Source organism: Gymnodraco acuticeps, unplaced genomic scaffold (genome assembly GCF_902827175.1).
Source record: "Gymnodraco acuticeps unplaced genomic scaffold, fGymAcu1.1, whole genome shotgun sequence".
NCBI classification, from domain to species: Eukaryota; Metazoa; Chordata; class Actinopteri; order Perciformes; family Bathydraconidae; genus Gymnodraco; species Gymnodraco acuticeps.
The window spans coordinates 417105-489193 of record NW_022991705.1 but is presented as its reverse complement, the minus strand read 5'-3'; the positions used below and the strand labels follow the sequence as shown (position 1 = coordinate 489193).

Genomic DNA, 72089 nt, shown 5'->3' with positions numbered 1-72089 from the left:
TCCACTTATTGGTGATCTACATGCTTACTTTCAACCCTGAACAAATATTAAAACTTAATAAAGTGAGCAGAGCCACTGCAGGCTATAGGCATTCACTATGTGAAGGGTACACTTATGTACCTTTTCCGCAATACATATGTCATGCGTACCTTTTACTTGAAAAAGGTACTTATTAGTACCATACAGGAGCATGAGTGTACCTTTAAGGGTACATTTGTATCTTTTGTACCTTAAAGATCAAATGCAAAGTTTTTTTTATAATTGCCAGTAAAATCGAAATCATATAGCTACAACACTATCTAAGATATTGCAGTATTAAAATCGGAGATAATATGCGTCTGGCAATGCGCAATATTTATTTTGTTCAACCCCCAACACCAAGTCCGACGATTTATTTTCTCAGCAGCTCCTCCGCAAGATGGCGTCGCGTGACGTCACAGTGGCCAAACAAACAAACCTTGGCTTATCGCTCACAGCTGCTTCCGCCGATAGTACAACTTAGATTCGTTATCATTTCTGATTCTGAGTAGACTATAGACTAAAAGCTTTAGGAATCCAAACTATAACATATAATAAGTACCCTGTATAAAGACTGATGCAAAACAAGTGAAATTTGTCCTTTTTAGAGAGGTTTAGAAAAATAAAGTCCAGGCGGACTCACCACTGGGTAATTTGGGAACCATCACAACCAAACACAATGCTAACAGTGAGACTCTGAATTAGCCCCGAGCGAAAAATGCTAACCTATTACTGCACCGAAATCCCTCCTAGCTCCCTTATTACTTATCCTAGCTCCACATCCAACATGATCGTAAAGACACAGAATCTAACGGTGCCCACCTCTATAAGCACCCACTCGGCTGAAAGAAATGAAAGCATGGCGGAGGGCTTTTTTGATGCATAGGCCTAATGAAGTGGTTAGAAGAATGTTGGGTTTTCTAAGTGCTCACAGTCACTTTTAATTGCGCGGGGGGCATTTTTAATTGGGCCAGGAGGAATAATAGTGGATTTAATCCCTATCATAATGCATATTGTTCACACTTTTCCGTTATGAGTGGAGGAGCGATGAATGAGCTGCAGATAAACTACAATGCTAACAGTGAATTAGCCCCGAGCTAAACATGCTAACCTATTACTGCACCGAAATCCCTCCTGGCGCCCTTATTACTTATCCTAGCTCCACATCCAACACATTGTTTATGATCGTAAAGACACAGAATCTAACGGTGCCCACCTCTATAAGCAATACAACTGCAATTCCGTTATCTGCGTTATCTGCTGTGCTCCGTGCGCTTTGAAATCGAATCAAAAGTTCTTTACCTCAAATCTTTGGCGTTTCTGCATCGCCCGGCTCTTTCGTTCTTTCAGTGGTTTCTTGTGCTGAAATATGGAGGGGACGGCTCCGGTTTTCAGCCTCCGACGTGCTATTAATGCTTCTCCACCAACAGACTTCATGATAGCAGGATCAACGTCGTATGCATCACACGCGAAGTGGTCAGAACACAACTTGCTCCATTTTGTCGGTTGCCATCCAACACGATTCACTAAAAAATCAATTTTTTGCGGATGATTTGGTCTTTGGGAAATGCATGTAAAACTCTCCCAGATCCCGCACCGTTTGTACAACAAAAAGCACAACAATAACCCATGTTAATTCAGTTTTCTTTTCGAAAAACATGTGACCGAGACTGCCGAGTCGGGATATTTGGTCCAGAGACTGTTTGGCCACTATTACGTCACGCGCGCGGAGGCTGCTGGGAATTACATGTCAGAAATTCAGACGGCTTTGGGTCGAGTTTTGGATCAATAAAAAGCTTTTTTTTGGGTGTATTATCTCGATTTAAATAAAATAAAAAATACAGGCAGTCTTAAAAACAACATTTCTATAAAAATGTAGCATATTTGGAAGCTTCTACTTGTATAAAACTGACCTTCGTACGATTAATACTTCATAAAATAATGCCTTTATCTTACCTCTTTCTAATCTACACACATACAAGTATTTAACTGAAGTTACACAACAGTGTTGTTGATACAGAGTTGGTGTTTATTCACACGTCACGTGGGTAATGTTTTCAAGAAACATTGAACAGTGCTGCCACATGCCACAGGAAAAAAAGAAAGTACTCTGAACCCTTTATTAGCCATTATATCAAAATAGTGTTGCTACAAAAGTATAAATGAGGCTTACTAATAAGACAACTCAGATCTGAAGCTACACAGGAATCTGCTGCAACAGTGCAATAAAAAAGACAAAATTAATAGAATCAAACCATTTTTTTGTTGCATTTTAGTAGAGTATACAAATAAATGCCTTTAAAATAGGATGCAAGCAACACTAGTTTCTTAACCTGAATTGATAATAGACTATAATCAATTTAAGTTTGCATTCTTATACCATTTTGTACAATAATTATAATGAATAAGTTCAAACAAACTAAAACTTACAGCTGATTAATAACGGTATCTAACTTGAGTTTTTATTATATCAAAAACCTGTTAAAATGCTGCTGTTATTTTTACTGTCCCCCAAAAGCGCGTCGTAGCCTCCAGGAATGCTTCTTTCACAACTTCACCGTCTTTGAAAGACTTCATGTGTTTGGCAAGAACGTGACTGACACGATAAGATGCTATGGTAGCAGCCTTGCTCTTGTTGTTGGGCCTGGTGAAAATGGACTGCTGTGCATTTAGCTGTCCTTTCAGGCCCCTCCCCTTTTGGGAGCGTCGGGCAGAATTAGGAGGGAATTCCGTCTCGTAGCGTTTGTGCACTGTTTTGAAATGCCGCTCCTAAATTACCCTTCTTCGATAAAGCTACGCTCGCATTGCAGATGAGACAGATGGACTTTCAATTGGAATAAATACAAAAATAATCATCCTCCCACTCGGAGTTAAAATTATATATGTTTTGCTAATTGCGGTCTTGTTTGTGTGCGGACTGTCACTCCTGTTGATACGGACAACGTTAGCGAATTAGTGCACTGCCCACTAGCCACGCCCCGACACATGTGGTCACGGCGGCCAATCACAAAGCTTTGATGCGTTCAAGTGCATTATTCTGGTCATTTCCTTTGTATCAGCAACCAATCGTGAAAGCACAAAGGGGTCTTAAACCAAGAAACGAAATCTCATTGGCTGGTGTCAATTTCTGACAACGTGATTCGTTCAGATGCGTCACGTGGTGTGCTAAAACACTACCTGGTTAGCTTTCCGCTAGAAATTGAAATCTCAAAATGGCAAAAGAACGGTGAAAAAAACGTTCACAGAGAAGACGACAACAATTGTCACTTGCACGAAGCAAGATTATACAAAAAACAAATGACCCCGAACATGAAATACCTTCACGGAGTGCGTCGATGTGCAAGCTATCATCCAAAGAACAGGAGGGTTTAGCTAGCGCCTCACTGCAATCTTTAAAGGTCGTTTTCTCCAAATGAGTTTTTTTCTCCTACTCTGAGTTCGAAATGTCAACTTCAGTAGCACGTACATACACTAAACCTTCCAGTTTTATTCCTAACAATATTATGAAGGCTTTTACAGAAGGGTTTGTTCATATATCATTCATAGCCTGAATTATACAACATTGTATACCTAAAAACATGGCGAAAATTGATATTTTAGGGCTGTTGACAGTATTTTCTGAAGTGATAAAAAGAGATATCCAATATCCCTTCTGTAAAAGCGTTAGATACTAATATGACTACAAAATGAAACAACAATTTTGAACCTGGCCTTATCCAAAGTTCAGATTTCGATTCCTGAAATGTGTTAAAATTAGGGCTGTCAAGTTAACGCGTTAATAACACGTTAACGCAAAAACAAATCAACGGCACTAATTATTTTAACGTGATTAACGCATGTGTATTTTTTGTCCTCGGCCGCCCCGTAGTTTCAGAGCGCATCGAGTTTAAAATACCATCTACAAGCTGATGCTGACAGCCCCGCTCCTGCTGCCCGCTTGCAGCAGACCACACTTCCACGCTCACCGGCAGGCACCGACTGGCTATTGGGAGGACCGGGAGGGTGTGTGTGTGTGGCCCGAGCGAGAGAGAGACCTTACGTGCATTGTTGTTGTTAGCATCTGGTGCTAGCTAGCTGCGCTAACGGATATAAGGAGCTGTTTAAATGAAAACAGAGGAGCGACATTTCGCCACAACTGCGCCGAGCACTTGACTTTATGCAGGAAGCCAGACAATGGGACATTGTAAGAAAAGTCAGCACACTCAGCACGGATAGCAACATGATTGCAGCGTCCAGGCAGCTCCCATTCGAGCATATGCCTTGAGTTGCACATAGCTCCAACGATCCATCACACACACACACACACACACACACACACACACACACACACACACACACACACACACACACACACACACACACACACACACACACACACACACACACCACACACACACCCCATTTGTATTGTATTATTGAATGAGAGAGGTTCCAGGTTGAATTTAGGTGAATATTTGTAATGTTCAGAGGTTGTTGTGTTTAATATTCATGAGAATATTTGTCATTGTTCAAATGATAATAAACATTAGCATAAAGCATATTTGTCCACTCATATGTTGATAAGAGTATTAAAAACTTGAAAAATATTCCTCTAAGGTACATTTAGAACAGATTAAAAATGTGCGATTAATTTGCGATGAATCGTGATTAACTATGGACAATCATGCGATTAATCGCGATTAAATATTTTAATCGACTGACAGCCCTAGTTAAAATATGTGCATATTTAATGAGATAATGGCTAATTTGCATATTGAAACATGCTATTTCAGAAAACTTGTAATACAAAAAACAATTGCCGTATTGTAAGTAATTAACTGGAGAAATATCTAGCTGATACCTTTAAGTTAAAAAAATGACCCTATTCACCTGGGGTGTCTCGCCTTAAGATAAAGAAAATCACTTATATGAAGAGGTGTAACAATACATTGGTATGTGTAGGCCTACTTTAAGATAAATTAAACAGAAGTCTGCCTCCTCATCTATCCCTGCCTCTGTCCCTTTTTCTGAGTCTGTCACTTCATCCCTCACATTCATCTCTTCTTCGCCTTCACTTATGTCTTCATCTCCTTTCTTTCTCCGGTGACCCTCCTGGTCTCTCCACCATTAAGCAGAGGAAGCCACCGAAGGAGATTAAGTCTTCTCATCTTTCATTCCTCTTGTTCAGTTCTCTGCAAATATCTACAAATATTTCCATTTTTACCCTTCTTTATTACTTTTGTTGAATCACTCGAGCTACTCTTGCCTGCAAGATTATGTGATTCAATAAGTGTTTCGCAGGCACATCGGATATCACGGACATTTCCATAGGAATGAATGGACTTCTGGTTGGTGCTCCTCCGTGTACACACGTATGTGGAAACGAGGCGTAACAGTATTAAACCGCGGCACAAGCCGTTAGTCTGTTGTTATTTAACACTGGCTATCAGCTGTTATCAATCCTTAGGCTAAACATGTTGTGATATCAGGCAAACACAAGTTAGATCAAAGTGAAAAATACGCTGGTAAAAAACGGTAGATGCAACAGTGTTCTTGATTAGAGAGACCTACTGCGGTAGCTATCGCTATCCAGAAACCCTTTTCGGCACTATGTTTCCAAATCCTACTGTGAGTCTCTCCGCTCACGCAGGGTTCAAAGAGGGAGGGAAAGAGCAAGGTTGATTACAGGCGTTTATTAGCACCAAAATAAAGTATACACAGGTCTCAAAACGTTGCCCGTGTGGGAACCTTCACAGGTCCTTTGGCGACCTTCCAGGATCCCGCCTACTGCAAAACAGACCAGAACTAGGTTACGACATGCTTTTATTCAGTCACTGATTACCTGATTCCGATCAGCTATCTGGCCTCCGGCCGAGCCACTCCCTTCACTCCAGCAGCCAGCGCCCTAACCACACCCCTAACCACACTACATTTAAACTGAACAATAATATGAATTTATTGGGAATATGGATCAGGGGATGTTGCTTGTGTGACAGTCAGAGAGTGAATTATTACTTCCAGCGGCAGCTCCCGTTAGTAAACGGTAGGCTAAAACGCTGCTGTGACATGAGCGGTGTACCACTGCCGTTGTCGGCAAATGCTGCTAAAACTGTGGCTAAAAGTTTACTACGTCACTCTGGATAACAGTAATAAGGCATAAACTGTGTATCAGGTCTGGAGTTGTACATTGTTGGTTTTCGTCTTTATTAAACACCATGGGCTACAAATGACTAGACTCTTACATGGAACGCATCACAGCAAAGAGCAGATTTTAGCCTCTCAGCGGCTAACTCATAGGGAGTTTTTGCCGCTACAGGTGGTTCTTCAATTCAATTTGGCTTCGTAAGTATAGGAGCAACATTAAGTACGGCTCCGTCAGCTCCTAGTAGGCCGCCATTGTTGATGATATGTACAATATACGTAGCGGCTTAAAGATCAAATGCAAAGATTTTTTTATAATTGCCAGTAAAATCGAAATCATATAGCTACAACACTATCTAAGATATTGCAGTATTAAAATCGGAGATAATATGCGTCTGGCAATGCGCAATATTTATTTTGTTCAACACCAAGTCCGACGATTTATTTCTCAGCCGCTCGTCTCCGCAAGATGGCATCGCGTGACGTCTGAGTGGCCAAACATATTTCCACCTGGCTTATCGCTCACAGCTGCTTCCGCCGATAGTACAACTTAGTTTCGTTATCATGTCTGATTCTGAGTAGACTATAGACTAAAAGCTTTAGGAATCCAAACTATAACATATAATAAGTACCCTGTATCAAGATTGATGCAAAACAAGTGAAATTTGACCTTTTTAGAGAGGTTTAGAAAAATAAAGTCCAGGCGACCTCTGGGTAATTTGGGAACCATCAGTTCCATTTGAACTTTTTCACTGTAAAAATCATTTTATTACTTTGAATTATCACTATAGGTATTCATTCCATCCAAATACAACTGTTGTGAAAAAAAATAAAACATACTCTGTTATCCTCTTAGCCCCACGGACCCGAAATCGCGTCATTTGCAGGAAACGACGTCTAAGGAACCTTAATATTTAATAAACTATGAATATTTTATATCCATATAACGGGAAAAAACTAATTTAACTGATCTTTTTCATTTATTTAAAAAAACAAAACACAATGCTAACAGTGAGCCTCTGAATTAGCCCAGAGCGAAAAATGCTAACCTATTACTGCACCGAAAATCACTCCTAGCTCCCTTATTACTTATCCTAGCTCCACATCCAACACATTGTTTATGATCGTAAAGACACAGAATCTAACGGTGCCCACCTCAACACTGAAAGATACAAACTCGCGAGGTTATCAACAAAAACGTACATCAAAACAAGTGGCGCTAGGTACTAACATGAGCTAGGCTTACTGTCTGGTCTAAAATGGCATTAAAACGATAAAAACGATGATGTAGTTAATCCATAGGTTAATATCCAATGGGGCTGTGTCCCCTTTGAAATGTTCTGATAATCTATAAGCAATAAAACTGCAATTCCGTTATCTGCTGTCCGCTCTGTGCTCCGTGCGCTTTGAAATCAAATAAAAATGTGTTTATCTCAATTCTTTGGCGTTTCTGCATTGCCTGGCTCTTTCGTTCTTTCGGTTGTTTTTTGTGCTCAAATATGGAGAGGACGGCTCCGGGTTTCAGCCTCCGATGTACTTTAAATGCTTCTCCACCAACAGACTTGACGATGGCAGGATCAACATCGTATGCATCAGACGCGAAGTGGTCAGAGCACAACTTGCTCCATTTTGTCGGCTGCCAGCCAACACGATTCACTAAAATAATCCAGTTTCGGCGGATGATTTTGTCTTGGGGAAATGAATGAAAAATTCTCCCAGATCCCGCACCGTTCGTACATCCGAAAGCACAACAATAACCCATGTTTTGCGTGATTTCGCGGATATAATTCAGAGTTTTCTGCACCAGTCATCAGCGAAAAACACCGCTGACATGTGAACAGCGCACGAGACTGCCGAGTCGGGATATTTGGCCCAGAGACTGTTTGGCCACAATGACGTCACGCGCGCGGAGGCTGCTGGGAATGACATGTCAGAAATTCAGCCGGCTTTGGGTCGAGTTTTGTATCAATAAAAAGCATTTTTTCGGGTGTATTATCTTGATTTAAATTAAATTAAAAATACAGGCAGTCTTAAAAACAACATTTCTATAAAAATGTAGCATATTTGGAAGCTTTGCATTTGACCTTTAAACGTCGACATCATGAATGTAGCTCCTTAATTGTAATACACGTTTCAAAATGATGCCGAAGTAACAACATACTGATACCGGTTAGTAAAAAACATGAATTATTGCTTTGACAAGTCTGCAGACAGACGGCAGGCGAAACACCTTTTTAAAATGCGTGTTTTCTAAGCCAACGTTATATATGCTCCGACCATCCACACTCACAACAACGGCCTATACCAGGGATCACCAACTACATTTGTCCAAGGGCCAAAATGTATCCAAATAGACACTATCGCGGGCCAGCGATTTTTATATAGTCCACAATGCTAATGGAGCACGCTCAGGTACTGCGGACCGCATAAAGCTTAGCAGACTCTTCATGCTAACGAAGCATCACTTCCAGGCAGGGTTGGGAGGGTTACTTTGTAAATGTAATCAGTTACTGAATACTGAATACATGCTCTGAAAGTAATCAGAATACAGTTAGTAACGTATTCAGATTACTTTTAGAATACTTTCTTTTTCCATAACAGATGGGTATGTTTTGGTGAACAGGAGACACTTATTTTACTGTTTAATGGCTTATCAAGAACTCAAACACAACATCTTGGTGTCATTCTGAACAGCTCCCTCTCATCTGCACCCCACATAAAAAACATCACCCGGACTGCATTCTTTGTACTGCCTTAAAACCTTTCCTTGGAATATGTTATGAATTGTAAGGTGTCCTTGGTGCTTTGAAAGGCGCCCCTAAATAGAATGAATTATCATTATTATGTATTATTATTATTATTATTATCTGAAACGATGTAATAACTTTTAAAACGTGTTCCAGTCACTTGCCCCCATGCCTTCAGCAGCAGCAGGCCATTCACTTTGATTTGATCCCGTTATGAAATGTCATCATTTCGACAATAAAGAAATGCTACATAAACGTTATCTTGCACATTTTATTTAACCATCTCCGTTTCTAACTTTCAATATATTTTAAAAGAGATCTCTCTCTCTCATCTGCGTGCGGGGGCGGGGCCTCACAGACATGCTGCAGCGCCGCCGTGCAGTGTGCACACAGTTCTGCCGGTAATGAATATTACATTTTGTGAGGAAACTTTTCCACCAATAATTATTCCAAAATGTATTCACTTCAGGTTTACGAAAGTAACTGTAATCAGATTACTCGTTTTTCAAATGTAACGCCAGCTGAATACAGTTAGCCGTTACATGTATTCCGTTACAACCCAACCCTGCTTCTAGGCTACTGTCCCGCAGCTCCTGCCTCTCTGTTGGACTCTGTCGCAGCGGGGCTACTGCTGTGCTGCGGAGCGCACAAAGCAGACTCTTCACAACGAAGGATCACTTCTTCTTCAAGGCAGGGAAGGTTTCGCAGTCTACTGTCCCGCAGCTGCTGCCTCTCTGTTGGACTCCGGTACTGCACCTTACTCACGAGACGTTGTAAAAAAAAAAATGGGCGTGGGGTGAACGCAGTAACCACTCCGCCAACGCCACAGTCACCCCAGTCGTTCTGGGCCGGATGAGAATGTCTGGCGGGCCGGATGTGGCCCGCGGGCCGCCAGTTGGTGTTCACTGGCCTATACAGACATAAATAAACCAGCGACTGTATTCGCCATGACCAGAGTTGGGCCTACTGTAATAATATTACTTTTGTCGGTAACGGAGTAGTGTTACGCGTTACTTTTATAATTCAGTAATCACACTACAGTTACTAACATTGCCCTGACACGCGTTACTTCGTTACTTTTATAAAATAATCACACTCACTGACAGACAAGAGGGGTTTCCGCCGCAGGTTTATATCATATACATGTAGGCCTATGTAATCTGCGCGACTTGCGAGACCACATCTCCACGTGCAGTGCTGCATAACATGGCTGAGTCTTTTCATCTGTACGGGGCAGCTCGCTCTCTTTTGTTGATCGCCCTCTCACGGTTGAACAGTTCAATGTCCCGCTTCATTGTAGGAATTCTGCCATGTCTCTACCACTTTAGTTTGACCATCTCTGTTACTAAGTTATGGAATACTAAATAAATAAGTAATACTTAGATACCTTACCGTTACTGCGCTCATAAAGAATGATAAGAATAATACGTCTTGAACTGGTTTCATTAATTAGTGTCTTGACGTTTCACAGACTGTTAGCTTGTTGTGGTAGGCTGGTAGCCTATTTTAGAGCATATAAAAAGAAAGACTTGTGTTATGTCTTCCTTAATGCAATAGTAATTGGGGGTGCAAGTGGAGTCTCGCAGAGGCAAAACTGTGGCGCGCTTACACTGTAGGTGCACCGCAGTCTGCGTGATCTGCCTGTAGGGATGGGCGGGCCGGCCCTGCGAGTAAAGTAACGAGTTACTTTATGTAGAGAGTAACGAAGTAGTGTAATATATTACTTTTTTTTTAAAGTAATATGTAATATATTACTTTTTTTTTGTAACGACCCCATCTCTGGCCATGACACAGACAGTCTGTGGTTTGTACTTGTTTAACTTTTGTCTAGTTTCTGAACAGATATGAGGAGCTGTGAGCTCTGAGTGCTAACAGCTAACGGCTGATGTTGGTTTTGTGGTTCGCATTGAAGATGACGTCACGGCTCCGCCTACACTGCGTTACTATAGTTACTAGTGATGGGAATTCCGATTCCCTTCGGGGACACGAATCTTTTGATTCAGTTCACTTGAAAGATTCGTTCACTGATTCGTTCACCGGTTCGCGAACGACTTCTGGTGATTTGCACGTTCGCGAACGATTCGTCTTTGTACTTAATTCGTTCAGTGAGTCTTCACTACTGCCGAAGTCCGTACAAGAAGTTTGCTGGCGTAACATTTATGATATTAAAACACATTTTACACCTCACCTTGTTGCCCCATGAATTATGCTCTGGGAATAGGCTACATATTATTTAAGAAATATAATTGGCCATTGTTAAATCTCTCATAAATTTGTGCCTGACTATACGATGTATTACAGCAGGCTAGCACGTTATACTTTCAAACCCATGCACGTACTATGTGGCCTAACTTAAATCCCAAAGCATTAAACTCCATTTGGCCGAGTTCAAAGTGAATACAAAAATATATCCTCTACATCGGTGATGATTTATTCATATTCTATAGTATGTACCCATCTATGTTTACCTTTAGCTAGCGGCTAAGCTAGTGGGACGCTACGGAGCCCAGCTATCTGCCCTCTGAAGCTTTTAGGGCCGACAGGGAGAGGAGAATGTCCCGCTAACGCTGTGTGTGTGTGTGTTTCACATTAGCGGGACGTTATGGAGCTCAGATATCTGCCATCTGAAGCTTTTAGGGCCGACAGGGGGAGGAGAACACAACGCTGTGTGTATTTATCGCTAAGCTAGCTGGACGCTACGGAGCCCAGCTATCCGCCCTCTGAAGCTTTTAGGGCCGACAGGGAGAGGAGAATGTCCCGCTAACGCTGTGTGTGTGTATTTCACATTAGCGGGACGCTATGGAGCTCAGGTATCCACCATCTGAAGCTTTTAGGGCCGAAAGGGGGAGGAGAATACAACGCTGTGTGTATTTATCGCTAAGCTAGCGGCTAAGCTAGCTGGACGCTACGGAGCCCAGCTATCCGCCCTCTGAAGCTTTTAGTGCCGACAGGGGGAGGAGAATGTCCCGCTAACGCTGTGTGTGTGTGTGTGTGTGTTTCACATTAGCGGGACGCTATGGAGCTCAGGTATCCACCATCTGAAGCTTTTAGGGCCGACAGGGGGAGGAGAATACAACGATGTGTGTATTTATCGCTAAGCTAGCTGGACGCTACGGTTCAGGTATCCGTCCTCTTTATTGCGGACAGGTTGAGGAGGATCTCCCGCTCCTGTGTGTGTGTGTGTGTGTGTGTGTGTGTGTGTGTGTTTGTGTGTCGGAGCTCAGGTGAGAGGGCTCTGATTACAGTACACTGTAGGAAACAGTTCTGAACTGAACGCATCATCGGACCAGTCTACCGAAACATGCATGAGGTCAAGAGGACGACGAGAAAACCGGAGAGACAATTACACAATTGTACAACTATTTAAAGGTGACATGTCATGCTTTTCCGGTTAGTACCCGTCCCCTTGTGTGTTATGAAGGTTTTTATGCATGTAAACGGTGTGCAGAGTCAAAACCCTCAAAGTACACCATGTAGGGAGTAAAACTCTAAAACAGAAAATACCTCCCCAAAACGCCTCGTTGGAGATACGTCACTGTCCATTTGATTCTTCCGGGGACATCATGATGTCATGTCGTCCCCGGAACGAAATGGACCAATCCGTGGAGCCGTTACATTACGTCCGCGGAGCCGTTACGTTAAGCCCCCGCTGATTGGTCCAAATTGACCAATCCACGGACTTCCTCACACACTCAGTGCATGCAGCTCTGCTGATCTCTCCTCCCTGGCTGCAGGCTGATAACAGACAGTTGGGATCGCGGCGAAATTCTCTCCGCAGACCCATTCTCACAGCGTTTATCAACCCTTTTCTTACTCAATATCAAGCCACACTTATTGTTTTTACTTCGGCTGTGACTTTGTGTGTGCTGTTATCTGTGTTGGTTATTCTCGTGTCCAGGAGAGAAGCTTAAAAAGGAGACTAAATGGAGTCTCTGAGATGGTTTCAAATTGGTACTTTAATTAAAAAATAATGGCACGGTTATGTTCACAAACAGAATATTGTTCGGACAGAAAAGCAGCTGTCCTCTGGCTCTCGCTCGCAGAGAAAAAGAGGCCGAACCCCTCAGGTCTCGCTGTTTATATATCCTCTGCTGGCTCCTCCCTGCGGGCCGGCTCTCCAACGTTTTAATGTCCGTTGTTACGTATCAGAGGATACAGACATTATACATTCAATATATATCTAAACACGCCTTTTCTCTTCCTTAACTCTTTCATGACTTTTCATTTAACACATTCTAAACGCTGTAATCAATACTCCAAAAATACAGGAAATACTTCACGGCAGTTTGGTTTCAGGTCGTTCCGAATGTTGTCACATGCTACCCACATCTGTAAACAATAACGTACTCAAATAAACTGTACCTTCATTTAATATCCAACAATAATAATATCTCGACGTCTATAGTTGTAGTGTTGAAATCAGTAGGTTTCGGTGTGCAACATCATATCATATCGCTGCTAAATTCACCTCTATAGTAAATGGTATATTAGCCTCATGCTAACCGGAGATGAAGGATTTTCAGAATAAAAGCTTAACAACTGGTTGTGCACAAGAACTGCTGGTTTTTCAGTATAAAACAGCATTTAAACTGACGGTATGTTTAAGGTGCATATCAAAACATTGGACCATTTTCATGTTTTAAGCTAGTCTAAAGAAAAGTGTTAAACCAAACTTGTGTAGGTTTCAAGTTACACTGATATGGATGGAGATTTGTGTGACCAGATAAATAATCCGTGTGTAAATGTTTAATGTAAATGTAAGAAATGCAACTCTCAAAACTATTTTGCAAGTATAAAATGGTCGCTTTTCGGCGAATTTCGCCATTTTGATTTCAAAATATGTAATTCACCTTAATCGTGTATATCCGATTAGTTATTATTTTTGAGGGGTGGGGGGTGAATGCAGTCAGCTGTCTGTCTGTTCCGGAGCAAAGCAACTGCAGACAGGCTCCCGCACAAGCACAATACAGGCTTTCTCGGCCAGCACATTTCGATAACATTTTTTATCTATTCTCACAAATCAAAATCATTAGGGGCCGGGCAATATGGCCTGTAGATTACATTTGCATTGTTTTAGCACATTTTACATTTGAACAAGTATACCTTTTTTAAATGGACCCTAATGTGCATGTTTTATTTGTGTTTGTCTTTCAAACAAATAAGCCAGAGAAAGTAAATATGAAGGAGCGTCAGGGAAGGAAAAGAAAACGTGAGGAAAGAACGAAAGAGCATCAGAAAATAACAAAGGAGAGCGAGGGAAGAAGAACGAAGGAGAGCGAGGGAAGAAGAAGAAAGGAGAGCGAGGGAAGAAGGAAGGAGAGCGAGGGAAGAACAAAGGAGAGCGAGGGAAGAACGAAGGAGAGCGAGGGAAGAAGGAAGGAGAGCGAGGGAAGAACGAAGGAGAGGGAGATCGAGGGAAGAACGTATGAGCTTCAGGGAAGAAAAAAGGTGGACCATGAGGGGGAAAAGGATAAGCAGCATGCAGGAACAAAAGAGCAATGTGAGGGAGAAAAAGAGGAGGATCAAGAGGAACTAATAGAGGAGGACCATAAGGGGGAAAAGATGCAGGAGCGTCGGGGAAGAAAGGAGTGTGAGAGAAGGACAAAAGAGCAGTGTAAGGGAGAAAAAGATAAGCACTGGTATGTTTTGAATGCATTATCCTGCTGTACACAAAATGATTGATCTCTCTGAATCAAACTGATCCAACTGTGATGTCTCTGTATGTAGTGATCAAATCTACTTAAGCATCACCTTTTCTGTCTTAAAAAAAACGTAAGTAATAAGGATGAAACTTGTGACACAGACCTTGACACAGAGGAAAGCGCAAGTTATAAAGATGTTGGATGTAGGTTGGAGGTTAAAGTTAAAACCTGCCTAAAGGGAAAAAGAAAGTGGGACAAAAGACATTTTGTGTGTACTGCAAGAAGCCACAGAGTAAAATGGCCCGGCATCTACTGCGGAAACATAGCTCTGAACAAGAAGTTGCCATAGCCAAGTGTCATTCTCCATCATCCAAAAAACGTCGCCTAATTTTAGAGGGACTTCGAAGGAAGGGTAATTTTCACCACAACATTGAGGTTTTGGAAACTGGACTGGGTGACATTGTAACTTACAGACAACCATCAGAACCTGCACATGCAGATGAATATTTGCCATGTAATTTGTGTTTTGCATTCTATAAAAAAAAATAACTATGGAAACATGAGAAACGTTGTCGTGAAACAATGGGAAAGTTGGAGGTTAAGACCAAGACCAAACGTAGAGTTCAATCTGCTGCTTCATCTCTTCTACTATGCAGAGGAAAGATATCAGGAAGATGCTCAAACATTGTCAACAAAATGATGATAGATAATGTGTCCCTTGAGGTAAAAAATGACCCACTCATTTGTGAGTATGGTGACAGACTTCTTGAAAAACACGGAAGTGATCCATCAAAAGATGGACATGTAAGTCAGAAGATGAGGGAGTTAGGTCGATTTGTGCTTGCTGCGAAGTCCATTAACAACAATATCAACATATTACAAGATGTCTTGGTGCCACCCAACTTTAATTTGGCTGTACGGGCAGCAAAAAAAGCATCTGGTTTCACTAAGTCGAAATATAGGCATGTCACACCATCGCTTGCTTTGAAGTTAGGACACTCATTAAAGGCACTATGTGGCATTGTGGTTGGGCAGCATGTGAAAGCTGAGGATGAGGCTGCTGCAGCCAGAGTAAAAAGCTTCTTGGGCTTGATAGATTCTGAGTGGGACCATTTTGTTTCACGCAGCGCACAAACAAACCTGGAAGAGTCCAGATGGAACAAAAAAGACATGATCCCATTAGCAGAAGATGTGATGAAGCTTAACATAGCTTTGAAGTCTACAGAGAAAGAGGCAAAAGCCAAACGTTTGGAAGGACCGAACCCTAAAGCATACAAAACTCTTAGTGAGTGCCTTCTTTCCCAAATCATTCTTTTTAATAGATGGCGGCAAGGTGAGGCAGCAAAAATACCCTTGCAAATCTACAACAACAGAACAAACGAGAAACCAAATGAGGATGTAATGAAGTGCCTATCAAAATTGGAACAAGACTTGAGTAAGGACTTTACCAGGTTGGTGATTAGAGGAAAAAGGGGGCGGAAAGTACCTGTGCTTCTCACTCAGGACTTGACCAAATCACTCGACTTTCTAATTGAGCAAAGGAGTGAATACAATGACATTTTAGGTAGTGTTAACTGTGATGGTTATTCTCGCGTCCAGGAAAGAGAAGCTTAAAAAGGAGACTAAATGGAGTCTCTGAGATGTTTTCAAATTGGTACTTTAATTAATAAAAGGCGTGGTACAGTCACAAACAGGATATTGTCCGACAGAAAAGCAGCTGTCTCTGGCCCTCGCTAGCAGAGAAAAGAGGCCGAACCGCTCAGGTGCTGCTCTTATATAGCTTCTGTAGGCTCCTCCCTGCGGGCCGGCCCTCCACATCTTAATGTCCGTTGTTACGTTTAAACAGAGGATTCAGGCATTGTACATTCAATACATACTTAAACACGCCTCTTCTCCTCATATTGTCTTTCATCACTTTTCCTTTAACACATTCTAAACGTTGTAGTTCATATTCTAAAAAAATACAGAAAATACTTCACGGCTGGTTTGGTTTCTGGTCATTCCGGATGTTGTCACATCTTACCCACGTCTGTAAACAATAACTTTATTCAATATTCAGCAATAATAATACTTCTATAGTTGCAGTGTTAAAATCAGTAGGTTTCGGTGTGCATCACTCCATGTCATTTCGCTACTAAATTAACCTTTATAAGAAATGGTAAACTAGCCACATGCTAACCGGAGATGAAGGATTTTCAGAATAAAAGCTTATCTGGTTGTGCACAATAATTTTCTGGTTTTTCAGTATAAAACAGCATTTAAACTGAAGGTACATTTAAGGTACATTATGCCATCAAAACATTGATTTTAATTTCTAACAGTCCCTCCTTACACACCTAAAAGGTGTGTATAATACTGAAATCAATGAGTTCTTCATCTGAACTCTGCATAGTACATCATTCATATCAAAAACATACAATCAAAATGGAATAGTGCGAATATCCTCAACTTTACAAAAATACAAAAATACTTTGACTGTGTTCAAACATAAAAGTTTTCCCTTGTGCATAACTTCTAGTGTTAACATTCAATATGGCTCTTCAAAATAGCAGCAATGGCTTGGTATCAGAACATTTATTCCTCCCTCCTTTCACAGAAACCGTTCTTATAATACGCTCAGTGTTAAAGCACTTGTTTTTACAAAGTGAAAATAAACTATTCATTTTAGAATTGTAATGATTCGAAAATACATGAAATCTACCATATAGAACAGTGAAAAATAATAAAAATGAAATAAACTATCTTGTACCAGTGTAATGTAATAATAAAACAAAAAATACACTATCTTGGAATAGTATAGAGTAATTAAAAATAAAAATACACTATCTTGGAATAGTATAGAGTTCAGTGAAATGGATTCACTCCATTTTAGCATTTTATTTTGCTCACTTCTTCAGATGATGTCATCATTTAAAGAGTCACATCGGCTGGACATTCATTGAACAACCTCATCTCTGAACATCCATATCGTTTAACATCATTCAAACTAACTCATCATTTTCATCAACATCTGTATTGGGGTGGGCCGTCTTGTTCTACTAGCATTTGTAACTGTCTCCTCATGAGAAATTTACCCTCCCTCCTTTCATACCATTTAAGGTATGAAAGTAATATGTTCTCTAGAAGAGGCCGTCGTGATCAATCGGTATTTTAGGACATGGAATTAGTGTTACATTTAGGCCTCCCCTGGGCGCCCCTATGCTATCCTTGTACCCTGGAGCCTAAACTCCCCCTGGGACTGGTCTCTTAGCCCTACTGGCTTTGGGGTGGTCTGTTCTAATGCAGTGATAAAGTCCCTGAAATGGTGTGAAAACCGGTGGAATATCAATAACTCATTATACTAATTTATTTTCATTTCTGGTCTACTTAAATAACTATGCTAACCCCCTTTAACAGTGTGTGGAACCTTGGGTGCTCTAACAAGGACTTCAAAAACAGAAGTCATTTCATTAATGGTTTGTAGTTCAATTCAGGAATTTTCACTCATGGCAGATATGTTTCTCCTTTTAAATAACATCTCTAAATGTCAGGTCATCACTGATTAAATGGAGGAGCATTAGGAGGTGGTGGCACTTGTCTTTTAAAACTCATACTCTGGTGCCGTGCGCTCCCTCTGAAGCTGTAAGTAAGATTTAAAACATCTGCAGGGTGGGTTGAGCAACCCCTTCTCCCTGAACGATGTTTATTGTTGAAAATATGCACCATTAAAATGAGTGATCCAAGGCCCCGCATGTATTACTCCCAATTATACTAGTTTTTTCAAAATTAAAATCTTCAATCGCTCTTTGCCTAGTGTCTTTTTAAAACTCTACATCTTGGACGACAAACAAATGTTGTTTCCACCTTAACAGTTCTCCTGTGGTAATAACCATGCTACAATGGAGAAATCAATACTCTAGATTGGAATACTTTCTTTGGCTTGGTTCCAGCTCTACCTTTAACATTTTCCATTCAAATAAAGATTTGCCTGCTATCTATATTGTAACAAATTAAATCTTCCCCAAATTCTCACATGAATAAGAATCTCTATAAGAATAATTTGTTTATATTATGAAAAGATTGAATAATATGTTCTACCCTCAGTGTGTTTTTAGGATTATTTTCTAATAAATGTGTTTATGTGTAAACTCACTCACTCCTGTGTTCCTTCTCTCCCCCTCTGGTCGTCAAGCCACGACCCCCTCACGTTCTGCTGGCCCATGCCAACTCCTCTGGTTCTGTCTTCTCCTCCATCCTGTCTTCTCCTCAGTCCATCCGCACTTGGATCTTCCCGCTGTAATTCTTTTCAGTGGCCCAACTGCTTTGCATTTCATCTCCTCCTTTTCAGTCTCTTGGCTGTTGCATGGAGTGGTGTATTCTGCTCTCATGTCCCACTCTGCTCTTGTGCCAAATCTCGCGGCTCAGTTTGGAACTTCATGTCCTGTTTGAGGGACCGATGAGAGTTTGCCTCTTTGTCAGCATGCTGGTTTGGTTCTGGATGCCTCAGGTGGAGATGGTTCTGGATGCCTCAGGTGGAGATGGTTCTGGATGCCTCAGGTGGTTGTTGGTTCAGCTCGGGTTGTCTGTCTTTAAACCGGAGGAGGAGTCTCCTGTGGTGAGGTCATTTGTCTGAAGATGGGGTCGTAGCATTCTGACAGGCAGAGAGAGAGAGAGAGATCTCGGGAGGCATTACCTATAGCTAATTCTAACACACTGAGGTAAAATATATCCAATCCTTTCCACTCTATTTTCCTAATCTTACTATCTGTCTTAGATGTTAAATGTCATCTAAACCCAATTAATGTCTACTAATGGTTGTGCCATATCCCTAAACATTGTTTCCACCCACTGTAACATGGCTACTCCAAATAACTCTTTCAGGAAACCATTTTCTTCTATAGATTAAAAATACCTACATGTTTCAAGCACCACATATTTCACACACTATAAAAGAACGTCCCCATATTTTCTCCATTACTTTAAATCTCACTGTTATTTAGAACATAAGTAATTTTTGTGACTGAACATATCTGCAATGTCGCCACAATCTGCTGGGGAATTTTGTTCATAGAGTTTGTACGTACAAAGCTGTACTTGTGGGTTAGTAGCCTGTTTCTACTGTAATCATTTTTCAATAATTGTGCTCAGTTCACCGGTTGGTTGTCCATAAACCTAACAGGGGTGTTTCTGGCACAGACTAAAACATGGATCCAGTGTATTTTTAGATTCCCCTGGTCTGTAAATTCCCATCACCTACATATCCCAATCACTTAAACCCATCTCATCATTTGATACAAGAACTGCATATATGGGGGGTGAATCATCTTGATTGTAATCGCCTCACCTTTGGGACCAAGTATTTCTAACTCCTCCTCTTGTTGCTCAGCTGATCTTTTGGCTCTGGGGATAAGTGAAAGTCTCTGAAACACAGCTGGAGTTTAGTGATGTGGGCATTCTCTATGAGTGGACTAATGGATCCATGTCTTACTTGATATTGTACTCCCCATCCAACCAGAAAGGTGCCAAGTGTAATGAGCACAATCAACAATGCTATTCTGACTCTTATCCCTAGGGGACCCCACAATAGCTTTGGCTTTGTTCTTGACATCATCTCTATTTTCTCCCTTGGTGTCAGTTACAGAATTTAAATAATGAGTACTATAATAACGTATACTAAAATTGGACTCTTTTTCAGATGTAAAACAAAAATAGGTTTTCACTTTAGTGTACAATCTATACAAATCTATAGACAATTCCTCTTTTGAGCTGTTTCTATCTTTATCTTATTTCTATTTATTGTTTTGTTCCAGCTCTGCCAAATCAGTCCTAACTCCCAATAATGTTCTGGAAGTTGCCAGTGAAGGGTGACAATGTGTGAGGTGGTGTCAATTTGCTCCTTTTTCTTTACCTTTAAACCGGAGCGCGTGTGAAGTTCGTTACAACTTCTCACTGTTCCGTCCACCGGGGATCAGCTCACTGTCTTTTGTGAACTTTCACCCTCACCCAATCACCTGGCCGAACAGGAGTCTCTTCTGGTGTCTCGTCTGGTATCTCTGTAGCTTTCTTAGCCTGTGTAGACAAAACTTAGATTATATTACTCAGAGTTCTGACATATTCATCACTTCTATTCGTCTAATATCCAAAACTGGACCACTCCCTCCTTGGAGGAGGCCCAAGCTTTGGCATACCTTTTGTCGTTATGAGACCTATTATTAACTACATGTTATTATTTACTAACTACAACGTCACTGAAATCAACATATCTGTATAATCATGACACTCCCTCCTTTGAGCAGAACATGCTCAATTAATATTGCAATGATTACCCTATTCTGAACAGGACATGTAAAACCCATAACGTTGCATTAAATAAATATAACTTCTCCGTGTACCCATAAGGCGTACAAAATATCGTATGATGTATGTTTTCTGCTGGTATAAAAACATATTCACTCAAATCTGCCATTAGCACAAAAATGGTTTACATGTTGCAATAATGGCTTTTGTCCTGGTATTATGCATCATTGTTGCTGCGAAAAACAATACCCCTGGTGTCACTAATGCGTCTCAATAATTCTAGGATTAGAGGATTGTTTGATACTGCTGAACAAAGATATGATAACATAATATTTCTCTAAACTAGAGGGAAACATACGAACCATTCTCACAGAGGGTGACATGCATGAAGGGCTGGTGGCCCTCACTCAAAATGAGATAGTGCCTTACGCACTACATTATAAATCAGTAAAATTACTCAAGAATAAATAAATAAAAACTGATTCTTTAAACTGTTGTTAAAACCCTACAACTTCTTCATCCAAGCTCTCAATCAGTGTTATGTTATTTAATCTGCAGCTCATTGCCTTAAAACAGATACTTCAGACCGATTATAAAATTGTGTTTGAGAAAAATGTAATCTGACTCCATAAATCACATAATTGTTTGACTAAAAAACTACACTTCCACTAACAATAAATGAAGTTCCCCTTTAAACACAGCCCCGGTCTTCTGACGGGGTCTATCTATGTACTGGCTGGAAAATGTTGTGCCAGTCTCTGTCGCTCTGTCACTGTTCTCCCGCTAACAGTCACTCTCTAGTTCTGCTGGGTTCTTGTTGACTTCTTCACTGGTTTGAGACAAGCGACCCTATCGGACACCTCCCTTTGTAGCCAGACTTCACCACAGCAGAAGCGAGTTTCTGTTTTTAGGTCTCAACAGCTCCACGTCAGGTGTATCGCCGCCCCTTGAACTGCAGTCGGTGTAAACAGGAGGATTTGGTATGGATCCTCCGTCTTGGGCGAGTACTAGGTTTCCGTCTTCATATTTTTGGGTGGAAACCCCATCGTCTTGACCTCACTAGCTGTGTGGACACAATAGTTTTCTGTGTGGGGGAACAACATCACTCGTAATCTCTTTCCTTCTCATAATTACAAAAATAGTCTGCTAAATGTTCTATTCTGTGGATGCTTTATGTGTAAATGCAAATGCTACTCTCGATTCTGTTTTTACATTAAACATTAAACCTCTCCCTTCTGTGGTGACATATATGGCTCAATGTAGCTGGATTTCAAAATACCCTTGTGCTGAAGATGCATCACCTGGTGGTCTGGCCCTCTGAGCTTCCTCATTGTTGTGGTTGATACCAGGGTGTCAGTGGCATTTGGGTCATGTTTGGCAATGCTGTTCGTCTTTGACATCCCTGAGACCCCCTGCTTCTGTCGTAATCATGGAAACCTCCCCCAGGGTAACTACATGGAGGGCCATTGTTTGGTGCATGTTGCCTTAGTAGTTGCGGGCAATCTCTGGTCCAATGGCCCATTTGGTTGCAATGGTAACATCCCTCAAACCGTAAACGTCTTCTGCCTGTGCCTCCTTGGAAACCTCCTGGTTGTTGGTTCTGCATCTGATTCTCTGGCACTATCTGAGATTTAACTGTTTGAGGTGTCTGCTCTGCATTCTCTGGTTCTTCCTGAGCTTGAATTGTTGGAGGTGTCTGCCCTGCCTTCTCTGGAAGTTTCCCCCTCCCTTCTCCTTGTCTTGTTCCTACAAGCTACGGTGTCTTGTTTTTTCTGCTATGTCTTCCCTCACTGGCGGGTCTGCTACTCGGACCACATTTATGCTGTGTGCCAATAGGCTGGCATATTCCAGATGGAGTATCAGACTTGTAACTCTTATAAATCTTTCTTCATCTTCACTCCAGATAGTTCTTTTAATTGGAAAGGTTAAAGCATCTGATCAGATTATTACCCTTTCCTTGATATCTGCGGTTGAGCCTGGCTCTGCGTCTAGTCTCAATTTAGTTTCTTTTGGTGACATGTTCTCTAACTATTCGAATGAATATTATTAAGTTATCAAAGATTGAAACACTAATCCTCCGACTAGCACCTTCGTTCCTGATAAATAATATCCTATGTCATCCGAACTTAACTTTAAATCTGGGTAGGTTTTTTTTTTTTTTTTTTATGATTTAAGTTTTTTTTGTTTTTTTTTTGTAAAATATTAATAAATTAAAAGATAACATTTTTTTGAAATTTTAAAATAAAAATTGTACAGTGTATCGTTTTTGACTTTGAGATAAGAAAATCGAAGTCTTGTGAAAATCTAAATCTACTGTGTACAGTGCATACTGAAATGTATGGAACTATGTAAATGTCATAATTTGTGTTAGATTTAATCAATTGGTGTTTGAATATTCTACAGTCTAGTTTGAAAGTCTATGATGTAAAGTTTCTCATATGTTAATTAGAAACCACTTTGTAATTCTGTCCCGGCGAATGTGTTCATCAATAACACTCAAAATTAAGCTTCAAAATGTTATAATATCTTTGTAATAATTCTGTATTACCAGCAGAGTGCGCTGTTGTAATTTCCAGCTTAATCCACTAGGGATAGCTGTTGCAAAACTGACCTCTTTTTAACAAGAAGAAGCTTATTTCCTTAAAAATGGGAAGAAAATGTGAATATGGTTAAACAACACAGCACATAACCGCCAAAACACACTTGCAAACAAGAATATCTCAAATAAACCGCCAATACACACTTGCAAACAAGAATATCTCAAATAAACCGCCAATACACACTTGCAAACAAGAATATCTCAAATAAACCGCCAATACGCACTTGCAAACAACAATATTTTCAAAACCAGACTCCTACAAATACCAAACTTCCCACGGTAAGATAACCTGTCTATTTTATAGTTCCAACTTCTGCCAATAAATATGATTTGTCCTTCTCAATATGGAGTGCCTAGCCTCATGTGAGTGGGACTGTGTGTCAAAACAAACAGAGTACTTTCAATTAGCATTTCACGAAATGGCGACTGCCGTGTGGCTTATTTTCAGCATGAGGACAAGACAAGATGGCAACTGATTTTCCAACCTTTGACCTGAAGAACAAAGGGATTTGAAAACACCTCGTGGCTCTCAGAGGGGAGTTTAAATAATGGCGGGGTGTAATCTTGTCAAGAAAATTGAACACAAAACAACACTGCAGTTTAAAATAACATTTCTATCTAGTTTACTATGAAAAAAATGGGCTTTATCTTATTGATATCATCACTTAAAGTTAGGAACCCTTACGCATAAGCTATAAACCTATCTACGTATTATTTGACTTTATAGTCCACTATTGGTCAACTGCTGCCATTTCGACACGCTAGGTGGGAGTATTATGGTAACTTATCAGCGACTATTAAATGACCGTCGTCAATTTAACGTAATGCTGTTGTAACTCCACATCTCGTATTCCACCCGCAATATCTTGGTTGAAACTAGAACAGTTATGACCACTGATAAAGCTTACACCTTAATCAAGCCTTTCCTCAAAAGGACTTTTTTAAAACAGTTCTCAACTGTTTTCGACTAGCACTGTCTTCAGTTACTCAACCCTAAGTTGATTCGCTATGCCTTGTTTGTTTTCAATTACTTGATCCTTAATCAATTCGCTATGTCCCATAGATCTTAACAATAATCGTTAAATGGACTTATATATCCTTACGTCATAGGCTAATTTAACTACTGACGTAACAAGGGACACCTACATGAAAACACAACAAGACACCTACCCAAAGTACAATGGCCACACACATTTATATTTTAAAATACTACACACACAAATTAATAGCATGCAGGGTTAGATATAAGAAAAAAGAAATTGGAACTCACCCTGATTGTGAAAATGCAACGCCATGTGTTATGGAATTCTTATTGTTATAAATTTGGTTGTTTTAACATTAAATACACAGCTATTTTCAGGATCCGCTGGCCTCCGTCCAACACAAACCTATTTTGTACTGCATAAACTATGAAGAATTTGATTTAACAGGTTTCCTCTTACCAAGTATTCGAGCTCGTTGTGTCGAACGGAAGCCGCGTCTCCGGAAAACAGCTGGTTGTGTAGTCTCTTCTGTCCAACGAGAATCACGTCGCGGAGCACCAATTGTTAACTGTGATGGTTATTCTCGCGTCCAGGAAAGAGAAGCTTAAAAAGGAGACTAAATGGAGTCTCTGAGATGTTTTCAAATTGGTACTTTAATTCATAAAAGGCGCGGTACAGTCACAAACAGGATATTGTCCGACAGAAAAGCAGCTGTCTCTGGCCCTCGCTAGCAGAGAAAAGAGGCCGAACCGCTCAGGTGCTGCTCTTATATAGCTTCTGTAGGCTCCTCCCTGCGGGCCGGCCCTCCACATCTTAATGTCCGTTGTTACGTTTAAACAGAGGATTCAGGCATTGTACATTCAATACATACTTAAACACGCCTCTTCTCCTCATATTGTCTTTCATCACTTTTCCTTTAACACATTCTAAACGTTGTAGTTCATATTCTAAAAAAATACAGAAAATACTTCACGGCTGGTTTGGTTTCTGGTCATTCCGGATGTTGTCACATCTTACCCACGTCTGTAAACAATAACTTTATTCAATATTCAGCAATAATAATACTTCTATAGTTGCAGTGTTAAAATCAGTAGGTTTCGGTGTGCATCACTCCATGTCATTTCGCTACTAAATTAACCTTTATAAGAAATGGTAAACTAGCCACATGCTAACCGGAGATGAAGGATTTTCAGAATAAAAGCTTATCTGGTTGTGCACAATAATTTTCTGGTTTTTCAGTATAAAACAGCATTTAAACTGAAGGTACATTTAAGGTACATTATGCCATCAAAACATTGATTTTAATTTCTAACAGTAGTAATGGATATTTATTTGCAAGACAGAACTCTGAATCTTATATCCGAGGTTCAGACTGTTTAAGAAAGTATGCTGCTGTCAGCGGAGCAAGGAACCCAGATACATTCACATCAACTCACCTGAGGAAGCACGTGGCTACAATGAGTCAGATAATGAATTTAAAAGATAATGAGTTGGACCAATTGGCAACCTTTATGGGACATGACATTCGTGTTCATCGTGAATATTACCGGCTAACGGAGAACACCCTTCAGCTCGCCAAGATGAGCAAACTCCTCATGGCAGTTGAACTTGGAACTGATGTCTACAGAGGAAAATCACTCGATGAAATAGATTTAGACTTAGAAAGTAAGTGAAAGAATGAGATTCCTATTAAAACTAAAGTCACGTTTGTGGCAGCATGAGGTAACTTAACAATGTTATTATAATTTGTTTTGTCAACAGTGGCCATTCCTTCAAAAGAAGGAGCTCAACAGGCGGCACAACATGGAGAAAGTGATGTCCAGGTCTCTGGTAAGATAACTTTTTAACCACCTCAAGACCGGATTTTTAACATTATTGTTTAATCTGCTAAGTACTTTCTAAATTCATCTGACATACTGTCTCCAAATACTTGAGAAATAATCATGATTAAGCCTTTACCTGTTTTGCTGACAGTGGAACTGTCAGATAATGAATCATAGTTCCTGCTGATTTGTTCTTTCCTTGCAGAAGAACCTGATGTTCTGACATCACTGCAGAAACGCTCAGATGAGCCGAAAAGCCCTAAGACCTAAGGTACATTCTTTCTCATTTTTGTTTTCTTCTGCTTTTGTTTAGCAACTGTACACTGTGCACATTGTATTGCGATTATATTTCAAATAGCTCAATTGGCAGGGCCAGTATAGTAATGCCAAACATTTTTACAAATATAACAAGCATCTGTACATATATACATTTATATTTTGAACAAAAGCAGAACAACATGTTTTCTTTTCAAGGAAAACAATCTACTGTTTTGAAAATGAACAAGCACATTTCATTTACATTATAAAGACTAAAATAAAAGATGTGAGATTTAGGCCCAATCCCAAATCATCCCCTACACCAGGGGTGCCCAACCTTTTTTGAACCAAGAGCTACTTTTAAAGTTGCCAGTCTGCCGAGATCTACCAGACCAAATAGAGAGGTGTAGCTATTACTGACAGCCTACTACCAGGTAAATACACACTTCTACTTGTATAAAACTGACCTTCGTACGATTAATACTTCATAAAATAATGCCTTTATCTTACCTCTTTCTAATCTACACACATACAAGTATTTAACTGAAGTTACACAACAGTGTTGTTGATACAGAGTTGGTGTTTATTCACACGTCACGTGGGTAATGTTTTCAAGAAACATTGAACAGTGCTGCCACATGCCACAGGAAAAAAAGAAAAGACTGAACCCTTTATTAGCCATTATATAAAAATAGTGTTGCTACAAAAGTATAAATGAGGCTTACTAATAAGACAACTCAGATCTGAAGCTACACAGGAATCTGCTACAACAGTGCAATAAAAAAGACAAAATTAATAGAATCAAACCATTTTTTTGTTGCATTTTAGTAGATTATAAAAAGAAATGCCTTTAAAATAGGATGCAAGCAACACTAGTTTCTTAACCTGAATTGATAATAGACTATAATCAATTTAAGTTTGCATTCTTATACCATTTTGTACAATAATTATAATGAATAAGTTCAAACAAACTAAAACTTACAGCTGATTAATAACGGTATCTAACTTGAGTTTTTATTATATCAAAAACCTGTTAAAATGCTGCTGTTATTTTTACTGTCCCCCAAAAGCGCGTCGTAGCCTCCAGGAATGCTTCTTTCACAACTTCGCCGTCTTTGAAAGACTTCATGTGTTTGGCAAGAACGTGACTGACACGATAAGATGCTATGGTAGCAGCCTTGCTCTTGTTGTTGGGCCTGGTGAAAATGGACTGCTGTGCATTTAGCTGTCCTTTCAGGCCCGTCCCCTTTTGGGAGCGTAGGGCAGAATTAGGAGGGAATTCCGTCTCGTTGCGTTTGTGCACTGTTTTGAAATGCCGCTCCTAAATTACCCTTCTTCGATAAAGCTCGCATTGCAGATGAGACAGATGGACTTTCAATTGGAATAAATACAAAAATAATCATCCTCCCACTCAGAGTTAAAATTATATATGTTTTGCTTCTGCCATAATTGCGGTCTTGTTTGTGTGCGGACTGTCACTCCTGTTGATACGGACAACGTTAGCGAATTAGTGCACTGCCCACTAGCCACGCCCCGACACATGTGGTCACGGCGGCCAATCACAAAGCTTTGATGCGTTCAAGTGCATTATTCTGGTTGGGCACCCCTGCCCTACACCCTACCCACTCCCCCTCCGTTTGCGCGGAGGGTCCGCCACATTAAGTGCTGTTCCAAAGCAACAAGTGTGGAGCGGTGTGGAGGGGGAGTGGGCTATCAAGCCCTCTGACTTGAGACCGGTCTCTACCTGACCGGAGTCACGCTGTGTGTGTCCGTCAGGAAACAAGCTGTTAACAAGTAGTTCCAGCAAACATCCACTGATAAACTGCGATGTTAACAACCTCATGATAACCTCATATGTTTTAACTTAGGATCATACCTGTGTTTAGTCTAGAAAAAGGTAAATGTGTGCATTTTATTATAAAGTTGTGTATATTTACAGACTGTTGCAAAAACTAAGAAGCTTATAACAGGGTGTCCGGGGGTCTTAAAAAGTATTAAAAGTTGATAAATCAATTTAGCGAAAATGAAGGCTATTAAAAAGTATTAAACGGCATTTTCCAAGGTATTAAGAAGAAGCAACGACAACATGAAACACCCTTTAATTTACTGAAACAACATGTCGGGAAACCCCCTCAAGGTGGCCCCATGCATAGCGTGCCATAAAATGCTGCTTCTTATTTTAAGTTTCGTTGCCTTGCTCCGCTCTGTGGGGGGGGGGGGGGGGTTATCTGCGGGGGGGGGGGGGGGTTATCTGCTGGTGGACTACCTGAGAGATATACAGCAGGAGAACACGCCGTCCACCGCGGAGAATAAACAGAAGGGCAACCATGACAACCATGCTCCGGGGTCTTCTTCGCTGCTTTTGGTGTATTTTGTGGCGGCAGCAGCGCCACTTACAGGCCTGGCATATGTACTACAGCGTTTCCAGCATTTCCAGCGGTCTAGTGCAGTGGTTCCCAAACTTTTTGTGCCCAAGGCACACCAAAGGACAAGTAAAAATCTCACGGCACACCTATTGTGCAAAATAGCCCTTATAACACGTGTTATCACTCATATCATGTAAAATATCTGTAAATGTGCATAATTATTTACTAATGCCAAATAAAATGTGACAAAGACAACTATATTACTCATGAAATATTTATTAACGAAATATTTCAGAAATTAATTTGAAACTTTATCAAATGAAGCTTCATCAAAGCAGCAACACACTCATTTAAACCAGACAGGTCACAAAATTAAAAATGAGGCAAAGGAAACTCAGCAGAAATTCAGCACAGAGAACTGTCAATGCAAGGAAGCTGCATTGTCCATGGTCCTGAACTACAAATTATAAATGTAACATTTCAGCAATCAGCATTGAAACATGTGCTATTGTAAATATGTTGCCGACTTACAAATTAGTGAGATACATGTGCCTGTCGGGGCGCACAGAATTTTGTAATCCTCGGTGGCACTGAGGAGAGGGTCACTCGCAAGTCCTGTTCAACAGAGAGCCGTGACCTCCTGTTGTTCTTCATGTAAATCAGAGTAGAGAACGCCAACTCCAGAGATGGGGTCGTTACTAAAAAAATGTAATATATTACATATTACTTTAAAATATATATATATACACTACTTAGTTACTATCTACATAAAGTAACTCGTTACTTTACTCGCCAAGCACGTACGAACTGCGCATGCGTGAGTGGCAATAACTTTCCTTACCAGCAGGCAGCGGTAGTGTGTATTTGTCATTCAAAACAGGCAACAACCGGAAGACAGAGAAGAAGAACAGACTACGTGATATAAACAAACAACAAATGGCGTGTGCGGCAGCTTCACCTTAGCATGTGTTCTTTGCAGGTGTTTGTTGAGGTTTGACGTGGTGTTTCCAGCAGTGGATAACAGCTTCTGGCCTGGACACAGTTTGCACCTCACCGTCACATTCCTGTCTATTCTTCGGACGAACTCAAAATAATGGGCATACCTACACCCCTCGAAAGTTATCGCTGACTCAGCCATGTTTATGCAGCACTGCACGTGGAGATGTGGACGCGCAAGTCGCGCAGATTACGTACATATAAACCTACAAAGTACTGATATAGTACATTTACAAAATAATTATTTCTGTGTAGTTGTATATTGCAATAATAACGTATGGTTGTCACAAAATCCCACGGCACACCCGGACTTGCCTCACGGCACACCAGTGTGCCGCGGCACACCGTTTGGGAACCACTGGTCTAGTGTGAACGGACACGTTAATGAATCGAATGCGTGTGAACGGAAGACTTTTTTGCGTATGCGTTTTACTGTATGCGTCCTCGTGGGGCCGGGGTCTAAGCCAAACTATATCCGGTCACAGAGATCTGCTATTTTAAAGTAAGGTCAACACATATCGACCCTAAATATAGTCTATATTAAGAACGAGAAAAGTCTTAACATATATATCGTTTTTTGTAAACATATGACAAATGTGTGAAGGTGATGACGTCAGAGCATCGTCCTATGTGCCGGGCTTAGCCCCGGACAGCCCCAGCCCAATTTAACCCCTGGGTATTTGTGAGGGAGCTCCTATATGGCATTACCCCGCTGAAGCTCACCAAAGTTTAATATATTTCATAGTTCAAAGTTTTGTCAATTGTTTTGTTTATTGGTCAAATACTGGTTTCTAATGGTTTCTGAGGAGTTTTACTGGAATGAAAGAGCACAGAGTAGCCTACAGAAGCAACAAAGCAGCATACTGCATTAAACCTGACCTTCACAGAGAGGTTGAAGTTCATGTGGAGAGGAGGCTTCAGTAGTCTGTCTGCACTCTGTTTAGTTGTGCTATCTTACAATCAATATAGTAAAGTGTGTCGCCAATGTAACTCGAAGTTGCGATGAGGTCTTAAAATGTATGGAAAGGGTCTTAAAAAAGGTCTTAAAGGGCCCATTGCATGCTTTTTTTTTCCCGTCTCCTTGTGTGTTATGAAGGTGTCCATGCATGTAAACAGTCTGCAAAGTCAAAACCCCTCAAAGTACACCCTGTAGGGAGTAAAACTCTAACACAGAAAAGACCTCCCCCAAAAGCCTCGTTGGAGATTTCTCAGTTTCCATTGTTTACTTCCTGCCCCGCGTGACGTAGCTGCACCGCGTGACGTCACTTCCTCTGCCAGCCGACCATATTAAGTGTCGTAAAACCTGCTTCTTTTCAAAGCTCTATCCAGTCATGTCGCGGAGGGTCTGTTGCCTGTCTTGTGTGGAGAAATCCACAATGTTTGCAGTACCGAAGGCAGAACCACGACGAAGTCAGTGGTTGACATTCCTTTTTAACACTGTTCCAGCTGATTTACCAGCCGGTACTGTTGTGTGTGCGCGGCATTTTACGGACCAAAGCTTTAAAAACGTAACAATGTTTAACTTCGGACTTGCAAAGCTGATATTGGAGGACGATGCTGTTCCTACTTTGTTTGGACCAGCGGGAGATTCGGTTACACAACCTGTAAGTATTCATTGTGGTTTGTGTATTTATCCTGTTTAAAACAAACAACCCAGATAGCAAAAAGTCATTGAATCAACATTGAGATATTGTCATGCTGAAGATTGCAATTGATGTCGGACATTGAAAATAAACTAAAATGAACAAACAAAAAAAGAGCCCATTACTTATTCAGTTATTTATTCAGATTCAATGATATGAACATCTTTTGTCCACAAGAAAGAAAAACATTGTCTCTTAAGGTCCCATGTCATGCTTTCCTGGTTCTTACCCGTCCCCTTGTGTGTTATGTAGCTTTTTCTGCATGTAAACGGTCTGCAGAGTCACAAACCCTCAAAGTACACCCTGTAGCGAGTAAAACTCTAACACAGAAAATACCTGTCTGTGCTGCCCCAGAACTTCTTCCTCAGTAAAGTGACGTAACGGGCATAGTGGCGTAACACACACACTCTCACTCAGCCTTATCTTTTCTCATCCGCGGCTCCGTGGCTGTGAGTGTGTGTCTGTGTGCTCAGGCTGAGTTCCTCTGTGTCTCGCTGTCTCACAGACCCCACGCAGCAACCAGGAAACAACACCAGTAATCCAGCTCACACTGTCTGCTCCTCGAGCCGAGCAGCGAGCCCCGCAACATCCCGCCAACACGGTACCCAGACCCCACGCAGCATTCTCATCAGTTTGTCATTACTGGTGTCATTTTCTGGTTGCTAACACCATTGTAACACATAATCACTGATGTTCACCACCGTTACAGCTGAACATCAGCGAGACACAGGAACTCAGCCTGAGCACACAAACACACACTCACAGCCATGCTGTGTGTGTAAATCCACGGAGCCGCAGCTGAGAAAAGATAAGGCTGAGTGAGAGTGTGTGTGTTACGCCACTATGCCCGTTACGTCACTTTACTCAGGAAGAAGTTCTGGGGCAGCATAGACAGGTCTTTTCTGTGTTAGAGTTTTACTCGCTACAGGGTGTACTTTGAGGGTTTCTGACTCTGCAGACCGTTTACATGCAGAAAAAGCTACATAACACACAAGGGGACGGGGAATAACCGGGAAAGCATGACATGGGACCTTTAAGTGGAGGAAGCTCCTTAGAGACAATGATCTGGCCATCAACTGTAGTTCAAATTATATTTGCTCTGAAACTCCAGATGACATAAAAACCTGGCAACTGCAAACGGGGTTGTCATACTCGGTGGAAAGGTAGTCTTAACTATAAACTCAGATCTATAAGACCCCAGTTCAACATTAACGAAAACACCCCAACTTTAAACAATGTCCGTTTAACTATTTTTTCCTTGGTACACCGCCATTCCTCTCTGGTGCGTAACGCTGCCACTTCTGCACTCCAACCCTGAATGTCAATTCCGTCAGCCTGCGGTCAAATTGACGAGCAGCAGCTGAAAAAAAAGAAGTTACATTTTTTGTTTATTGAAATAATAAGAAGAAGAAAGCTGCAATGGATGCGTTCCAGTGTGTACTGTTTAGTGTACTAGGTTTTCAGGCGGCCTTAATTGAGCAATTCACCCATCAACCACATCTTCATATAATTGATTCACACTATTACTCATTTCTGTCTACTCGCTCTGTGTCTCAGAGGACGGTAGTGGACAGTTCAGAAACGTGCCCATCAGTGACATCATCAATGGTCATTTCCAATTTCCATTAGCTAGGAATAATGTCACTGGTAGGCAGGTTTCTGAACTGTCCACAGCCCACCTTTGAGATGCAGAGCGAGTAGACATGTTGCCATCCTATTATGAGCATTAATGAGGACCACTTAGATGAAGATAAGGATAAGAATGGATGCATTTTGCATCCATTCTTATCAACTTGAGAAATAAATGTAAAAGACTTATGAATTAAATAAAATATTTGCCAAATCTGTTGTAAAGTAGTAAACCTAGTATTTTGAGGTGCAGGCTCACCAAACATGCAGTCCTTTATCAGCGTGTCCTTGAAGGCCCTCTTCTCTCCCTTTCCCACCCAGTTGAAGATGCAGGCTAGACTGTTTGTCATGGCAGCGGATAGCATTCGCCGGATCATATTTTCCGAGTTGGTTCCTCCGACTAATGCCAGGCGGGTAATCTTAACAGACGAGAGAAAATGATTAGTGTGCTACAGTGTACTATGTAAATAGACATCTTCTCATTTATAAATAAATACAAATGTAATGAATTTGAATACATTTGTATTACCTCTAAGGAAGAAATATGACCACTACTGTGTCCAAACTAATCGACAAACAATGCCAACAACCAAATTGGCAATCCTAAGAAATTGTCAAATATTGATTAAGAAAAATATTATCGTGATTCGCGAGGCGTATTTTTACAATATTTCTGTTAAACACACATCCAAGTGAAAAAGAAATGTAATGCATCCACTCCTACAATTCCAGACATAAGCCCTTAAGATTTCAAACAAGAAATGTAAGACTTTTAAAACTTATAAGGATCCACAGGATACCTGCAAATGCATACAGAAAATATTAGAAGCCTCGACAGATTATAGAGAAAATGCTTTGTGTAAAAATTGTTCACCATCTTTCGACGGACTGCTTCCTCCCTCAGAGCAGCTTCAGTCTCATCAAACTTCTCCTCGTTGGTGAGTGGAAGCATTATGGGGAAGTTGTCTTCTTGTGACTCTGGTCCAGCTCCATGAATGTTTAGTTTAGCAAGTTCCGTCTTTATAAAGTTAATGTCACGTGAGATCTGCTTCACCTCCATACATAGCTCGGTAAGCATCTTCGTGGTTCTCATGGCAGCAATGTCTTGAAAAATAAAGGTTTTAATTTACCTTTCAAGGATAGATTTTTAATTTCCAATCATTTAGAATGACACTAACCCTCTGGAGTCTAAGGGTATTTTCTCGATTTTTAGACGTTTTCTTAAATCACCTTTTAAATGTATTTCTTCTAAAATGGCACCCCATGTGTTAAATATCAAAATGTTCAGGACAATCTTTGGTATTGCTATATATGCAAATGACTCACCTTAGAGCATTGTTTGATGAGATAAGTAGCTCAAAAGCTTAAAATGTGACATCCGATTTTCGGAAAATCTTCAAAACTTTTGTGAAAACACAAATTTACTCATGTGATCGAATTGTTTTGGTATTTTAGATTAGGTTACCAAAGTCTTAGGATCACAAAAGCAGTGAAATATTTGAATTACACTGTATATAAATGTGTTATTCATGTCTAAAATGAAAAAAATTCGAATTTTGAGTAAAATAGGTGTTTATCACTCTACTTTCACCACAGCAGGGGCTGAGATACATTAGGACTGAATAATGACTTCATATTACATACCAAGGTTCATGTGATGTGTACAAATACAAATTGAGCATTCAACCTTTTTTTTCAACCAACAATTTATTATAAATATGTTTTTTTCAACCAACTATTTATATAAATATAAGAAACTGGAAAATCTAACTATTTACAATATTGAACATCAGAACTTTCAACCAACTATTCATTATAAATGTCAAGACAGTGTCAAGGTCTTTGTCTGTCTTCCAAGACAGTGGGTCTGGCTGCTGTGAAGATGGGGGTGATGGTGCATGGGCTGCTGTGTAGGTGGGGTGTACAAGTGCTATACGAGACCTCCACGAGACCTCCTTGCTGGCTGGGTTGAAGGTGATGGCTGTGGTGGAGCCTTTGTGCTGAGGTGTATCTTGACCTGGTGGCAGCCGCAGATGGAGGTGGAGGCAGCTGTAGTGATGCTGGTCTGCTGGTCCTTGGTGGTGATCGCTCTGGTGAAGGCCCTTGAGCCACGGTAGATCTTGACCTGGGGGCCGGCACAGATGGATGTTCTGGCTGCTGGATAAACGCTGCCTGTGGGCCACTAGGCCCAGACAGCTGTGAAACCTCTCTGTAAAACAAATTAAAATGTAGGACAATAATTACAACTAATTTCATTGAAATAAAGTTCAAGTAAAATGTTGCTCAAGCACAAATAACAATGCACAAATAAAAAGAAAGTTTGGGAGGTTGGAGAAGGAACACACACACACACACACACACACACACACACACACACACCTAGGTATTTCCAGTTACTTTACATTCAGTATACAATCACAGACACACAAATACATAGGCTACATCTGATTACAAAGTCTCATCTGATTACAAAGTCTCATCTGTATAGGACGGTAAAATAATAACAGGCACACATATAAATAAATCTATGACAAAGTCTCATCTGTACAGAACAGTATGATAAAATAATCGATGGCAAAAACATGTCACTGTAAATGTCTCCGTTGTGGGACGAATAAATGATTAATTGAATCCTCTACACATGTAATCTCACGTTTACACACCAAAATAACGTTAACACAGAGTAAACATTTGCTAATGGAGAGTCTTTTTTGTCCAATAAAAAGTTCATGACTCGATAAAAAATATATATCAATAAACCTATTGTTCATTTTCGCGGTATTCCCCACACATTGCCAGTACACTATTACTGTAATATTTACACTTACCCATGCCCAAATCGATCCTTGTTGTTGTCTTTGTATTCTTCTTCTTCAGAAGAGTCGAAGACTTCACGTTCTGAGGCTCTATCTTCACTGCTGCTAGCGAAAAAAATCTCTAGCGAAGTCGGCAACTGTAACGTTTTTTAGCCATTTTCTCTGTCTCTCTCTCTCTCCTCAAAGACGTAAACTGATGGGAGACACGTGGTTTATGTTTTGTTTACTTGGTGGGTAGGTCCTTAGTGATTTCTCGATGTCCATTGGTCATTTCAGACCATGATGGCTGCCGGCCGAGATTTCCTTGACGGACACACGAATCCACCAATCCACAGTGTAAAGTCAAGCTGCTTTGAGCGGCCATATTGGCTGCTGTGCCCTGGTTACAGTCTCACAGGACATACCGCTGGAAAGCTACTCTTCCAGTGATTCCGCGGATATCTAAATCATATTTCTACTCCTTATAATCGAAAATATATGATTAATTACGTAAAATTATGCGCACCTGGACGCGCCGGCGCATCCACCGACTCCAGAGGGCTAAGTAACTCACTGATAAGTGTTTGCCAACAGTAACCATTAAAGCAGCACTATGTAACTTTCCTATTCTACCCTGAATTTGAACACAGGTCTCCAGCACAACTGCTGAAATATTTACCACTGAGCTTATAGAGCCTGCCTGCTTGCTCGGGGGAGACATTGACCATAAAGTCATAATTTTTGTCAAACCAAGGTCATGTCTCACCTAGATAAAGGATCTAAATGTCTCAATAGAAGAGCAGGGAGACCAAAATCAACCACCCCAATTGTAAGTTATATTGTATTAACACTACCTTACAGATTGGACAAAATAACATTGTAATCACAAAAAGGTTACATAGTGCAGGTTTAAGTGCTTACATTTTAAGCCTTAACACCATGACAAAAAACATGAAAAGATGGGAAAGTCACAAGGGATAGGTTTCTCAATTCAGAAGGCATCAGTACGGTTAAGAACCTGCTCAGAAAATGATACTTGCCTTTCAACACTCGGCTTGATTCCCCTCCATATAATCTCCCCCGTGGTGTTTCTGGAGCTGAAGGGGGGTGGGATGGGTGCTGCGGGGTCAGGTGAGCCAAGCCCGGTGCGCTGAAGTCAGCTAATCTTGAGCCATGTGCATAGCTGGCACCGCCGTCTAAAAGATAAGACACCATTATTAATTGTTTATAAGTAAGCCATGAGAACCATTGGTTCTCATGGCTAGTGGCCCATAGGAGCCGATATCCTGTTTCCGCAGCATGATGTACAAGTACACCCCCTGGACATGATGCTAGTATGTCGCAGGGACTTAACCCAATCCAACCCTTGATACTGAGTGCCAAGCAGGGAGATATCGGGTACCATTTTTAACAGTCTTTGGTATGACTCGGTCGGCGATCAAACTCACAACCTCCCAATCTCAGGGCGGACACTAACCACAAGGCCACTGAGCTGGTATTAATTATTTATATTGAACATGAATTTGGGAATTTTCCAAAAAAAACAACATTTAAGATGAGAAATACATACCATTCCTTGCTTTCTCTAATGGCATAGCGTGGTAGGGGCTGGAGTTATATGTTGGCAATCCTAGAAAAAGAGAGAAATAACTAAATAAGGCAAATGAGCACTATCAAAGTTGTTATCCATGAGCACCATATAGCAATTGCACCTAGCTAGCCCCATATAGTTACTTTCCAACTTTAGATAAAGGAGACCTGTCGGATGAACACACTTGACTACCGAGTGAGTAATTAAAGAATAGTTTCCCACCTAAGGTGCTGATAATTCCTGTGATCCAAAGATAAAAAAAGACATATAATAGCCTATTAGTCTACTTAATAACGAGGGGTGCACTCAAGTGGCTGCCGATGACAATTTATTCAGGATACAGAAAATATGACCAACGTTTCGGACTGACTGAAACATTGGGTCATATTTCCGGTGTCCTGAATAAATTGTCATCGGCAGCCACATGAATGTGCCTGACTTTTACACCATTAGTTTACTTACCATCATTACAGTGGTCCATTGACTGGTCCAACTCCGCCAAATAGCTTCCACAAAAGCCTACAATTAGAGAACACAAAACATGAACTATGAATGCTGTAACTCGGACAAAGCACATTTACATACTGTCCGCCCGGAGGTAGTAGTGTGAAGTAGGGGTCGACCGATTATCGAGGCCGATATTCCGCATTTTACAGATTATCGCTATCGGCCTTTTTAAAAAAATCAAATTGCCGATAAAACTTTGGATCTGATGCGGCCGTTTCTCTGGTTGCAGTCACCACTCTGTGTTCACGAGCAATGTCCCGATCCAATTCTATCAGTTTCCCAGTTATACAGGGTAGCGTCTCGCAGCGGATAAACTGTGAGGGCGGGGGATTGCTAGTGGAGCCTCGCAGCAACTCTGCTTTCTGGACCACAATCTGGTGCTGCTGAATTGGGACTACTAAATGAGTGAGACTCAAATATCAGAAGTTCAGAACAAGTTTTAGTAGTTTTTATTTTATTTCTATTTAATTTACTTTACTCAGGGTCACAGAGAGGAAACCAGTTTTAAGATGTTGAAAAGTTCATCAAACATAAAAAGGCATTTCAAAGAAGTTGTGTTGGAGTTTGTGTTATTCTACAGTTTGAGACCAAGATTTTCTGATATTACTGCAAATGTATATCGGTTCCAAATATCGGTTATCGGTCTCGTTGATTACTAATAATCGGTATCGGCCTTGAAAAAGCCTTATCGGTCGATCCCTAGTGTGAAGTGGTTCACTTACCATTATCAGCCTGGTGAATTGACAGAACATCCTCCGAGTGGCTTCCTCCAGAGGCTAAAAGGGAACAAAAGACAGGAATAATGGATGCTGTAACTTTTGAACACATATCACATGACTGATGTTTGAATGTATTGATGGAGGAACTAAATGCTTGTAAATTAAAGCTCACATGCAATTACATATTGTTTCTAGGGCCGGGACTCGATTAAAAAAATGAATCTAATTAATTAGAGGCTTTGTAATTAATTAATCGAAATTAATCGCATTTTTAATCACATATAAATATTTGACCTGAGAACAGTGAGAAGCAATTTTTTTCACATGGATTTTAGTATACCATTAGGTGCATTCACACCGCAGTACTTTTCCCACAAAGGTTCATGAGAACTCTTTGAATTTGGGGGTGGATTAGGCAAATGAAGCCGCTGACGTCACTTCTTCTTCTTCTGCTTTGGGTTTACTGGCAGGCCGCAAACCACTTCACGGCGTATACTGCCGCCCAAAGTCCCCGGAGTTGGGGACTGGCTTCAGTAGAAGCTGCTGGGAGTCCCAGCAGCCTTCCGAGTAAATCGCCAGAACGCCGACACCTCCTCATCTCCACCGCTCCCATGTTTTATTTTGTGTTGCCATAAATTAGTCTCTCTGCGTTTCTGCGCTGGGCTAATGCTAATAATGCTAATGCGAGGATAATAAAATTCACAAAACTTTTTGGGAGTTTTACGGGGCGTGGTTTGCAATCCGCCCAGCCAATCAGAAATATAGCTCTTTTCTCACAAGAGAGCCGCACGAAAGTCCCTGCTCTCTAGCAGCTCTCTGCTCTCTAGCAGGGACTTTCGAGGGGGTAAAAAGGTTCTCATTAACTAATTTTAGTACCGGCTCTTTTTGGTGTGAACGCGATAAAAGAGGCTAACGTCCACGCTAGCTGCTATATGTTTTGCATTGAGGTGATACTTGAGGCTTGATGTGCTGCGGTGATATGCGAATTCCTTTTTGCATAATTTGCACACAACCGTGCTCTTATCGACGCTTCCATCCGTCCGTTTTTTAAAACAACATATCCCACTGTTGTTCACTGTGGTTTGTTGTTGTCTGAAGTCATGAACGTTAGTTGGTGCTCCAGTATAATCGGTACGCCTGAAACTCATCCAGTGAGAAAAGTTCCGCGGTGCAAAAATAAGTGCGATTAAAATGCGTTAATTTTTTTAACGCGTTAATTTTTGTGTAATTAATTCATCTTAATTAACGCGTTAAAGTCCCGGCCCTAATTGTTTCTGCCATTTTAATAAGTAATGACATACCACTGCTTGCATTTGGGGTTGGTACTGAGGGGTACTGGCTGGATTCTGGGAGGACTGTAGGACAATGAACATCAGGTGGCTTGGCAAATCTTCTCTTCACACAGCTGGTTTCTGACTCCCCATCTGACTCCATGTACACAGGATTTGGTCTGGAAAATAAAAATGAAACATTCAACATTCCCATTAATTGAACTAATTTGCCCCATTTCTGTAGAATGAGGCCGCTTGACGTACAGGTACACATAGAGATGACACTAGTCTATCACAGGACTGGAGGTGGGGTTTTTACTTATTGTTTACACAGAAACCAAGGATTATATATTTCAAGAGGGAGCGATCAAAGTAAACATCCTAAGCCTGCTTTCTCCACACTGGGAGTGCTGTGACCACTTTTCCATTGCATCTTATGAGCGGTTGGGTTCTTTTGGTTCCAGCCTATGCACGCATACTGGTTCTTATCAATGCGACGTTGTCTGATAAGGGTTAAAGTCAGGCCAGACATGGAACCTGACCTCCTACAGGAATTCAACTGTACCTTACTCTTCTTTTCCCACGTTCACCTGCTTCGTCCTCAGAGCTCAGATCAGTGGTTGGACATCCAGTATTCACATACTTTTCTTCGTATCGTTTGGCCTTTTCCAATGTGTCTGTAAAAGAAAAAGCATAAAATAATAGGATGACATTTTACTGACTAGTCTCACTTGTGACAGATATGTCATATGTGGTATGGCACCACACACATTCAAACTGCCATCCATAAAACGTGTGGATACCTATATACTTGAAAATAGACAATAGTAATGCAGTGACTACTTACCACAAGTAATCAAGAGCCGGACATTCGCATATGTGGTCCATCCTTTATGGGCCGTCATGTGTTCTTTAAGGGCCTTCAAATACATGTTTTTTGGGGGCCATAACAATTTACCTTCCTTTAGACTGAACCAGCTGGCAAGAACTGTTGCAGCTCCGCCATTTGGAAAAAGTACAACGGCCCAAAGCACCACCTCCCTTTCCATTCTGTATACAATAAAGGAAATAATGTAAATGATTAAAAAAAAAACCTGCTCATAAATCATAAGATGTCATTTACTCGCCCAGCAGTATGAGCGGTATGCTACTGCATATGAGCTATTGGAATAGCTATGAGGCCATTTCCTTCTGACTCTGGATACAGAACACATTTACGTTTGATACATCCAAGTTTACCAACCCCGATATTGTCACACAACTCTCTAACCTTGTGTGTACCTATGCATGAGGACTCGCAGGGATAAGTGTAATATGATTCTTGGTGTCTGAACCTTTTGTAGATCACATATACCTCATCTTCTTCCTGGACTATATTCTGCACTACTGCAATACTATGTCCCACCTCAATACAATTATCCCCCTGCTTTGTAGACAAGGTAAAACGACTACTGGAGACCTTTGTGTACTGTACAGCAACACCGAAATGTTGAGGGAGTGGACCATCAGTGTGGATTTTCTGTGAGACTGGTTCATCTGTTGGTAATGGAACCTCACAACGTGGCTGTTCTGACAACCTTTTGACCACCTGTTGTAGAGGTTGGTGTGGCTTGCGTAAAAGATGCTTTATTTGGCCAAGATAATTCTCAAAAGGGAATCCTGAAACATTATCTAAAGGTCCAAATTGTTTGTATTCATCGGCTAAATGTATAAGCTGGTGTACACTGAACACAATCTGATCCCTGCCATACAACTGTCTAAAGTGTTCCACAAAGGAAATCATCAATCTATGCGCTAATTCAACCTTTTGGCCAGAAATTCCAGGAGACAAAAACAAATACATGGCCACTGAAAACAACATAAAGTTGTCATAAATCTCACTGGGAAGGCAATCCTTCAGAAATACAGGACCCCAGTACAGTATGAAGGATCGGAGCTCTGTAGCTTTCCAACGATCCAGCTCATTCAAACCCCTTGGCTTGCGATTGAATTCACAAGGGGTGTGGGAATGTAACCCCAGCAGTTTGCTTGATATACTGTTAACAGTTTGTGAAGGAAGCCTAGTGGCTAGATTGCCCTTTAACCACATATTCAACAGTTTTCTCATCACACCAAGACAACAGAGGTGCATATAATCTATTGGGAATGAAGAAACCATCTTTACTGTCCCCGTTAAAGGACTGAGTGTCTGTTTCAAGTGATGTTCTTCATCAATCATATCACAATAACTTGAGTCTGTCCTGAGCTTGACATTTGTTTCAGGATAAGTCATTTTCTTCCTCCACACACCATGTTGATCACACTTGTCACACCCTGAATAGCCATTATGTGACTTGATATTCTTAACGTAGGCTCTGGCTGGAGCATCACACACAAATGAGGAAACCAGTACTTTCAATCGGTTACCATTATGAACAACGCCATTAGCCAGTACATTTTTAAGGTCGCTAATAAATTGCTGCAGATACTCAACAACACACTTGGGCTTGCTTAAACCACAAAAGATACCGACAATAAATGGGGACTTAGTATAATCACATTTCAGAATTGCAAGTATAGGCCAGAATTGAAGTCTTGAACTCTTAAAGAGAGGGAGACCATCTATGTTGAACTGTAAAGTAAGAGTTCTGAGGCTCACTGGTAAACTCAAACATTTAAATCGTGAAAGTATCCCTTGCACCAATCCAAAATGGTAGTACTCGCCACCTTGCATTTGAGTGGTTGCAACATCATGTTGTGTTCTAAGCAGAGTTCTTCCATCCTTAGGGAGCATAGGGTGAAAAAGCTTTAAGATGGACAGCAGAGCAGACAAAGCAACGAGACTGATTGAGTAGGATGTTGCCCAATATCTTAGGCTCCTCATAAGCAGATCCTGACTAGGCTGATGCTCGTCATGGCTGTCGGAGTCAGAATCTGATTCAACATTCCCAGCCACACTACCATCAGTATGATCATTTCCCATTTGTACATGATCTGATTCAACTTCATCATCTCCAGCTAAACTACCATCAGTATGATCATTTTTCATGTGTACATGGGAAGCTGGTGGTGTATCTAGTTGGGAAACGTGTGAGATTCTGAAGGGTGGTTCCCTATTCACACAGGGGTCTAAATGTGACTTGTTATTATAAAGAGTTTCCTCGTATTCCTTAAGGATATCTTTCTCCATGTCCCTTACAGTTCTGATGACACTACGTCTTTTAGACCAATAAGAAGCCATTTTAGGTAAAGAGAGGTGGCGCTGCTATAATTACTTTACTTGGCCTTGTGTATTGCAGTGATCCCCTCGACTCGTCTTGTAGTATAATCCTGAAAATGGAGGAAAACAAAGCAGATTAAAAAAAAGTATGCATAAACTAACAGTAAAAATATATATCAGCCTCCTGGTGCAATGCAAATATAACTGTACTGACGAAATTCCCTAGAATTACACGTTTTATTCCATGGGTCTTCAACCAGGAGTCCAGGACCCCTAGGACATACATTTTACCCAAATATCCTATATGATGCTTTAGCTTGACTGTATCAGACCAACTTTGATGTAATTTCTGTAGGATGTAGGGATGCCAGAAACTGACCATGATCAAAATCGGCGGGGTCGGTGTGTAGCAAGTTGCAGCAGCAGTCTGCGCAGGGCAGCCTGCGCTGCTGGCTTCCTCCAAGTTTTACAGTCAAAACTGGTGGTGTGACCAATGGCCATTTACAATTATTAATACTATTAATACTATTATTAGTCTATATTTTGGTTGAAACTAAGCCAGAAAAAAAAAAAAAAAAACATAAATAATAAAAAAATATATAGATAAAATCGAATTTTAAAAATAATCTTCGATTATGGAGACTGTAACGAATAATAGATTAATCGCTGGCATCCCTAGTAGGATGGTAGAGTTTAATGTCTTTAGATTGTGTTAGCTAGTGTATCTGCTGCGTTAGCTAGGTGCTAGCCAGGGCAAGAAAATATCAACTGCGTCATGCGATGAACTGTTTAATTAATTTATGATATAGGCTATATTATAACAAAAAATATGCACAATTTCACCCAAATATCCTAAATAATGCTTTAGCTTGACTGCATCAGTGGACACTTTATGTAATTTCTGTAGGATGGTAGAGTTGTCAGATTGTGTTAGCTAGCGCTGCGTTAGCTAGGTGCTAGTCAGGGCAATAAAATATCAACTGCGTCATGGGATGAACGACGTTAAATTTGTTGATGATATATATTATTATAAGTAATTAGTTCCCTCTTTTGCGCTCTGAATAGCCTAAAAAAACATAACAGGGTGTAACTGAGGTGAACATATAGAGTAGGCATGCACAACGGTCACGTTACATTTCTTACCGATTTGTGATATCTGTCTCTTCTCTTCAGGCGGCTTGGCGGCAACTGAACTGCCTGCCTTCCTCCACACCCTGAGGTGTACGCTCTTTCACGTGACCAACGTGCTTTCAAGATTAAGTGCAACGTGCAACAGGCATGACGGGTAATCTGTGACGTTTCGCTCTCTCAAAAATTGGGCCATTTTGTCTTCATGCACAGCAGCTCTCATAGGAAAGAACCAGACCCCGCCTCCGACGCTGGATCATGATCTCGCCCGAGAGGGGATAGCGCCACACGTTGAAACAATGTCAATTCAATGTAGGGAATTTCAACGTTGAAAAACCGGCATCTATATTACATTGATTCAACAACAATTTTTTCAAACGTTGAAATGGTATCTGTAAAAACACATCGAATCAACATTGATTTTTCAACATCAACCAAAAATAACCAATCTAACCAAAATCCAATGTTGAATTAATATATTTTGCTATCTGGGAATGTATCTACCACGACTGTGTAAATGCTATGCTATGCTAATGCAATGCTACCGAGGTAAACACGAGGGCTAACGAGCATTCCCAGACCTCAACACCGATGTTAGCACATGGCCTTACATGTACAGTATACTCCGGGTGATTTAACCGTACGGTCAGTAATTACAGTTGCCGTTCGTGTATTCTACCGAGCTACCATTAATAAGCTAAGCTAGAAGCTCTAAACTAGAGATGTTATGAAAAACATTGTTTTCATGCCAGCTACAATGAATGACCGAACGTAGCAGACTAACTGTATAATATTGCAATTGTAAGATGTTCTTGCTAAGCCTAGACTAGCTGTTAAACTGCATATTAGGTTAGCATATTAGCTGGCAAGCTAACTGTGTTGATTACTGATAGATAATCATAGCTGGAGAATTTTGTCTGCAAACACACACGAAATACTCATAGACAGTATACTCTGGCTGATTTAACGTACGGTCAGTCGCCAAACATAATTACATTGAAGTTGGCGGTCCTAGCAGCTATGCTACTGAGCTACAAAGAGTCTGAAATATTACGCTACATGGGAAAAGGTAGCAGACTATCTGTAGAACATTGTAATTGTAAAAGTGTTGCTTTTCTGAAATTGACTGTTTTCCTCGGATACAAAATTAATTGTATGAATACTATGTGTATCTTTCTTAGAGTACATCACAGCAGGAACACAATACCCACCGCTCCAGTACAGTCGGATGTCAAACAGACCGTCCACAGACTGTTTGTGTGGGAACTCAGAGGGTTGAGACACGGTCTGTGGGAACACAGACAGTGGAATGTAAAGTGTCCGCCATTTCTGTTGCTACACAGTTGGAACACTGAAATCGGCACACGTGAGAAGCAAAGGTAGACTATAACACTGACAAATCACAGATATATTACCTTAATTGTGCTTTTATTACATGTACAGCACTTGGGCTCGACCAAAAATCGTTTTTAAATGTGCTCTATAAATAAAACCTTATTTGATATTATTGTATATCACAGAAATACTGTTATGTTGACTACAAGAAATACAGTGCTGTTTGTAGTTTGTACATTTTTCATGAATTAAATTGTCAGATGTACACAAGTTGTTGGCCTTTTACAATGTATTAGTGTCTTATCTAATGTACATAGTATTTATGCACTTTTCCCTTTTTATTAACAGGCATCCAGGCCACGGTGTCTTTCAAAAGTGTTGGTACTAAAACTTCCACCTACACAGAAATCCCCTTGTCCTCTACACCAATAAAGGGCCCAGGATTGGGACCTCGCAAGAGACCTCGACTGGAGTTGGAGGAGGAACAAGCAGAGACGTCGACAGAATTTGAGGAGACTCTGGGTTCGAGTTACCACCCTGATGATACTGTAGAAGAATGCGACGTATCGTATCACTAATCCTAGGATAATGTGAGTACTCTTTAGAATGGGAATTTACAGTGATATGAATATGTATGGGGGTTTCCTGGCTATGAAATGTTTTCAGACAGAAGGGTGTCGCACTGACAGGCAATTATCATATGTATGTTATGGTTGATGATATATGAAGTGTGGAATTTCCACCACACCCTTGAATGTAGTCCATCACAGCACGTCATTTCCACACTATGGCTTGAATATTAACTTGTGCATGTGCTTTTTTTTTATCAGGTTTGTCCAAGAAACTTCTGAAACTTACACAGAACAAGGACTGTGACACGAAGTTGAAGAGGTGGCTGCGCAGCATAAAAAACCACGTCTACTGGAGTGCGACGAGCACAACCTCGGGGCCGGAGAAGGTGGCAAGGTGGACGTCACTGGTCAACCACCTACAAAACGTTCACGTGCATGATGACCCCCTGTTCCCCAAGTGCACACATCCTGTAGGAGCCGCAAGTGATGCAAATAAACCTTACCTAAAAGGTGGTAAGTTCAATATTTCACTTCCTTCATAAGATCAACAATATAGAATGTAAATATAACATTGTTGTTATGGCAAATTATTGTTGTAATGTTCTAATGTGCTGGTGATTTACCTAATGTCTTTGTCATTTTACTCAAGGCTCAATAACACTCGCCAGAGTTGAAACGATACTCACCAACAAGAGAGTTCTCAAAGATGTGCTAAAGCTAAGCCATCACTACCAGACCTCATCCCTGGAGTCCTTCCACAACTTAATTCTGCGTTTTACCCCAAAAAATGTGGTTTTCCCCTTCATTTGAATGTTGTGCAGGTAATACACTGTATACTTTATTCTGTAGCATCTTATAACAGTCACTGTTTAGTGGCATGAGGGTTTTATTCTGTCATAACACAAAGTCTCATTTTATTTTGCTATTCTATAGGTCGTGTCTAGCAGCAATGCATCACAACGAGAATGCTGGGCGTGACCAAGCGACAACTGCTGCAGGAAAACTTGTCTTCAAATTGGCTTATCCAAAATCAAAGAGGGGAGAGTGTACGGTCAAGCCTGTTAAGAACGACCCTACATACAGTAAGTTGTGAAATATTTGTTTTTATTTTTATTATTATTAACAGAACTTACATTTCAAATGATTAAAGATACAATGAACAATAAAAGTATTACATTAAATACAAAAAGTGAATAACAATAACAAATTATTTATACAATGCTTTCTTTTTCAGTCTATGTGGATGAGCTGACGAGGCTTGTGTTTCACAAAGTCTTTCTGGACCCTATACCCTTTGTGGACGAGCTGAAACGAATCCAGGTCCCAGAGGACCTGTCAACTCAATTTGACAGGCCCCCCAAGGAGGAAATGATTGTCAGCCGTTTATCCCGTTTCCCCCCAAAGGAGGTCGAAATCCTACATATTGTCCAGCCAGATCTGGAAACTCCTGGCGGATCTGGAGCACAACACACGACGGAATCACCACTCTGATGCCTTGCCCTAAATATCCCCAGCACCAGCTTACAAAGCTGCGATACGCAAGATATTGAAAACGCCTATCAGGAGAGGAATGGATGATGTACAGTGTATAAATATACATTCACACATTTTGTACATTTGTAAAAATAAAGTTTGATGGAAATACTTAGTAGCCTTTCTTTCCTGAATTATTTGCTCCTATAACATATCATTCATATATAGCAAACCATGATTTGATTTTTCATCAAACGGTAGTAGTTTATTACAGGTAACAATAACTTACTCTTCTTCCATTGTATTTGTCAAAGGTCCGAAACTGTATTTATAAATATTGTGGAGATTCTGCAGGGTGTATGGGTTCAAGCAGTTAGGCTCTAGTCCTGGGTGGTCAACCATGCAGTTAATGGGTTCTGGAACTTGCAGCATGTGTGTTACAACCTATGAAGGTAAGATGTGTTACAAAACACGTTTAGCAATTAAACCAACTATGGAAAGGTTTACAAAATAAACATTCAATTACTAAGGAAGTAATAAAAGTGCATATAATAGTCTATTGACTTGAAAAATATGTATGCTGTATATCTTGGTATATGTGTGCTACTGTTGGTGTTTTCAGCTAGCTGCCGACATAATGTAACTAAGCTAGGCTACCTTTCTTATGCTATTGCAGCACACGTTTTCTCCGTCACTTGGCATCAAAGCGCAGTTTCCACAACGGCACCTAAATAACAACAGTTGTAGGTGCATCTGATGACATCTGAAATGTAAGACATATACTAGATAAAAACGTACCACAATGACACTGTTTGGTCTGCTCTAGTGAACGGCGAGGCAAGACTCGCGATTTGGTCTATTCTAGGATCGAACGGAGGTTCGAAATTGTATGCTCCATACGCCATTGTATGTTATATGTAAGCTATCTATTTATCTATATAACTCTCTATCTATCTATCGATTCTCAAATATAGTATTGCTATGTTGCTAAGTACCCGCTAAACCACTTTAGGGCAGATGTCAACAGGGGCAGAGCCTCTCTGGTGGTTGACTAATCAGAACAGAGTGACAGAGCTGACCAATCGGAGCACTGGACGCACAGGAGGGTGGGGGCAGGAACTCCATCAAGCCGTTTAGCACAGGGAGTGAAAACTCATACTATACAGAGATAATGTATGAGAAATAGGGGTGTAACGGTATCCGTATTCGTCCCGTACCGTCACGGTTCGGACGTCACGGTTCGGCACATGCAGTCACACGGCGAATACGCCTTTTTTTACGAGTGGGAAAAAAGTCTGTCACTCAGGGCAGTATTACACTATATATAATCCAGGGGGCGGTATTGCGCCTAACAGCCAGCCGCCCGTAAATAAGAAATGAAGAACAAGAACAAAACAACAAAACGAACACAATACATGAAGAAGAACAGTTAGTAGCTATGGCGAGTTCACACAACACACAGGAGCTAGAAGACCCACCTGCTTCTTTTAAATCAGGTGTGTGGGAACATTTCGGGTTCCCTGTGGACTACAACAATGATGGGGTGCGAGTTGTGGATCGGACGAGGACGGTGTGTCGGCGTTGTTCGACAGCGGTGCGGTATGCTAGTGGTAACACGTCAAACATGCTCAATCACATCCGAGTCAGTCTCAGTCCCCAGCGAGAGGGTTTTCTCGACGGCAGGTGACATAGTTACCGCCAACAGATCTGCCCTCCATTCTCCTTATCTTTCTTACAGTGCAGACGCTTTTCTGCTTGCTCTTGCCTCTGCTTACTTTTTATGCTGATTTTCCTATTCTTATTCTCTGAAAACTTCGAGCAGCGGCTCCTGGACATTAACTTATCACTGGGACAGTTCATCTTCGTAAATAGACGGAGGGTTTCAGCCATATTTCAACATTTTTACGACGACGTCAGTCTTACAATAGCGTGGCCTAGCAACAGCTAAAGCCTGGTAGGCTACTGCTATTTAGCTTAAGCTAGTTGGTAGCAAAATGCCTCCGTTCTCTACAGATGACTTCCAGAAACTTATACAGAAGATGGCTGTGTTGGAAATGAAAATGCAACGGTTGGAAGTTAACGTGGAAGTGAATGGACTATGTCGTGGGAATGACACGACTTTACCAGTGTTGCAAAGTAATGGAGAAGGGTATGCTAACTCACAGCTAGTTAGCAGCTACAAGGATTCCAAGGAACAGGAGGGCTGTGTACCGGGTAATAAATCTACAAGTGATAGTCCTCCCTGGAACTCTCTGGGTGCAAAGCCTAAGAGTAAATCACTTCCATGGGATTTGGGAGGACGGATAACAGGCAGAGCCCAGAGCTCCGAAATCTGTGATGCGACCGGCTGGCCTGCATTGTTATCACCCAGGAAGAGCGCCTCTTCAACCCCTATTCATACTAGGAAACAGCAGTGGACAGCTGCTAAAGGGAGAATTACAAACAATCCTCCTAAACCACCAAGTGTGCCAATCCAGAACAGATACGCTCCGCTGACCGAGAACCGGAGATCTGATGACCTGGATAACCTGTCCTCTTCACGCAGCAGGGTAAGGACCAATAGCTACTCTAAAAGTAAAAGGCTAGAGGGAAAGCTAACGACTGGGCCTGAAACTCTGATTGTGGGTGACTCTGCTGTAAGAGATGTAAAAGGTCTGTGTAATAAGAACAACACCAAAGTACTCTGTTTTCCCAAGGATGTGGTCTCTGACTTGGCTGAGAAGATCCTGCATATTGGGGCTGAACATCCGATTGTGAAGAATGTGGTACTGCACATTGGAACAAATGATGTTGTGAAACAACAGTCAGAAGTGCTGAAAGAAGACTTTAAATGTTTGTTGGAAACTGCCAGCTCTCTAAATGCAGAGGTGTTCATCAGTGGCCCTCTACCGCCAGTCAGAAGAGGAGTGGAGAGATTCAGCAGATTGTTTGCACTGAACACCTGGCTTTCAACGGCCTGTACTGACCATTCTGTTCATTTTATTGACAATTTTAACTTTTTCTGGGATCGCAGACATCTTTTCAAGGCAAATGGAGTTTGCCTGAACAAGTCAGGAGTGAAATTGTTTATCTCTAACATATTCAACTGCCTGCATCATCAATCTGTTCCCTCTGCCAAGGACAAGCGGCAAGAGGAATCAAAACACGAAAAAGACACAACACATAACGCAGAAAACCCTGAAGAATTATCACTGCACCCGCCTGAGGAATGTTCTGATTATGGGAGACATATGAGACACATGGAGGAGTCTCCACTGCCCCCCCCCCCCCTGTCAACGCCTTTGAGGATACTCCGTTCACCCTTTCACCCTCGCCCACCCTCCTGGAGATCGATGAACACACAAAGGAGATACAGAGGGTTGGCACCGATTCCTTCCTGGAGTTCAAAGACCAAACGAAGGCGATACGCAGGGCTGGCACCATGTCCTTTACCCCCGCTCCTCAACGACGCCCACCAAAATCACTGCGGAGACGCCCACCATCTCCCCCGTCCTTATCACCGCGCCTACGTCAACCACCTCCCCCCCCTGGCAGCATGTCCTCTACCCCCGCACCATCTAGCCCGTCTCCATCACCGTGCCTACGTCGACCACCTCCCCTCCCTTCGGGGGGGCTTCTGCAGTCTCCGAAGCCTGATAAGGATGTGTGTGTACAAAACACAACAAACTCTTACTGATATGTGATGGGTCCAGGCTCAAGGGCGTATGGCACTCTCAACTCTTTCCAGGACATGTCGGGGCCCTGCCTGCCAGTAGCTTTGCCGATATCTGTGTTGATAGGTAATAGATTAAGAGCGGTGAATCATAGAAACAGGAAGCGCTCAAACGTTTGTGTGAGTGTATCTAATTTAGCAGTGATTCCATGTCAGCCACAGCTTGTTACAAAAAACATGACTGATAGTGTGTTTAACAAACTTAAACTAGCTTTATTAAATGTCAGGTCTTTGGCAGGAAAAACATTTTTAATCAATGATTTTATCACTGAGCACAATCTCGATTTTATGTTTTTAACAGAAACTTGGATTGAACAAAATAACAGTGCAGCTGTTCTTATCGAATCAACCCCTCCCAACTTTAGTTTTATGAGTCAGGAAAGAATGCATAAGAAAGGGGGTGGAGTTGCTATTCTGTTCAATGATTCCCTTCAATGCAGGAAGACATCGTATGGAAACTTTGATTCTTTTGAATATGTGGCCCTTCGGCTGAAATGCTCCTCTCGAGCTCTGTTCCTAAATATCTATAGACCACCCAAATACTGTGCAAGCTTTTTTGATGACTTTACTGAACTGCTGTCTATAGTGTGTATTGACTTTGACCGTCTAGTCATTGTTGGTGATTTTAACATCCATGTTGACAACCCCCAGGACAGAGGGGCTAAAGAACTGTTTTGTGTTCTTGATAGCTATGGACTGACTCAGCATGTGACGGAGCCCACGCACAATAAGGGGCACACTCTGGACTTAATTATCTCAAAGGGTCTGAATATCTCTAAGGTTGTGGTGACTGATGTTGCACTCTCTGACCATTCCTGTGTTTTCTTTGAGAGCTCTATTTCTGTTCACAAAAATGTTCAAAAAGAGGTAACCACAAAGCGATATTTAACTGAAAATACTAGGGAAATGTTTACTCAGAATTTTTCTTCCACACTTGCCCCTGCCAACATCTCAGTAAATGAGCTAGTAGATCATTGTAATTCAAAAATTAAAAATGTTATAGATGCCATTGCTCCAACTAAGGTAAAGGAAGTGTCTGGCAAGAAAATATCTCCATGGAGAAAGGCCATGACCGTGAAAACAGAAAAAAGAGAATGTCGAAAAGCTGAACGCAGGTGGCGAAAAACAAATCTCCAGGTTCACTTTGAAATCTATAAAGAGAGACTTGGCCTTTATAATTTGGAATTGAAAAAACGCACGACAATCGTTCTTCTCTGACATCATTACCAAAAACAAAAACAACGCACGTGCCTTGTTTGCTACCGTCGACAGACTAACTAACCCCCCAGTGTCAGTAGCCTCTGAATTTCTATCCACCAGGGCGTGCAATGATTTTGCCTCCTTTTTCACTGACAAAATTCAGAAAATCAGACAAGCAGTCAGTGCCTCTGCATCAGGAACAGCAAATGTGTTGTCCCTATCTCCACTTAACATCAATTCAGACATCATGACACAATTCCATCAGATTAATGATAAAAACCTAGAGGACATTATTCAACTTCTGAAATCCTCCTCCTGCTATCTTGATATTATTCCAACAGGATTTTTCAAAGATGTTTAGCCTTGCATGGCCTCAGATCTACTTCATATAGTAAACAAATCTCTTCACTCAGGTATTTTTCCACAGGCCCTGAAAACTGCAGTCATTAAACCGCTCTTAAAAAAGAATAATCTAGATGCTTCAGTAATGAACAATTACAGGCCCATATCAAACCTCCCATTTCTAGGTAAAATCATTGAAAAAGTTGTTTTTCAACAGTTGAGTAATTTCTTGCATTTAAATAACTGTTTTGATGTGTTCCAGTCAGGCTTTCGTCCAAACCACAGCACTGAGACTGCTCTTGTAAAGGTCTTTAATGACATCCACTTAAACACAGACAGTGGCATAACTTCAGTGTTAGTATTATTAGATCTCAGTGCTGCGTTTGACACTGTTGACCACAGCATATTACTAGACCGACTGGAGAACTGGGTGGGACTTTCGGAAACAGTTCTGAATTGGTTTGAATCCTACTTAAAGGACAGAAACAACTTTGTTTCTATAGGTAAATACACATCTGAGTTGACAAATATGACATGTGGGGTTCCTCAAGGCTCCATCTTGGGGCCTCTTCTCTTTAACATCTACATGCTACCACTGGCTCAGATAATGAAGAACAACAAAATAAGTTACCATAGCTATGCAGATGACACACAAATTTACGTAACAATTTCACCAGGAGACTATGCTCCAATTCAAACACTGAGTAAGTGCATTGAACAAATCAATGACTGGATGTGTCAGAACTTTCTCCAATTAAACAAAGATAAAACTGAGGTAATGGTTTTTGGAGCCAAGGCAGAACGTATAAAAGTTAGCGCTGAGCTTCAGTGTGCAATGTTCAAAACAACAGATAAAGCCAGAAATCTAGGTGTAGTCATGGACTCTGACCTGAGTTTCAACAGTCACATTAAAACTGTTACCAAATCAGCCTACTATCACCTAAAGAATATATCTAGGATTAAAAGACTAATGTCACAGCAGGATTTGGAAAAACTTGTCCATGCTTTTATCTTCAGTAGACTCGACTACTGCAATGGTGTCTTCACAGGTCTCACTAAAAAATCTATTAGGAAGCTGCAGCTAATTCAGAACGCTGCTGCTCGAGTCCTCACTAACACTAAGAAAGTGGATCACATCACTCCAGTTCTGAAGTCTTTACACTGGCTTCCTGTGTGTCAAAGAATAGATTTCAAAATACTGCTGCTGGTTTATAAAGCACTGAATGGTTTAGGCCCAAAATACATTTCTGACCTCCTGCTAAATTATGAACCATCCAGATCTCTCAGGTCTTCAGGGACTGGTCAGCTTTCTGTCCCCAGAGTCAGAACTAAACATGGTAAAGCAGCGTTCAGTTATTATGCTCCAAATATCTGGAACAAACTCCCAGAAACCTGCAGGTCCGCTGCAACTCTTACTACTTTTAAATCCAGGCTGAAGACTTTTCTTTTTGTCGCTGCTTTTAATTGAACTATTCATATCTTAGACTGCACTGTAACTTTTATCCATGTACTTTTTTCTGTTAATGTTTAATTGACAGCACTGTAACTTTTATCCATGTATTTTTTCTTTTAATGTTTATTTTATTAGCTTTTCTTTTTAATGCCATTTTCTTAATCTCTTTCATTTTTTGTAAAGCACTTTGAATTGCCTTGTGTTGAAAAGTGCTATATAAATAAACTTGCCTTGCCTTGCCTTGCCCTCACTACTGACAACGTAGACAAACTCATCTTTTTGAAGAAAAACTTGAAAATAGAGTCAAGCTTGAGTACCTTTATTTAGGCATAATGGCCTCACACACTCACAAGTTAATTACACATGTTCGACATTGCTCCTAAAGGTACAGATTTTATTTTGTTTTATATTTATCATTGTATTTATTTTATATTTTGACATCAGGAGATGTTATACAGTTCTGTATTGCCTTTTATTGATTGTGATTGAAGCACTTTCTTATTATTTATTTTAATATTTTCAAGACACTTTTTAGTTGTACAGCTTTATTTATTTATTTAACCTTTTTGTTTGACATCAGCCAATATAAATAATATGGCCATCTGTGTGTTACTGTTTGTGGTTTGTTTTTAACTGTGTAATACAGTTAATGATTCCAAATGTTAGAGTTTCTTATTTTCATACCAAAACTTGCACTACTGTTAAAAATAAATAAGAGCAACAAAAAATTATGCTTTTGGGACTTTTTTTTGCTTTTCCTTGTTGTACCGAACCCGAACCGAACCTTGACCCCCAAACCGAGGTATGAACCGAACCGTGACTTCTGTGAACCGTTACACCCCTAATGAGAAACCAATCTGAGTTTGGAAAATTGCACAGTATTTTTCTATTGTAATATCCCTCAACAATGGTATTATGATCAGTAGAAAGGACCATGCAATGGGCCCTTTAAAAGGTATTACATTTGACTTAAGGATTCCTGCATATACCCTGTATAAACATCAGGTTTAAAACTAAAAGCTTTACAAAAAAGAAACACAATGAAAGATGTTTGGAGTTTTATTTGAGTTATTCATTTACAGATTTGAAACCGTTGTTACATACAGTTACAGCACTTCCTGTTTCTGCCGGAGAGAGGGGAGGCCGTCCCAAAGCTTGCTGCTGTATTTATACCCTTAACCCTTAATGGAGGGAACTTAATTGAGCTGCGAGTGTGGCTACAGACGGAGTTCACTCCGTCACGGAGGGGTAGGGTCGAGGGGGTGGTTTGGGATTGGGCCATAGTGTGGTGTGTGAAGTGCTTCCTCCACACAGTCATATAGATAATATAAAATATAATGTTGTTATATCATATACAGTATGTTATATATATATATATTTATGTTATATTTCTCCTCCTGTTCTTTTCTTAAAGGGCCTTCTAAAGCAAAGCGGTCCAACACTACGGCTACGGCTGAACTAATGGAGGATTCAGAAGGTATGAACATCACTTCAGTTTATTGCTGGGACACTTTGATATCTGTTAGCATGATGATTCAAAGCTAATGCTAAGGTGATTTCTTCTCTCCTTGTAGAAGAAGCCGACCTTCTGACTTCCACCAAGAGACGTTCGCAGGAGCCAAAGAGGGCTGAGACAGCAGGTACATTTCATGTACTCACAACAGGATTATATCCAATATCCATAATATGAATAGACACAATCTATAGAGAAACACATTTAAGAAGTCAAGATGTCTATTTCTGCTTGATCTGCCCTTTAGCAAGGCACTAACTTCTATTTAAGCTTTATTTTGTCATAAATCTATATTTACTTTATTTAAATTTGTGTTTTGATGCTTACAGAGGACAGAGATAACGGTTAGAGATGTTTCTACTACCAAGATGCCACCATATACTCAAAAACACAATTCATCCATAAATAATATAAATTAATTTGCTGGACTGAATAATTGTTCCAACAGTGAGGACGACCTCTTTTACATTTGTGATTTCTGTTTCAGATGTAAAAGGATGTCGCAGGCCTTGGACCTCTAAAGAAAAATCAGCAGTCCGGCGCCAACTCGGCCGGTTCATCACACTACAAAGGGTGCCTGGAAAAGAACCGTGTGTAACGGCTCTGGAGGCAGAACCTGTGCTGTGCAGTCGGAGCTGGAAGGACGTTAAGAACCAAGTTTACAATTCCATTACTGCCCAAAAAAGAAAACTACTGTAGTTAATTTCAGAAGTGGGTAGAGAGGAGATGAGAGAGAGGAGTGAGGGGAGAGGAGTTGGTGGAGGGTAGTGGGTGGAGAGATGAGAGGAGTGAGGGGAGATGAAAGAGAGGAGAGGAGTGCGGGGAGGGTGGTGAGAGGAGAGAGGAGGGTAGTGGGAGAGGAGAGAGAGGAGGGTAGTGGGAGAGGAGAAGGGGAGGGTAGTGGGAGATGAGGGCGGAGGGTAAGGGTTGTGAGATGAGAGAGGAGGGCAGTGGGAGAGGAGAGGAGAAGAGAGGAGGTTTAGTGGGAGAGGAGAGAGAGAGGGCCGTTGGAGAGGAGGAGAGAGAGGAGGGAGGGAGAGGCGCGAGAGGAGGGCAGTGGAGAGGAAGAGGGGTTTAGTGGACGAGAGAGGAGAGAGAGAGGATGGCAGTGAGAGAGGAGAGGTAGGGGAGAGGAAGAGAGAGGGGGGTAGTGGGGAGAAAGGGTAGGGGAGAGGAGAGAGAGGAGGGCAGTGAGAGAGGAGGGGTAGTGGAGAGGAGAGAGGAGGGCAGGCAGTGAGAGGAGTAGGGTAGTGGAGAGGAGAGATGAAGAGAGGGAGGGTAGTGGGAGAACAGGGTAGTGGGAGAGGAGAGAGAGGAGGGCAGTGAGAGAGGAGAGGGTAGTGGGAGAGGAGAGAGAGGAGGGTTAGTGGTGAAGGTAGTGACGAGGAGAGAGAGTAGTGGGCAGTAGGAGAGGCAGAGGAGGGCAGTAGGAGAGGGTAGTGGGAGAGGAGAGAGGAGAGGAGGGTAGTGGAGAACAGGGTGGTAGTGGGAGAGGACGAGGAGAGAGAGGAGTGGTGAGTGTGTGAGGAGGAGAGTTGAGGGAGAGAGTTGGTAGAGCATGTTGAGTGAGTGATTGTATGTAATGTTATGACATTAAGATGACCCATCTTGGTGAGTGAAACTAAACTCTTCTGAAATTGTAATAACTAAACAATGGAATAATCAAGAATATTACTATTGTCAATTAATTAATGTGATATCAACCATTAGGGTTGGTAAATTAACGCATTTTAATCGCACTTATTTTTGCACCGCGGAACGTTTCTCACTGGATGAGTTTCAGGCGTACCGATTATACTGGAGCACCAACTAACGTTCATGACTTCAGACAACAACAAACCACAGTGAACAACAGTGGGAAATGTTGTTTTAAAAAACGGACCGATGGAAGCGTCGATAAGAGCACGGTTGTGTGCAAATTATGCAAAAAGGAATTTGCATATCACCGCAGCACATCAAGCCTCAAGTATCACCTCAATGCAAAACATATAGCAGCTAGCGTGGAAGCTAGCGTGGACGTTAGCCTCTTTTATCGCGTTCACACCAAAAAGAGCCGGTACTAAAATTAATTCATGAGAACCTTTTTACCCCCACGAAAGTCCCTGCTAGAGAGCAGAGAGCTGCTAGAGAGCAGGGACTTTCGTACGGCTCTCTTGTGAGAAAAGAGCTATATTTCTGATTGGCTGGGCGGATTGCAAACCACGCCCCGTAAAACTCCCAAAAAGTTTTGTGAAGCCGCCATTTTATTATCTTAGCATTATTAGCATTAGCCCAGCGCAGAAACGCAGAGAGACTAACTTATGGCAACACAAAATAAAACATGGGAGCGGTGGAGATGAGGAGGTGTCGGCGTTCTGGCGATTTACTCGGAAGGCTGCTGGGACTCCCAGCAGCTTCTACTGAAGCCAGTCCCCAACTCCGGGAACTTCCGGCCGGGGACTTTGGGCGGCAGTATACGACTTGAAGTGGTTTGCGGCCTGCCAGTAAACCCAAAGCAGAAGAAGAAGAAGTGACGTCATCGGCTTCATTTGCCTAATCCACCCCCAGGTTCAAAGAGTTCTCATGAACTAAATTCTCATGAACCTTTGTGGGAAAAGTACTGCGGTGTGAATGCGCCTAATGGTATACTAAAATCCATGTGCAAAAAATTGCTTCACACTGTTCTCAGGTCAAATATTTATATGTGATTAAAAATGCGATTAATTTCGATTAATTAATTACAAAGCCTCTAATTAATTAGATTAATTTTTTTAATCGAGTCCCGGCCCTTAAATATATAAAATAAATAAATACAAAACACAAATTCACATAATAACTAAAACATACACTGGTCCACCCATCACATGTAATAGCAGCCTTACTCACTTGTGATAACATTTTGTATGTACCATGTAGGAATGAGCGTATTTGACAGATCATCCCTGATCCCTGGTAGCGAACATTAAGAGCAGTGTTCATCTCTCTGAATTAAATACATTGGAGGATATGTATTAGTCTTTTGGACTTATTCTGACAAATTGTCTTAATGGCATAGATCAGGGGTGGGGAACCTCTAGGGGGAGGCATGCTCCCCCGGGAAGATTTTTTTTAAATGTTGAAGTTAAAAGCATTTTGAGAGCAACATTAAGAGATCTATGGATACATCTCTCAACATCCATATGAAACAGAACTGTAACGGAGCGTCCACACAGAAGCGTGCGTTGACGCTTGGAGGTGGGCGTATCTGAAGCTTGGGGATTTTTTGCGACCAACAACCAATCACATGAATCTCCCGCCCCCGACATACAAAGCAATAGCAATGTTTAAACGAAGTAAACTGGATATAAAATCCCCAAACAGGCGAAAACCTACCAGTTTCATTCACTGTCTCTGCCACCTCCCTCCATGCCTCGCTCCTCCGGTTTGTATCCCGGTAGATGAACAGAGACTGATCATACAGCACCGGGTGATTCACTACCACTATAATGAATTTTCCCTCCATTTTTTGGAATATGAGGAAATGACCTGCGTAGTCTCTCCCAGCATACACGCAGTTTGATTGGCTAGCGCTTGTACTGGCAGATTTGCATAAACGGGATTTCATTGGCTGACGCCTCCGTCGAGGCGTCAAAAGTTGAACATTGCTCAACTTTTGAAGCCAGCAACGCTCCACGTCGCTTCCCAAAATGCAGTTCGGCTAAAAGTGACGTCACCCCATTCAAAGTGAATGGGCAGAAGCGTTGGAAGCTTCAACGCACGCCGCTGTGTGGACGGGCCGTAAGCAGATTTATTTTTCTTTATGGATATTTTACAAATCATTCCCCTTTCAAACTGTGTTCTTGTTTATTAATAACAACTTTTTTTACTGTCATAGTATTTTATACCCGTTTACTTTATTCTCTTATTTTTTTATAACTATAATGATCATATAAAGATGTGCCTTTACCTCACTGGTTGTAGAAAAAGCTTCTTATATTCGTTAGCATAGCTAGCTAACCAGATGCTAATAACAACAAAGTTATTGACTGTATGATCAGTATGACAGGTGAACAGATCGCCACTGGGCTTTCAACTAAAGACACAGGCACGCAAAAACTGCAGCATGTGTACGGCTCCTTATGGGTACTGCAATTTCTGGAAGTGCCGGAGTGATGTTCTGGTGCTCTCCGTCGGAACTGCACCCCTGTCAGACGAGACATATACCACGTGATGACACGTTAGGCTCGTGTTGTGTTCAAGGACCCTGACCGTGGCTAGGAAAAACAGGCACTCGCTTGTTTAATTTTTTTGCGGTCTAGATTTCTCAATTTTTTTTCTTTTTTGCTTGTGTTTATAAATTACCTCGAGGGCCGTACCAAATTGCCTCGCGGGCCATATACGGCCCGGGGGCCGGAGGTTCCCCACCCCTGGCATAGATTGTATACACAAACAAATATTGTTTTCACATCACTTTGTTGAGGCTTAAAAATATCAGATAATCCATAATCTTCAGCTATGAATCTTCCAAAACTTCCAAATACCTTGTCCTGGACATTGTATCTATAGTATAAACTGTGCAACAGTACAACACTGGTGCTTTGGGAACACTCAAATGATTTAATTCCCATTTTAAAATCAGGAGACTAAATACGAACATTATATGCAGACACAGACGTGGTTCAGAAACACAGAAATATTAGAAAACAGACCATTAAGGCAAACAATATAGTTTGATGGATGCTGTCAAAACTCAACTATATACAATAATGTGTGTGTGTGTTTATTTATCACGGGTACATAGTATCTGTCCCCGGCTGTTTGAAGAGCAAGCATGGGAAACAAAAGACAGCGTTTACCTGTTTGCATCCATCTAGTCACACACACAGTTACAATCACACTCCCTATAATTTACATAATTAATAGATAGTTTAGCTTCTCACCATCATTTGCTGTGGCCCACTGATGTGAACGATTGTAACTGAAAGGCTGCCTGCCAAACGTAAACATTCAGCCACGTGACTCGCAAACTCTCGCGAGAGTTTTACACAAGACGGATCCTTTCTAGCCATAACTGTGAAGTTAAAACTTCTTTGCAGCAATGTTGAGCGCATCATCAAATGAGGGAAACTGGATTCACCTGTCAATCCACTGATATTTATTGAGAGACAGACAATTACATACGGCCGGGGAGATCATCCTAGTTTCACACTGTCCTTGTGCTCCACCAAGGTAATCTCTGAACCAAAAGACACAAAACATCTAACCAACACGAGGAGAGGCGGGCTTCCAGAAAGCCCGCGTATACCTAATTAGTAGCAGATGTGAGACAATAGTCTACTTGTCTCAAAGAGATCCAGACAAGCCTCAACCTACACAGGAGTCTTTGACTGACTACAAGCAGATGTTTGCAGTATCACAGATTCTATAAAACAATAAGAAACTCTATAAACAGATCAGATGAAAATATTCTCTTACAGATTCAACCTTTTATCAATCTATTGATAACCAATTAACATTAGTCAAAGAATATTTCAGTCAATGCTTAAAATCAATAAGCGTCCTCAGAGTTGGGTGGGCTCAGATACATTCATTACATTAAAAATAGAACAAGATTGAAAAACACTTCAATCACCCTGATTGAACACAGTCAATCATAATAAAAATCATCTCTCTTCAGTGCTTGGTATTTTTGTCAAAAGGCACAATAATAAACACATGGGATACAAAATATTACAGCAAAATATATGTTTCAAAAATAAGATCTTTTATCATTTATCACTCAGTTAATCTCATTCATCAAACACAAATTCTAAATCATCTTACATCTCAAAGATTTACTTCAAGGCAATTACTTATTAAAAAACACAATTAGAATTTAGGATTTATAATAAATCCAATTGAGGTATAAATCAGAATCATGAGAGATCCAGCTAAGGTTCCTAGTTAAGGTATCAATTCACAGTGATGAATCGATCAATCTGTAATCTGTAAAGTTACAGTGTCCTCAATCTTTAACATTACTTTACGTTTACTTCATTACGCTTTATTCAAGAGTAAGACATGATATTTAATTAATTACATTACTTCAACTATCAATCATTATGTCATTTCAAAATCTGAAGGGAAAGCTAAACAATTCTCAAAATGTTTAACAATCTGAAGAATCAAACATTTTATTGTATAACAACCTGAAAAGGAAAAAATCAAAACATCTGTTCTTTATTCAGAGCATCAACTGAGATCAATATCAAAACATCTGTTTTACCTGGTAATGATTAAGGATAGTAACATTGTCTGTTATAATATTAGAAATATCTTATTGTTCAATACCTTATAAATCTGAAAATATCAATTAATTAATTAGTTTAGTGTGAAAGTGTAATCTGATAAAATATATTTATCACCACTATTTAACACATTGGGAATACAAAAACAATCATTAATTGTACATCTGTAATCATCTGGTCATTCAATTCAAATGTTATCTTTGTATGAGAGCTAGAAGAACATGTTCTCCTCCTCTCTTTATGACACAGAATGTCTGGTGTGTAAAGGCATCCTGATACTGTAGATTAGCACTGAGGTGCTGATTGGCTCAAAACTCTTCTTCATCAGAGCGCCATATCTCAATTATCTGTAGATTAGCACTGAGGTGCTGATTGGCTCAAAACTCTTCTTCATCAGAGCGCCATATCTCAATCCCCCCCAATTGCTCTGCTTTTGTGGCTCAATTCAGTGAGCACTTTATGATCTCCCAGTGAAACAGAGGCTCATCTGCCTGTATTCCTTCTGCTATCTGCTTGAGAGCAGTGCACCTGCCTATTCCAAGTGGCACATCCAGATGCCCCCCCCTGTGATGGGAGAGGTTATGAAAACATCTTCTCCTCCAAGAAACATGAACCTTGTATGAAGCCTCTGAAGCCATCGCTCGTCCTGCGAGCGAAAATGAAGAAGCATCCCATCTCATCAGAAAGTTGAAGATTAGAATCCTCTCATCTCGAACGACCTCCTTGCCCGTGGATAAGTTGCTCTCTGCAGCCGCAGAGTGTGATCCTCTCTCTCTGACCCTTGGCCTTCAGAGCTCTCCTAGTTATTGGGTTAACACTTGATAGGGATGTTTTCCTGAGTGCAGACAACTCAAGGTAATGGATTAGCACATTATCATTCAATTACAAAAATAGGATAGGCCCCCTCAGAATGATTTGGGAGCCTTCCTGAGACATGCACATTATAAATGTAAGGTTTGTGTTAGTCATTTAACATGCAAGAATCATATACTCATCAGTCCAAAGCAGATAAATGTTATTTTAAGTTAAACGTGAGCTAGTCCCTGTGGAATAACCCTTTCTCAATGATTCTAGATGTTATATTAATTCACCATTTACCGTTTGATCAAGGATTAGTTTATCAGAAGTACATTTCCTCTTCCATAAAACATAGGTTTGAGAAATGAATGTTCCAATATGAAATCAATTGCTCAATTTAATTTGACTCTTCCCTCCCTTTTCTTACATATTGTCACATATGAAATAATAACTTAGGAGTCTATCTAAGCATGGTATTGTCTATAGAAGCTATTAATCGAGAAAACTCAGAGTCAGTATGCAACTCGCAAATATCTCTCCTCCTTCCTATCCCTCTTTACTCACTTTCCCATCTCTTTATCTCTTATTTCTGTTAGATATGAAGGAAAAACATACAAGTCCATGTAAGCATCTGAGTTACCACCGTTACCAAACGGTGTGCCGCGGCACACTGGTGTGCCGTGAGGCAAGTCCGGGTGTGCCGTGGGATTTTGTGACAACCATACATTATTTTTTCAATATACAACTACACAAAAATAATCAATTATTTTTTAATTTACTATATCAGTACTTTGTAGGTTTATGTACGTAATCTGCGCGACTTGCGCGTCCACATCTCCACGTGCAGTGCTGCATAAACATGGCTGAGTCAGCGATAACTATCGAGGGGTGGAGGTATGCCCATTATTTTATATCACGCAGTCTATTCTTCTTCTCTGTCTTCCGGTTGTTGCCTGTATTAAATGACAAATACACACTACCGCCATGGATTTGATATGAACGAGGCGGCAGTTAGCAGCTAGCGGCTAGCTAGTAATGATCTAGTGATATCGGTAATATTAACTCCATTTAATACAACATTTACGGTACAAGATTCAATCATACAGCCCATGTAGTATGACAATGAATTACAGCAAACATGTGCAATATATCCATTATTACAGCTCCGTGGGATGGCAGTAAGACGATATGGATCCGTTCCCATTGTGCATCCGTGGGTAAAGATAAACGCAACTCACATTGGTTCCTCATACAGCATCTCTGTAAACTACGTGTATTCACTGAATTTCACTCTCTGCCTTTAACGGCTCGTTGTAGCTCCAAAAGCTCCAGCCAGAGCCTGGCTCCAGCACCCTCCCTGTGAGCACAGTGTGCTCTGATTGGTCGGGACACGTAACATGAACGTGCCGGGCTGCGCGGTCCCGTGGATTAGATGCGCGTTCATAATGCAGAGGGAAATAACTCTCAGAATAACGTTATTAGCACATTTTTACAACTTGAGGAATGAATGTTTTTTAATAAGGGCTATACAAGTGTTCATACTGGGTAGTTTATTTAGTTAAAAAAATTATCCAACGAGTTACAGACCACTCTTTCCCCATGTAAGTCAATGGGAAAAGTGTTTTCGGGCCTGGCAACCAAACCGGAAGTGTAGTACCGCCGTTTGGCCAGCACGAATATTTTCATCTGAGTCCGGCGCACTACCTGGGGGCTTGACTACCGCCGCCTGCTGGTAAGGAAAGTTATTGCCACTCACGCATGCGCAGTTTGTACGTGCTCGGCAAGGAAAGTAACGAGTAAAGTACCGAGTTACTTTATGTAGATAGTAACGAAGTAGTGTAATATATTACATTTTTTTTAAAGTAATACATTTATAATTTGTAGTTCCGGACCATGGACAATGCAGCTTCCTTGCATTGACAGTTGTCTGTGTTGAATTTCTGCTGAGTTTCCTTTGCCTCATTTTCTATTTTGTGACCTGTCTGGTGTAAATGAGTGTGTTGCTGGTTTGATGAAGCCTAATTTGATAAAGTTTCAAATTAATTTCGGAAATATTTCGTAATATAGTTGTCTTTGTCACATTTTATTTGGCATTAGTAAATAATTATGCACATTTACAGATACTTTACATAATATGAGTGATAACACGTGTTATAAGGGCTATCTTTTCACAATAGGTGTGCCTTGAGATTTTTTTTACTTGTCCTTTGGTGTGCCTTGGGCACAACAAAGTTTGGGAACCACTGGCATAAATGATAGTGGGCGTCTGAGGGTGTCATTACTGAGAAATGTCAAAGAAATTCAAAACCTTACATTTTAAAACAGGTTTGCGTTCCTCCACTTAAGGTGACGTTATCATTGGAAACAATAAACCGAACTATTTTGATGTAGAATTTATAAATTGAATCGTTAGAGCAGAACAAAATGGTTGTATTGTAGCCTGAGTTCTGTGCAGCCCTAGTTTCAACAGGTGTAAACATGGTCCATATAATGTGAATACATGCAGAAGTAGACAGTAAGAGGCCCCTGACATCTATTTGTTAAAATAGTAGGGGCTCTTCACTCTGCATAGCAGTATGAATAGCCTTAAAAAAACAAACAACCCACTCCGTGGTAACGAGAGTCATATTTCTGACCCATATGCCCTAAGTGAAGCCGTTAGTCTCATCTAACTGACCCAAGGGTTGGTGCTGGTGTGACAGTTCCAAGTGTTCCAGCTTCCAGTTCATGGCTCGGTGGGGGGGAGCAGACCCACGTGAGACAGTGTCAATGGCTGTATTGTTCAGTGTGAGGAGCGTCATTCTCTCTGGGAGCAGGAAATGGTGTCCATTCTCGGACCAAACCATTAATGTCATGTAGAGCAGCCATAGCATCTCTGTGACTGCACTCAGCCGGACTGTAGCAGGGTAGAACTGGGTGACTCTTAGTGAAGCTGTCCAAAGCCATTAGACAAAATGGAACCACGTGCTAACAAAAAGGACACAGGGTCATAAATGTCTCTCTTTACCATTGGCCTAATCATAAACAAATTAGTGGGAAAAAATGTGGAACACTAATCCATCATGTGGAATGTTGAGTTCATTTAAATAATTACTTATGGGTTGAAATCAAATTAACATTAACATTAGAACCAAAGTCAGTTAACAAATTTGACTTGCACAGATCAGTAATCAATACACCATTTGTTTTTTTAGCTCCGTGATGAAAACGATAACAGGCAGGGATGCAAACTTGTCATCAATAAAATATTATTGGGGTATGGACAGGGTTGCTAACTTTGGGTACCTGGCTGGAGTGAGATTTTGATATCATGGGTTTAATTACACACATGCGCACGAAGTGACTGCTATCGTGTCCGTAGCGGGACCTTAGCATATATTTAGGATATATATATATATAATATATATATACAAATACACAATATTGGACACAGACTATAAAGGGCACACAGTTTCATTAAATAATGAAAGTCAAACACATGTTTGTTTCCACTGTTTTATTGTGTGCCTGTCGCGAAAAGCAACTTATTGACTTATTGGCTCCCGAGTATTTGTGTTAGATAATCTATGGTAGGGCTAACCCATACAGTGGTGGGGCTCAAATCAGTATTTGAAATGTAATTACATACACGCTATATCGCCCCCTTGTCAGTGAAACGCCACGCGTGAGGTTTAGATTATTTCCCTGTCTCAATCCAAATTGAACTGTATGAAATTAAAATAAAATAAAAAACATTTGTCTTGTAGTAAATAAAAGCGACCTGGAGCCAATCCTGCCATTTCCTCACAAGTGAAAGAGTTGACATGCTGAAAACCCAACCCCCGCAGGGGGTCTGGGGGGATTTTCCCCCAGGAGATTTTTGAAATACTAACATAAAATACACATTCTCTCTTTTAGAGGAAAAATAAATCCATCTATAACTACGCGACATATTTAAATGAAGCTGAAACTGCTGCTCCTCCCATAGGGAAGAGGCTGTGTGAATTACTTCGAATTACTTTGAAATTACCCCATTGTTCTTTGTGTCAAAATGGAAGGTTTCTGGCTAACGTTAGCTTAGGTACTCAGATCTTGTTCTTGAGTACAAGTAGAAGTACCAGAGTGTAGGAATACTAAGTTACAGTAAAAGTACTGCATTCAAAATGTTACTCAAGTAAAAGTATAAAAGTATTGTCATCAAAATATAGTGAAAATAGCGACAGTAAAAGTAGTCGTTGTGCAGATTGGTTTATTTCAGAATAATATATATGATATGTTTTATAATGATTGATCATTAAAGTGTTCTCAAAGCTGGTAAAGGTGCAGCTAGTTTGAATGACTTTGTATACTGCAGGGTAGCTGGTGGATTTACTCCAGGTGGAACTAAAGTCTGATTAAACACTTGATTAGATTTCACATCATTCATCCACATCTGAAAGTAACTAAAGGTATTAAATACATGTAGTGGAGTAAAAGTACACCATTTACCACTGAACTGTAGTGGAGTAGAAAAATAAAGCAGCAAAACATTTTAGATACTCAAATAAAGTACCAGTATCTCAAAATTGTGCCCAAGTATAGGACTTGTGGAGTTTATGAACTTAGTTACTTTACACCAGTGGCTATACAGATAGAAAGACTAAGCCTTGCACAGAGGCAAGAAAAGCCATTTTCAAAATGCTCAAAAGTTCTGCCCAAAAAAAAAACTGACTGCTGAAATTATATCTTCCTTTGTGCTGTGGTCATAAAACCCCCAATGGGTCGCGCCGTGGTCTGCTTCAGATTATCTTCTCCTTCCAGAGGTCACGCCTGTCTCTGACCCCGTGTCTTGCGTTTTATTTTATTTTCTTCTTCTGCAGCACCAAGCAGAGTGTAGAAAAGGATGTTGAACTATATTTAAAACTGTAATTGAACTTCAACTCATATCCATTATCTGATTCCAGTGGCCAGTTGGAAACAGATAATGACAAAGTTTTCATTTTGCATCAATCGTGCAAAAAGGTTCAATCACCATTGTGTCTAAGTCTTGTCTTATCTGCTTTGTTTCGGAATGTGTTCAATACATTAGGTTATTTTATTTTCATTATTACCATACAATACATAGATTAAGAATAAATGAAACAAATAATACAACATTGACCTATTTGAGCAGACAGATGACCCGCAGTTATGCCTCTGAGGTTCCCGGGTGTAAAACAGAGGCTTTTTTTGGTATTTATTTTCCTTTTGCGGAAATTTAGATTCATTTTACCTTGGCTGTGGACTGATTAATTATTAGTTGTTACAAAAACATGCACAAGACGGCAGGTATACAAACAAACACGAAACAATTATACAAACAAACATGAACCCGCAACAAATATCAGGTGACAGCTAAACTCATCCAGTTTAATTTTAATCCGAATTAGGGAAACTTCAGCGGGGGTAGGGAAATATCAGTACTTATTTTTACTTATTGTTTTGTTTATTTTTTTTAATTTTTTTTTTTTTAAACAAAATCCAATTCAATAATCCGTAAGTTTATTAAACACAGTGTGAATGTAATATTCTGCCACCACCCTTCCCATTTAATAGCTCAATTTAGTTCTTGAGCTTATGGTGTGATTAACAGAAAATACAAGTCTGTGTTGTTAAACATTAATTCAGTTGATGAGAAATAACTACCTTATTCTCAATCAAAACCACTATGCAAATGTAGTGGTAAAACTGCTCAACCGACCGAGAGCAGAGATATTAATTAATTAAATTAATTCTAAGAACGGAATCTGCTGAAGAATAATAACCACATTATTCTCAATCAGCAACCACTATGCTAATTTAGTGGTGCTCTGCCCTCCCCGATCCGGAGAGGCAGAGACTTTTAATGAATTCAGTACCCTTTATTTTAACAACAGCCAAATTCAACAACCCCTCAGTTTATGAAACACAGCGTGACGTAATATTTCGTATCACGTTTCCCGTTAATAAGAGTTCTGTTTAGTTCCAAAACTCATAATGGTGCGATTTAAAAATAATACGACACTGTGCTCTGTTTCGTGTGCTGCTCCCCACAGGGGGGGGGGGGGGGATTACCCACACCCTGCACCCCGCAGCAGCAACAGGAAAATTTCGAGGCGAGTTGATTTAACTAGTTAAACCGTTGAAATCTCCAGAATTCGGCGATTCGTTTCAGTACAAATCTTTACATTGCTTTTAAACCGAAGTTCCACATTACTGATGCCCTCTTTAAGGTCTCTCCGAATATTTGCCGTGCACACACACAGAGGAAACCAAAAATATTGCATCTATCTGTTCCACAGGTAATTTTATACCGTCAATCATAGAGTCTGGCGAGGCAATGTCAAAATATAGATTTGAAATTACACTCACCAGCTCGACGATTTGTTGGTAACCGTTCGCGACGCCAATTGTGAAGTTAAAACTTCTTTGCAGCAATGTTGAGCGCATCATCAAATGAGGGAAACTGGATTCACCTGTCAATCCACTGATATTTATTGAGATACAGACAATTACATACGGCCGGGGAGATCATCCTAGTTTCACACTGTCCTTGTGCTCCACCAAGGTAATCTCTGAACCAAAAGACACAAAACATCTAACCAACACGAGGAGAGGCGGGCTCCCAGAAAGCCCGCGTATACCTAATTAGTAGCAGATGTGAGACAATAGTCTACTTGTCTCAAAGAGATCCAGACAAGCCTCAACCTACACAGGAGTCTTTGACTGACTACAAGCAGATGTTTGCAGTATCACAGATTCTATAACACAATAAGAAACTCTATAAACAGATCAGATGAAAATATTCTCTTACAATAACCAACTCACAGACTGCATCGGGCGCTGAAATTGCCGCCCTTTGACCATCAGATCTGACGACGCTGATTGGCTGAAATGATGTTTCGGCAGCATAGTTTACAGATAGCAACAGTCAGCAATGTGTTGGATGCTGCTGGGGCTGAGTGAGGGCTCCTTTCTTAGCGCCCAGACGAGAGAGGGTAATGATACACGCTGCGGCCAGGCAGGAAACATGTGACTTATCAGTAACTTTAGACATCGTAACACAATTTGAAACGAGGTTTTATTTTAGATTATAGCACAAGAAAGACACATACATCATTAAAGGCTTCAAATGTATTCAGTATTGTATGAACATTTTATAATTGGTGGTTGGACATCACATCCTCTAGGGGGGTCCGGGGGTATGCCCCCCCCGGGAAGATTATTTTTTACATTTTAATATAAAATGCTTCAATCTGGTGCACTTTGAGCACACAATGACTAGAGACTAGATCTAACTCTAAACACCCATATGAAAAAGATCGTTTTACATTTTAATAATCAAATAATTTAACATACCAATAACCTACCATAGCCAATAACACATATATGTAACTTATTTTATTTTTGTTGTTCATTTACATCACTTTCATCTGGCAATTTTTGTTGTTTAATATCAGGTGTCAAAAGAGCATGGCACCTACAGTAGTAATGAATGTGCCAAATGTCTCCACTTCGTTCCACTGCCCCAGTGACTTGAATATCTTGGGTTCTGCCAAGGGGTTTACTTCCTTAGTTTTTCTCTCATATATCATTTGTCCTGCCTTGTTTCTTGATCCATATATGTTTTTGTTATGCTCTATACATAAAATGACTTGACTTGATTCGATTTAGTGATGATGGCACAGTTGGCATCCTGCCTGAGAGCACTTTATTTTTCTGGGGGTCTTAAAGAATAGCTCTAAGGCTCTCCTAAAGGGAAAGTCTCTGGTTGGGGGGCCATTGATGCTCAATCGCATACAGGTGGCAAGGTGTTCCCCCTGCAAGCGATTTCTCAAGTCAGTCTTCACCTGTAAATACAAACATAATAATCAACAGACAAGTGGATGTGGAGCCCATGGGGTTGAGATTTGAATAAAGTCAAATAATGATATCACTTGTTCAAGTATCCTACTCGGTTCAATGTTGAGAAATCCCTCTCACAGTTCACACTGGAAACTGGGATGGTCAGGCCAATGGCAGCCAGCTTGCTCAGAGATGGGTAAAGCAGCCCCCATTCACCCACCTCTGATGCCAGTTCCTGCATCACCTGCTGCTGATCCAAGTCCTGAGACACATGAAACACAACATGAACATCAATCCAGGCTATAGAACTCTTGAAAAGGAATGTTACTGTAATTCATTATGATACCTTGAATGGCCCAACTATCAGCTGCTGTTTAAAAGAGGACCATTCCTGCAGCACCTCATTACAGTCAGCCTGTAGAAATTTGCCGGCAAGGAGCTGCAAATTGGCTACGTAAATGGCCTCATCTCCAGTTGCTGCCTGAGGGCTCAGCACATGGAAGGCCCTAAAAAGGTCCAGATTCTGGAACCTCCTCTCCAGGCTCTCCAGCAGGCCATCAAAATATGGATCCATCACCTAACCATAACAGCAACAGATTATTAAACTGAAACTTGTGTCCATATTCAAACCACTTAATAGGCATCTAGTATTAACAGGATCCTCCCTCTTAAGCACCTTTTGTATTATTGTTTGCTACGATTGCACTTTGACTTTAGCTCTAGATTATGCTCTTAGTCGCTTGTTTAGAAAGGAGATATACTTGTGAGTTCTGGTGAGTAGAAGCGTCTGCTAAATGCTAAATCTAAAACAAACATACCTGGCTCCTGAACCGGCCCCAGAGCTCTTCCCTGGTCAGTCCCTTTCTTGTCCCTCTCTTGTTCCTCTCCTCCTCATGGACAATACTGTAAGCCCCAAGTCCCGCAGGGTTGTCCAGGTCTGCGTGGAGCTTTGAAAGGAAAGACCCTGGTGGCTGATGGTCTCCAGCATCTTTAATTGCTCAGAGGCAGGCCATTGTCACGGGGACCTAATAACAAAGACAGAGTAGGTGTAAATGCAGCAGCAGCAGATATCTGGTTAGTATGAGCAGTGTATGGACAGTGGTGTCAAAAATAAAACATTGGAAAATATACCTGCACTTTCAGAGCAAGGAAGTTGACATTTTCCTTCTGGAACAGCCTTGACAGCCTGCTGATATGTGGCAGCACATCTGCTTGCAGGTAGACCGATGCCACAAAGCGGTAGGTGGCCAGAAAGCCATACAACCCCTTGGCTGTTGGGCATTTCTTATGCTCCGTCTCCTCAGCCAAGGCTGCT

General features: G+C 40.8%; 2 long non-coding RNA genes across 2 annotated transcripts; one reads left to right on the top strand and one right to left on the bottom strand.

The window, feature by feature from the left end:
• Positions 1-37040: 37040 nt before the first annotated feature.
• On the bottom strand, positions 37041-38007 carry LOC117534618. Its single transcript, XR_004567273.1, has 3 exons — positions 37949-38007; positions 37466-37525; positions 37041-37091 (listed from the first exon to the last, which is right to left on the bottom strand). It is a non-coding gene; the product is annotated as an uncharacterized LOC117534618 (long non-coding RNA).
• Positions 38008-46037: 8030 nt separating this feature from the next.
• Positions 46038-47524, top strand: LOC117534616. The gene is made up of 5 exons (XR_004567271.1): positions 46038-46235; positions 46476-46730; positions 46867-47038; positions 47151-47299; positions 47452-47524. It is a non-coding gene; the product is annotated as an uncharacterized LOC117534616 (long non-coding RNA).
• Positions 47525-72089: the final 24565 nt, after the last annotated feature.